The sequence below is a fragment of the Euphorbia lathyris genome, chromosome 6, assembly GCF_963576675.1.
Source record: "Euphorbia lathyris chromosome 6, ddEupLath1.1, whole genome shotgun sequence".
NCBI classification, from domain to species: Eukaryota; Viridiplantae; Streptophyta; class Magnoliopsida; order Malpighiales; family Euphorbiaceae; genus Euphorbia; species Euphorbia lathyris.
Genome location: NC_088915.1, coordinates 30,709,067 through 30,781,155, shown reverse-complemented (window position 1 = coordinate 30,781,155; position 72,089 = coordinate 30,709,067). Strand labels below are relative to the sequence as shown.

The following is a 72,089-nucleotide window of genomic DNA, read 5'->3' as shown; positions in this document are numbered from 1 at the left end:
AGCTCCTTTCTGGAGAAAGGCTACTAGGCACCCCGACATCGCCCGGTTATGAACCACCGGCCTCCTACTCAGCATGTTAGGCGATAACGGACTAATCGTATACTTCTTTAAGTTTAAAATTCATTTGAAACCCTTTTCTTTCTCTTTTTAGAAACCGTTTTGAGCATATGATATTGAAAAGCCACACCAGTAAAGAATCACCCATTTATGTTTATACATACACAGAGAGGGGGAAGAAAGAAGTGGTTTATTTACAACCGTGTTAAATATTATGTCGTGTGCTTATTCTACATTGACTTATTTCCCCAAAACGGATTTATTTACATGGTTCGCACCTTAATCGCCGTTGGAACGATTAGGGTGCGTTTCAAAACCCCGTTTGATGAAGTTCACTCGAATCGCCGTTGGAACGACTCGAATATTTGAAAACGTTTGAGATAAAAACCTTTAATGAGAAAACGTGGTTAAACATACAAGTCAATTTTACTTTGTACAAATTCTTTAAGGAAATGGTTCAAAACTCTATTATTTGCCAAGAAAACGATTTTAATTACAATGTTCGCTTAATCCGTCGTTGGAACGGGCTAAGGTTTTAAAACGTGATATTTTGAAGACGGTTTGAAATATTAACAAGAATGCCTCTATTTATTTACATTACAAAAAAACATTAGTTTAAATAATTCAATTTGAAAACTCTTTTTTGTGATTTATTTTCTCCACTTATTTAATGGACTCTCTACTTATTATAATCACATTAACAAATCCATTTAAACCACCATTTATACTTAAACAAAGCCCACTTGAAATATGGGCCCATGAATGGGCCAAAAGAATAAAGAAAATAACTTAACATATACATATACCTTTAAATCAAAAGGAGATTATGAGAATAAAAATTAATAAAAAGGGACTACATAATACATATATGAAAATACTATATATAGTACATTTACATTTTAAAAGTGTTGAAAATAGCAAATGAATCTTATAACTAGGAAAATAACATTTATCCAAAAATAATAATCAATGAAATAACCCAACTATCCCAAAACTACATATATACATAATTATTATAGTTTTAAACATCAAAAATAATATATACTAATATCTACTAATTATCTCCCCAAAATGCCCAAGTAAATAACATTTAAAATAGAATTTAATGTAACTTGAATGGATAACAATAAAAAGGAAGGTAATATAATATATACATATATATAAAAATAGAGTAAAAATGGAAAAAACCAATCTCCTAAAATAATCATATATGTTAAAGTTCTAAAACAATTTGAAAATCATATATTAACTAACTATATATATGTATACTAAGGATTAAAAGTCTAAAAGTTAAGAAAAAGGGACCGAAATGACATTTTTTACATTTGAGCAGATTTACCGACGGAAAATCCGTCGGTAAACAGCATTTAGTGACAGAATTGGCAAATTACAGCAGCACTCCAATATTTTCCAGATTTATTCAAAAGCTTTAAATTAAATCTAATTCAATCGTTTTGCACTTCCGAACTACCAAAGATGGATCATAGTTGAAAACGGAAGTTCCTAAAACGATGTTTTCATTTTAAAACGTTATTTGGAAACCTCTTTTAAAATTAAAAAACTTATAATTACAACATTTTCGATACCCGAACTACCTTTTTATCGGATCACGGTTCGTATTGGGATATCCAAAACGAGGTTTTTTATTTTAAAACAAAACCGAATTTTATTTAACACGAAACGAAAATTAAATAAATACGCTAACTAAATAAAACGTGACAAAATAAATAAATAACTAAAGGAATAAAAACTATAGCATAAAAAAAATAAATAGAAAGAGAGCATAAATTAAATAAAATAAAGAGTCTAGTCCTCGGATAATACCTTTAATTCAGTATCTGACGCGTTGGGCGTTCGCCCGACGTGGTTGGGTGCCCGCTCGGCGACCCTCGGGGCGTGCCCCGCGCCGTCGGACGCGTGCACTCCGTGGCCGCCGAGCGCGCGTTCCGCGCAGCTAGACGCTCGCACGTCGCGGCCGCCGAACGCGCGCCTCGCGCTGCCAGGCACGTGTGCTCAACGGCCCACGAGGGCGCGCACCGCCAGCGGTCCCAGGCATTGCTCGGGCGTCGAGAGCGTGCCACTCGCGGTGCGTCCGACGGACGCCGCGCGCACGTCTCGAGCTGTCAAGCGGGCGTTCGACCATCGTCGTCCGCGTGCGGGATGTCGTTGTGTGCCCGCGCCGTGCTGTTAATTTTCCTCAGCTTATTATTCTTTATATATTTTTCAAAACTTCCGGAATCAATCGCTTCGACCGTCTTGTTTCAGGTTTTCGTCACAGGTCCTCCGACTCGGTGTCTACAGGACCCCTTCAAATAGGCTAGATTAGTAATTAGCCCAAACAATAAAGTGTAATTAGTATTTAATCTTTAAATATACATCAAATAAAGACTAACTATAGGAATAAATGGAGTAAACGGATCTGGTCCATTTACCGATCCATTTATGACATATCCGTAACTTAATCAGTTTAGGGTTAGGGCTAGAGTTTAGATTTAGTCTAGCTATAAATAGATAGCTATGAAGGCTAAACCTGACACATAAGAGACATATAACACAATATACCAAGAATACTACAATAGGTAAAAATTCACTCTCCCTACACCTATAATCGTTGTCCCCCCTATGTTTCTCGGTGTACGTTCTTAGTTCATGGAACAACGGTTATTGCTTATGTGGTGTAGCAGTCTCCTATATCGGTGATACGGAGCCAATGTTAATTTCTTCTGTTGCTATTCAACGAATCTGCGCTACAAGAGGTAAGCCTATATCTGTTGTTTGTTTATTGATTAATCCATATTCATTACTTGTCCTTTTAGGGCTTGATTGGATGAAGGGTAAGGAAGGGTTAATAAAGGAAGGGTAGAGAAGGGTAGGGAAAGGTAAGGAAATGGAAGGAAGGGGAAGGAAGGGTAATTTCTAACCCTTCCAAACCCACTAAATTGGAGGGTTTAAAATTGTATGAAATTTCTTAATAAGAAACCCTTCAAAACCCCTCCAAACCCTTACCCTTCTAATTTTTTTATGTTCCAAACATGAGTTTATAGAAACCCTTGCTAACCCTTCTCCCTCCCAAACAAGGGTTTCTATCAACCCTTACTAACCCTTCCCTTACTAACCCCTTTAAACCCTCCATCCAATCAAACCCTTAAGGTTAAAGATAATATGTATTACCTGTATTAGAGCCTTCATCGATATCAGAACCCTTTTAGCTCTGTGTTTCATCTGTTATGAACCTTTTTTTTTTGCATGTTTTGAGATTTTGTTGATTTGTTTGATTGAATAAATGCATGTTTGGGGATTCTTCCATGTGGCTAAAGGGGACGGAGTTAAAGCAATGCCCACTGTAGCAAGGAAATTAGCATTCGAGCCCTTAGTAACCAATCCCACCATTGCGACAAAGGCGGCATCACAGTTAATTTAAGGGGTGTTTGGTTGCTCATTTTCATGTTTCTTTTTGCCTTTTCATTTCAAAAAGGAGAGTTTTAGGTGTTTGGTTAGTGATCTCATGTTTGTTTTTTACACCTTAAAAGTAACCTTTTACAAAAGCAGAGAATCTCTGCTTTTTGGAAAAGCAAACTTTTCCAACAGTAAACAATAAACTGTAACAGCAAACAGCAACAATAAACAGTAGGTTAAACGAACGAATCCTAACTAAGGGTGTGTTTGTTTACCTACTTTTCACCTCTTTTCGCCTTTTCATTTGAAAAGGCAGAGTTTTAGGTGTTTGGTTAGGCTTCTCCTGTTTGCCTTTTACAGTTGAAAAACAATATTAAGTGTTTGGTTAGTGACCTCCTGTTTGCCTTTTACACCTGAAAAGCAGCATTTTACAAAAGCAGAGAATCTCTGCTTTTTGGAAAAGCAGTTTTTTCCAACAGCAACCAGTAAACAGCAACAGCAAACAGCAAACCGTAACAGCAAACAGTAGGTAAAACAAACGGACCCTAATACAAGTTGATGGAGGATGCCAAACCTTGTAGGGCCCGCATCTGAATTACTAGGAGGAATAGAATGCAATGTCAAGTTAGCTACTTTTTTTAGGAAAAAAAATGAAAAGAAATAGGATAAATAATTTATTAGTCCTTGTATTTTCACTTAACACACTATTTTAGTCCATCTATTTTGAAAAACGTATTATAAAGTCTTTATCTTTTGTTAATATTAACCATTTGGTCTCTTTGTCTATTTTTTTAGATTTTTAATCGAACATATCTTAGCTTTCAGGACAGCCACAGTACAATACGAAACAACCATGTTACTCTGTTATTTTTTTTATGCGTCTGTTTATGTCAAATATAACAGTTAAAAATCTAAAAATAACAAATGATAGGATTTTATAATGTGTTTTTTAAAATAGAAAGACTAAATAGTATGTTTGGCAAAATGATAGAGACTAATAAATTATTTAGCCAAAGAAATATATATGATATCTGTTGTTGGCCAACTTGCCGGTAATCCAAACGAACACTAGTTCAGTCCCATCATTTGGTGATGATGCTTCAACTTTAAAGCAAGAAGGAATTTCTAAAATTTCAAGTGATTATGATTCGTCTTTTTCAAAGTTCCTTTCTTTCTCTTTTTTGCTTGTCATAATTAACTCTCACAACCCAACCCATTGCATTTTGGATTTATGGAAAGAATTTCTAAACTTTTATTTTCATTAAATATTTTCACACACAAAAATAAAGCTTTGTAAATATAAATAAAATTATAACAAAAACAATACACGTATTTCATTCATAATAATAATTTATGACATTTTTATTCTTTTATTTTAGCATATAAATTTTGTAAATATATTTATTTTGAGAATTCAAGATTTTGAGCTAGGAAAACTTATGTCCTATTTGGTTCTCTAATAGTTGTTGTATATTTGATGTCGCAAATGGTTATTTAATGTTTGTTAGCTGATTAATTAATAGTGTTTAGTAAAATTATGATTCACTGTTGTTGTTAATATGTAAAATGTCTCATATAAAAATGTTTTAAATTAATTAATAAATAAATTATAAATTATAAAATATAAATTAATAAAAATAATCTAAATAAATAAATAATAATTTATTGAACATAGTAAAATTTTTATTCTTTCGGGAATAATATTATATAGATATAAATAGTGTTAAAGAAGAAATGTATTTATGAAAATAAGAAAAGTAATTTTATAAACATTAAATAATACAAACAGTTATTTATAAAAAAAATAAAATGCTATTGTTTCTTTAAAAAAAAAAAACAACTAAAGCTCCTAACCCAACCCCTTAATTCAAAGGTTTTGAACTACTCCTTTTGTTGACCAACACCCAATTAGTTTATAAAAGAAGGCCTAAAATGCCTGCAAATTAACTTTAAGGATTTCACTTTCACTACCTATTCCTAAAATATCAAATTTGCTTCAAATATCCTAAATATCATAAACTTAAAAATAACATTCCTAAAATATAAACCATAGTAGCTCTCTGAACTTGTAAATTTTGGTCATTTTGTCCCCTAAATTTACAGGACAACTTCTTTTCCCCCTCAACTATTTAAAAGTGGCATTAGCAACCCCCTATTTTCGTTATAACGGAAACAAAATGAAATTCGAACATTAGTACAAGTGTTCATGAAAGTATTGGAACCAGCATGCATATATGTAACCTCATTTGCAGCTTGTTTTAGTAGTGCATAACCATATATGCAATTTTTACAAGAAAACTTGTGTATTATCTATACTAACCTTATTTGCAGCTTGTTTTAGTAGTGCATGACCTTTTTTATTATGACCTTGGTGCTTGCAATGAGAAATGCCATAATTGTTTCCGTTATAATGAAAACAGGGGGTTGTTAATACCACTTTTAAATAGTTGAAGGAGCAAATGGATCGTCCCGTAAGTTCAGGGGGGCAAAATGACTAAAAGTGACAAGTTCAGAGAGCTGCGTATGGTTTAGGCTTTTTTTTTGTTTCCACTGTGTAAATGTTTAAAAAGGAAATTCATCTCACATTCTTTCCTTAATAGAATTTCATCTCCCTATAAACTCTCCATAAAACGTGTACAAATAATAATCGAACAACAATCACTTCATTTCAACGCCGATCTCAATATTTTGATAACAACTATCTTTTTTATCATGTTCGATTTCAAATACAAAGATACAACAGTTCTAGTGGTTTGATAGTTAATACAACTCCTTTAAACTTAAAAGAACTTCTAACTTGCTTATCTTTTTTTACATGTATCACGTATATGATCCTTGTTGAAAGTTAATTTTAGATAAGCCTCTCAGGGGCGGAGCCAGCGGGAGCGGGGAGGGTCGGCCGACCCTCCGGTCCCACCGAAAACCCCCTGATAGGGGGTTTTAACCCTGGCTCTGCCAGGGAGCCGCCATGACTGGAGCCCCTCCAGCCATGGCGGCGAAGAAGAAGAACTGTTCTTCTTCTTCGTTTAAGATGTTGATGATGGAAAGGGCATTTTAGCCCTTTCCATCTTTATTTTTTTTTAAACCTAAATGCCAAAACGACGTCGTTTTGGTCTCTAGGTTTAAAAAAAATAAAAGATGGAAAGGACTAAAATGCCCTTTCCATCTTAAGGAAAGGAAAAAGAGTGCACATTTCTTTTTTTTTTAATTATTTCGCAGCTGTGTACAAAAAGGGAGAAGGCTCCCATTATTTGCAAAACTTTCCAAATCACACCAATTCTTTTTCAAATTTCAATTGCTCAATCTAATTGTTTTATCTTCTCACTCAATTCAATATCCAATTTTCAAGTAAGTATTTTATTTTCCTTCTTTACTTTATTTCTAGGTTTAGATTTATGATTTCTAAATTAGGGATTATTCATATGTTGTTTACTCTAATTTAGGGTTTAATTTAGGAAATTTAATTTAGAGTTTTTGTCGGTGTCAAAAATGAAGTAATTGTGCAAAATTTTCAGAACATGGCAACTCGGGGGGATAAATTGCCACCTGTTAGGCATTATGGTAACTCGGAAGGGTAAATTGCCACCTATTAGGCGTTAATTTTCTTACTGTAAGTACACATACTTTTTGCTCTCATTTTATGATATAGTTTGTTTATTATATTGTTCATTTTATTTTGATGAATGTGTTGAAGTAGCATTAATTTTTTTTGTTCACGGTCTAGCCCCCCGACCTATAGGTCAGATCTTTTCTAAATAACTTTGAGATAAAGGGCATACTAGCATGTCCTAGTCTTTTATGCCACGACCAACTTTCCTTATTTTGTGTAACAAGATATTTATCAAAAGATATTTTTATCAGTATTAAGCATATACATATTTTCAACTCTAGGTACTGTAAATATGATATTATTAATTTTAGCATCAATAATTTCAATATTTAGAGTTAAATTGTACATTCTTGCCATTATCACATAAATGACTTATACTTAGAAGATTGTATTTTAGTCCTTCAACTAAAGATACATTTTCAATAAATGGTTGATTTTCATTCTTTCCTTTACCTATAATATGACATTTTCTTTTATCTTCAAAACTGACAGTTCCACGTTGAATATTCTAAAGAGGATGAATTTATTTTTGTCTCCTACCATTTTTCTTTAACAGCTATCCACATACCAACTTTTAGTTTCATGTGTTTCTGACAAGCAAACATGTTAGCTAATAGTTGTTGCGGTTGTTGTTAGCTGTTTACAGTTGCAGTAAATTGTTAGTTGTGTTTATTACTAGTGTTTGGTAAAATTATATTAAACTATTGTTGTTCGGATTTAAAATGTCTAATGTGAACACGTTTTACATTAATCAACGAAGAAATTATAAAAGAGAAAATGTGAAAAAATGTTCATAACGTTTACAACTATGAATAATTTTACTGTTAACGTCTAAAATTGTGCGATTTTACCCATAAAACTGGCATCTAAGAGCAAGTTTACTCCTAACATTGGCAAATTGGATCATTTCAGATATTATTAGAAAATATAGATATTTTATTTCTTATTCTACACTAATTGCACGTATCAATAGGTTTAAAAAAGAAATTACATATTTTTTTTGTGATTTAATAATAAAATTGAAAATTAATATTTATAAATTCGGTGAAATATTTGAATTTTTTTTGTCCAACTCGTATAAAAGATAATATATATTTTTTTTATTTTCTTAAATTTTTTTTTACGTCTAATTATATGTTTGTGATCTCTTACTAACGATGATAAAATGGTGCACATGTGAATTGTAGATGACAATATTCATAACAAAGAAGACAGTTTGACAAATTATTTCTCAAATTGAATCAACTTGTCAATATTGGAGGTAAAATTGCTCTTAGCTGCCAACTTTAGGGGTATCATTGCACCATGTTAGACGTTAAGGGTAAAATTACTCCTAGCTATAAATGTTAGGCGTATTTTTGTACCTTATCCTAATATAAAACAAAAATTGTGTTACACAAATTAATAAAAATAATCTATATAAAAAATAATAAATTTATTAAACGCAACAAGACCTTGTTTTTCCGGTAATTATGTTGTAGAAATATAAATAATGTTAAAGTTCATAAAAAAAAAATATTAGAGGGCGTTTGTTTTAGCTTTTCGGATGAGCGTTTAGTGTTTCACTCCAAACCGCATGAACTTTATTATTATTTATATTTCTACAACATAATACCGGAAGAATAAAGTTTTGTTGCCTTCAATAAATTTTTTATTTTTATTTTTTATATAGATTATTTTTATTAACTTGTGTAATACATTTTTTATTTTATAATAGGATAATATGCAAAAATACCCCCCAATGTTTGTAGTTATGAGCAATTTTACCCTTAACGTCTAAAATTGTGCAATTATACTCATAACGTTGGTAGCCAAGAGCAATTTTACCCCTAATATTGACAAGTTGGGTCAATCCGGGAAATAATTCATCAAATTGTCTTTTTGGTCATGAATATTGTAATCTACACTTCACATGTGCATCATTTTATCGTCATTAGTAACAGATCACAAACATATGATTAGACGTGAAATTTAAATATATATATATTTATGACGGCGCGTGGAAGTTTGGTAGCGATTACACACCGAGTTACTAAACCCAGCTAAATCGGAGCTAACCATGTCCTCGGAGGAAGAGGAGTTCTCCGATGACGAAGTGGTCCAACTAAAATCAACTTCTATTTCAGGAGAAGGGGTCGAATTAAAAAGCTCCGAAGTTGATCTAGAAGATGAAGACGAACTTCTAAACATCCAGAGAAAAGTTAAACAGAAGAAGATGAACTTACATGTGAAATCGGAAGCTTGGTGCGAAACTCTGAAAATTCCCAGAAAAAGCTTCGAAAGGAGACAATGAAGAAGAAATGGAGAAGAAAGAGAAAGCGAAAGAGGAAGAAGGATGTTTTCTCCTTCCTGGGATAGTGTGTCCACTACACGTGTCATTCACCAATTGGCATCGAACAGGGTGCTCATTAATGCAGATGTTTATGACGGCGCGCGGAAGCTCAAAAGCCCTAAAGGACTTTAAGGGCATTTTGGGGGGCTTCTGATAACATAGAGATATTATCCCAAGGACCAAAAGGGATATTCGCCTTGAGAACGCCGCGTATTAATCCCTGAAGGGGAGCCGGCAGGCGGATCTCCACGGTTCTGCTCAGAGAGATCCGCTGGCGGACCTATGAGGCGAATCTCTTCATTCACCTGATTCGCCACTGTAACGGCTGGCCGCCGACTCGGCCATAAAGATCATTAATGAGTTATCAATTAGCTAACTGCCAGGTTGAAGATAACTTGTAACCGCCATTAATGAAGCATTAATGGAGGCTTTCTGGTTGCCTGAAGGTTACGACTTCCTAGCTATATATAGCCTGATTCCCTAGGCTATTAAGGGACACATTCTCACAACCTTTGTCAATTCAGTTTGTTTCATTGATTCACCTTACTGACTTTGGCATCGGAGCTTCCCCCCGTCGAACCCAACGATGCCCCCACAGGGACGGACGTTGATCAGAATTTCACTACTTGTTATCAATTGGTGCGGTGAACGTGGAATCCTTAATCAAACAAAGGGTTTTTCGTTCACATTAAGAAACTATGACAACTGGAGATCATAATCCCTCTTCAGGGATTGAAACACCATTTGTTACACCATCTAGTGCTGGCCGCACAGATTTAACTGCTCCTGCAATGCACGTCGAAAGTAGTATGAACCCTGATGCTTTCATCAACATGTGTGCACAAGCAATCGGGGAGCGGTTTGGACCCGAGACGGGGAATCGCCTGCGGTCATTCATGACCCTCCCTCCACATTGGAGCATGGCATCCACATCGACTGTATCATCCTGGCCCTTGTTAAACTTTGGACCGGGCGCCCAGAGTTCTTCATTTCTCCAAGCTCACAACACGGATTCCATGGTAACTACTACGGCGGCAGTTGGAGAACGACAAATCAATCGGGAGTTATTCCCTGGTGGCGCAGAAGGAAGTCAAAGGAATGATTCAACCCTTCCGGGCGGATCTACGGGTCCTGGATTAAATCTAGGCGGGTTCGATATCCCAAGGCGCCCACGGACGAATCTCTCCCTTGGCGGATCCGGGGGGCGAACACACAAAAAGCGTAGAAGGGAGAAAAGTAGGCGGTCTAAATCATCCTCGCCTCGACGACCGAGATCCTCACGTCGGGGCAGATCGCCCCCATCTACTGGACGTAGACGGAGTAAAAGGCCTGCGGAGACGCCCCATTTGAGTGGACCACCACCCCCGCCACCCTGAGGAACTGTTGGACACATCCCGTCGGGAAGCCATGGAGGAGGTAGTTGGCAAGCTCCCCCAGGAGGGGGGGGGGCGGAGGAGGTAGTAGCGGAGGAGGAGGCGGACGCGGAAGTGGAGGAGGGCGTTCGCCATCAGATCCATCATCTGGGTCAAGTTCTTCTTCTTCTCCAAGTAGATCTCCACGAAGGGGTCGCCCAAGGGCGGATCCGGAGAATTTTGATGATAGAGTTAGAGCTCTGGTGCTCCGTATAAATGAGGAAAATGCCAGGCATAATCCGTTCGCCAATAGAGATTCACCTTTCGCTACTTGGATTAAGGCAGAGGAAACTGATAGAGCTTTTAAAATACCTAATCTCGCTATCTATACAGGTGTTGACAATCTGGAAGCTCACGTCAGAAAATACCGAATACTGCTCAAACTCAACCGTGCCACCGAGCCTGTGCTCTGCAAAATGTTTGTCACCACGCTAGGAGGTCCAGCCTACGGGTGGTTTCAGTCTTTACCTCCGGGCTCAATAAACAGTTTTGATCAATTGAGCAGGGAATTTTGTGCTAAATTCGCCGGTTGTATTCCTCCAGTGGTTAAATCAGGAAAGCTTTTTGAGTTAAAGCAGAAGGCGAATGAATCCCTTCGAGAGTACGTAGACACTTTTAACCAATTGTGCATACAAATCGTTGATGTGGATATCTCCGTAGCAGTGGAATGTTTTGTGAGAAACACCACTTGTAAAAGCTTGCAAGAAGATCTAATTCGAAAGAAACCCACTAGCATGGCAGAATTGATGGAGCGTTGTAAAGACTTTATCGAGGTGGATGACATTCGCCGAGGATCACTGTCATCGCCCAAAAGGGACAAGGGCGAATCTCGCCATCGAGATAGAGACAAAGACAAACATCAGGATTCTTCCTCTAGAAGCAGGCAAAGGGGTTCTAAGAACAAATCAACGTTTGCCACCTCTTTCACACCTCTCAACGCTTCTAAAAGTGAAGTCCTTATGTGGATCGAGAACAGTCAACACAAACGGAGCATTTCATACCCCGAACCAAAGGGGGGGAGTACACCAATACTGCTAAAAATCCTAAAAATTATTGTAAATAAAATGGCCATGACACCGATGCATGTTGGGAGTTAGCTTGGGAAATCGAGCGTCTCATCGAGAGAGGCAAATTGGATCGATTCATCCAGAATGATGGCAAGAAAGGAGATGGTGATAGATCCAAAGAGACCCAAAGAAGAAGGGGAAAGGTACCATTAATGTCATAGCAGGCGGACCTGGATACCAACCAATGCTGAAAAAGGCAAAGACTATCGCTCTTGACAGGGCATCGTTAAATCACCCCTTTGCCGACGTAGGTCCGAAAATCTCTCCCCATGCGGATGCACTGGTCGTCACTATGATGGTGGAAGGCTGGGAGATGAAAAGAGTGATGGTTGATACTGGGAGTTCGTGTAATGTCATCACTAGAGGAGCTTTTGCCAAACTCATGATTGATCCAGTTCAGGTAGAGCCAACTGTGGTTGATATCCTAGGAGTGACGGGACACACTATCCAAACAAAAGGCCAAGTCACTCTAGATTGTGAGCTTACGGATGATGACCAGGTCTGGAAAGGTGATCTGGAATTTTCTGTCTTGGATGGTCAGTTAGCTTACAATATCATCCTCGGACGGCCCTTTATCTCCGAAGTTGCAGCCCTTATCTCCATACGCCACTTAACACTTTACATCCCCACGGCCAAGGGAGGTGTAATGATCAGAGGTAGCCAAAAGGTAGCCCAGGAGACATATTCGGCATCACTGATGATTCGCCCCCAATCTAAAGAAGAGGATGAGGAGGAGCTCGTCACAATGACCTTGGGCTAGACAGAAATGTACCTTATGGCGGATGAAAAGCAGGTGCGAATGGCTAAAGGGCTCAAGGGCGAAATTAAAAATGCAATCACCAAGGTACTCCGTGAGGCGGAGGATGTCTTCGCATGGAAGGATGAAATTCTCCCCGGAATCAGTCCAGACGTGATCACTCACAAGCTCAACATTGATAAAGATGCAGTTCCTGTGGCTCAGAAGCGGAGAAACCATGGCCCCGAAAGGCAGAAGGTGATAGAAGAAGAGATCACCAAGCTCCAGCGGGCGGAGGCCATTGAGGAGGTGCTTTATACTCAGTGGTTGGCGAACGTCGTTCTGGTAAAGAAGGCGGGCGGATCTTACCGCATGTGTATTGATTTTACGGATCTCAACAAAGCTTGTCCCAAAGACAACTATCCTCTGCCATGTATTGACATGCTTGTGGATGGAACCGCCGGTCACGCCATGTACTCCTTTACGGATGTGAAGTCAAGTTATCATCAGATCCCCATGGAACCCTCAGATAGAATCAAGACCTCGTTCGTAACACATCAAGCCACATATTGCTTCAAAGTTATGCCCTTTGGGCTTAAAAACGCGGGTGCAACTTATCAGAGGATGATGAACAAGATATTCGCAGATAGTAAAGGGGATAACTATTATGTCTATGTAGATGACATGATCATCAAAAGCACAACCATAGAAAGGCATGCAGACGATATAAAGGAGGTACTGGACGTACTCCGACGCCACAACATTAAGCTGAACCCAGAGAAGTGTACTTTTGGTGCGACGTATGGAAAATTCTTAGGGTTCATGATCAGCGAAAAAAGAGTTAGCCCAAATCCTGACAAGGTTAAGGCTGTCCTAGAAATGCAAGCACCACAGAACATCAGAGAAGTACAATGCCTTAATGGGCAGATCATAGCCTTGGGCAGGTTTATCTCTTGTTCAGCTCGCAGATGTCAGCCCTTTTACGAGGTCATCAAGAAGCAAAAGGCGTTCGAGTGGAATAAAGATTGTGAAAAGGCCTTCGAAGGAATCAAGCGGTTCCTCACGGAGCCGCCCATGATGAGTCGACCAATGAAGGGAGAGGACCTCTACATGTATGTATCGGTTACGGATAAGGCTGTGTGCACGGTCATGATACGAGAGGAGAACTGGACAGATCCAGATTGTCCCTTCGAAGTTAAGATAGCTCCAACCTTCGCTTTAGAGGAAGTATCCCTACTCACAACGGTAGAAGATGATTGGAGATCGGTCATTCGCCAATATCTGCTATGTCGAACTTTACCTGAGGATAAGGAAGAGGCACGGCGGATAGTTAGGAGAGCGGCTTATTTCTCCATAATCAACGACGGCCTTTACAGAAAATCTTTTAGCCACCCTTGGTTGAAGTGCATTCTGCCGGAAGAGGGACAACAAATCCTCAAGGAGCTACATGAGGGATCATGTGGGGCTCATGAAGCATCCGCCACCATCTTGAAGAAATCCAGGTTAGCGGGTTTCTACTGGCCCACGGCCGAATTGGACGCCCAAAAATTGGTAGAATCTTGTCATAGTTGCCAGATTCATGCGAATGAATCACATACTACCAAACATCTCCAGAGGCCCATCATAGAAGGACGGCCATTCGCCCTCTGGGGAATAGACATTGTCGGCCCATTTCCTCCAACTCGCCGACAGAGGAGGTACGTGGTAGTGGCAGTGGATCATTTCACCAAGTGGGTAGAAGCCGAAGCTGTCTCCTCCATCACTGCAGAACGAATGGTGGAATTCGTCAAGGACAACATCGTGGGAAGATACGGTGTTCCGCATACCATCATCACCGATAATGGAACACAGTTCAACTGTAGCGAATTCAAAACTTTCTGTGAAGAGTTGGGCATTCTGAACAGATTTGCCTCCATTTATTATCCCCAATCCAACGGGATGATCGAAGTCACGAATCGGATGATCGTAAAAGGGATAAAAAAGAGATTAGGAGAGCATGATAAGAAGTGGGCGGACCAGTTGACAAGCGTTTTATGGGCTTATCGCACCACTCCTAGGACGGCCACAGGAGAAACACCATTCGCCCTCTCTCATGGTGTAGAGGCAGTGATCCCGGTTGAAATACAGGTCCCAAGTGATAGAGTGACCTTTTATTGCGAAGAGGACAACGGCAAAAGGCTAAGGGAAAGTCTGGACCATGTAGGCGATCGAAGAGACCAAGCCTATGTACGCATGGCGGCGTATAAACAGCGGATCGCCGCTTATCATGATAAAAATACCAAGCTTGTGGATCTGAATGTGGGTGACCTTGTGCTCCGAAAGGCCGATAAAATCCAGTCTCGAGAAGGCAAGGGCAAGTTAGGGCTCAACTGGACGGGTCCATATCAGATAGTGGAAAAGATTGGATTCACCACATTTAAAATTCAGGACATGGAGGGCAACACATTGCCGCGCACATGGAACCTTCAAAATCTCCGCAAATATTTTGTCAGAAAATGAAGTGTACACACGGTCTTGAGTACTCTTTTTCCTTTAGTAAGCTTTTTCCCATGTGGTTTTTCTTACTAAAGGTTTTAACGAGGCTCACTTATAAGACCTGCTTACTGTAATAAAGCATTTCTCCCATTAATAAACATCATTTGTTTTATTATCTGTGTTCTTTTTAAAGTTTATTGCAGCAATATCAATATTCCAGTCTTAAAAAGAAGGGGGGCATCCAACGCTCTCCACATTAACAAAGTATCGCTATCTCATAGCTACTTTTTCTCCTTGGACATAAGAGAATCTATCTTATGGGCGGATCCATCTCTGAGAGGATCCCAATCTCCGATAGAGTTAAAACGATCCTTGGACGCAAGGTCTTTACACTCTCTTACATATCCTTCCCAAAAAAGGATTCACAAGTCCTACGGGCGGATCACTTCACCTCAAAGATAGGTAGCAAATTGATCCCCTAGGCAGCTTTACTTCCTTCAATGGAATAGAACAGCTTCTAACCTTCACAAAGGTCCATGCAATGGGGTACGACTGGCCACCTAATCCAAAATAAATCCTAGATGCCTATATATTTACTTACGCAAACGTAATAGTAAACTAAATAGCTGCCATAAAGGATTAAAACAAAATGTACTTAACGATTTTTTACAAATCACAAGTAAGCAACTAATTAACAATGGGAGCATCCTCCTTTGCACTATCCTCGCTTACGGCGCTTGCCTGAAAAGCCTCCTTCTCCACAGCCTCGGATACGCCAACCAAAGCTAACTCCTTTTCCACGGAAGTTGTGGGACCAAAAGGAAGGGCGTTATCGGTGATCGATTCTTCACCCGCCTTGGGGGGCACTTCCTCAAGCTCCACTAGAGGGACAGTAGTGGAAGGTTTGCTTTGTTCCATGGGTCCCTTCATCCATCTCCGAACATATTCGCGGATGTATTCCTTAGCATCTGACATCTTGTCATATTTGGCTACGTCTTCTGGTTCGGGGACGGCGAATTGCGGATCTGTGAAATCAATCTCGGGATGCGCCAAGGAAAAGTACGCCATGAGCAGTTCGCCATAATAGAAGGCTTGTTCGCCTGCCATATATTCAGCTTCTCCTAGGGCGTCCTCATGGTTCTTGGCGTCCGTCACAATCTTTTCCTTTAGCTTCTCAATTTCCGCATCTCTAAGGACTAAGGCGGCTGTTGCAGAGGCAAGGTTCGCATTAGCAGAAGCAATGTTTGCATTGGCTTCCGCTACCTCTTTCTCCAACTTTTCAATGGTTGCCTTATCCGCCACACCTTGAAGGAGCTCGGCCTCCATAGCACGTATGCGAGTATACATTTGTCAAAAACAAACAGTTTCGTTAAAAAGAAAAGAGCAAAGGAACAACTTTTTCTACAAAAAGAAATCTTTTCTAGGGGACTCACCATAAGGAGATCAGTTTTCCCCTTTTGTGCATGAATAGAACCAGGAATTTGGTTCTGAGTCCTTTGCACTTCGCCCACCTAGCCCAGGGCCTCATCCAAGTCGTTTATGATGGATTCATTCTCAAAGGATCCTTGTGCGCCATATTTGGCGGACCAATATCCGCCTATATCGGGCTTCGCTATCTGCACAAACATTCATGGATCAAAACTCAAGTCAAAAACTTGATGAACAGATAAAAATAAAAGGCGACTCACTTGTTCCATCTCCCCAACGGGCATGGCGGACTTCATGGCATCCGCCATAAGTTTAAAACCTCCAGAAGCTGCAGGTTTCCTCCTTTTTAGTGGCGGCTCAACCACTGTTTCTGCTGGGCGTTTTCCAGTATCCTTTGGAGGTTTTGCTGCTTGATCTTTCCTACGCACCTCAGCCTCTAAAAACTTCCTACGCTTCTCTGCAATAGCGTGATTGGCCTTAGATAAACCCCTACCAAGGAAAACATTGAAGTAATCAAAGTTCGAGAAGAAATAAAAGTTACCTTGGTCAAATTGCGCAATCTTGGAGTAAATGAATTGCTCCCCCTCTCGGCGAATCAACGGAATATCGCTCATCATGAAGGCTAAAGCGTCTGCGTATGTCCATGCATCCGCCTTGATCTTCTTCATGAGCTCCGCCACCACTTCATCGCTATCGGTCAATATTCGCATATCGCCCGCCATGTGTAAGGGCTTGGGATTCCAAAACGAGGGAAAACCCAGAGATTCGCCCTCTTTTATCTTCACATAGAAGAATTTCTCATCCCAGCAATGGACATTGGACATTTTGTCACTGAATGGCGAATATACTCCGAATTTGGCGAAGGTGAGATAGGATTCATACTTCCGTTTCGAGGGTTTATGGAAAGCTTTAAAAACACGACCCGTATATACTACTCCTAAATTTGAGGCAAGGTAGCAGTCTAAAGCAATATCCAACCAACCGTTGGGATGCAGTTGGTTGGCTGTAATATCAAAGTAGGAGAGGATGTCCGCCATCATCTTTGGGAGAGGAAGCCGGAATCCCCTCTCTACATGACTGCAATATACTGTTAGAAAACCGATAGGCGGATAGGAAGGTCGTTGATGGGCTGCGGCTAACTGAGTCTCATAATTATTGATCCAAGAGAAACGATTCGCCAGATCTACTAGATCCGCGGCACTCATACGAGACGGAGTGGACTCCGCTCGAGGGTTCTTTTTCCTAGGTGGGATAGAAGAATAGGCCATTATCCCCGGAAAATACCTAGCCTTAGCGGCCGGAGCGGTACCGGAAACAAAGGTAAAAAGAACTGGATATCTGGTGGAACAAGTTTGGTAGCGATTACACACCGAGTTACTAAACCCAGCTAAATCGGAGCTAACCGTGTCCTCGGAGGAAGAGGAGTTCTCCGATGACGAAGTGGTCCAACTAAAATCAACTTCTATTTCAGGAGAAGGGGTCGAATTAAAAAGCTCCGAAGTTGATCTAGAAGATGAAGATGAACTTCTAAACATCCAGAGAAAAGTTAAACAGAAGAAGATGAACTTACATGTGAAATCGGAAGCTTGGTGCGAAACTTTGAAAATTCCCAGAAAAAGCTTCGAAAGGAGACAATGAAGAAGAAATGGAGAAGAAAGAGAAAGCGAAAGAGGAAGAAGGATGTTTTCTCCTTCCTGGGACAGTGTGTCCACTACACGTGTCATTCACCAATTGGCATCGAACAGGGTGCTCATTAATGCAGATGTTTATGACGGCGCGCGGAAGCTCAAAAGCCCTAAAGGACTTTAAGGGCATTTTGGGGGGGCTTTTGATAACATAGAGATATTATCCCAAGGACCAAAAGGGATATTCGCCTTGAGAACGCCGCGTATTAATCCCTGAAGGGGAGCCGGCAGGCGGATCTCCACGGTTCTGCTCAGAGAGATCCGCTGGCGGACCTATGAGGCGAATCTCTTCATTCACCTGATTCGCCACTGTAACGGCTGGCCGCCGACTCGGCCATAAAGATCATTAATGAGTTATCAATTAGTTAACTGCCAGGTTGAAGATAACTTGTAACCGTCATTAATGAAGCATTAATGGAGGCTTTCTAGTTGCCTGAAGGTTACGACTTCCTAGCTATATATAGCCTGATTCCCTAGGCTATTAAGAGACACATTCTCACAACCTTTGTCAATTCAGTTTGTTTCCTTGATTCACCTTACTGACTTTGGCATCGGAGCTTCCCCCCGTCGAACCCAACGACGCCCCCACAAGGATGGAGATAATTTTATCTTCCGTGACGGGAATGAGGAATGGTATCCCCGCCCCGTGGGGATCCCTGACCCGCACCGTTAATCCCCGACGGATCCCCAACTAATCTCCATTATAATTAAAGTTATACTTTAAATATTATAATCTATAACATTATAAATAAAATATTAGCCAACTAAATGAATATTTTTCCTAACCTTATGTAAACTAAAGGCATAGTATCTCGGTCATTCTTTCAAACAAAACCTAGATTAGAAAAGAGAAAAGAAAAGAAATATATACTGATTTTTTAAAAATATAAATGGTGATTCCCCACGTGAACCGGGATGCGAAATAGGAAAAAAGTGTTTTTAAACTGGGATAATGGAAAATCTGTCACCATCTAATTCGCGGGGACGGAGATAGGGAATCCTCGACTAGTCGTGGAAGAGGGGAATCCTCGACTAGTCGGGGAAGAGGATGAGAAATACATTTCCCGCCCCGACCCGCGCCATTTGCATCCCTAGATGGATCATTTTCTAAAATGGTGCAATTTTATACATAATTTTAGTAGCTAAAAGCAATTTTGTCTCTAACATTGTTAAATTAGGTTAATTTCAAATATCATTATAAAATACAAATGTTTTGCTACTTATTTTGCATTAGTTACATCAGTTAGTTCTAAAAAAATCGCATTTTTTTGTGATTTAGTAATAGAATTGAAAATTAATATTTTAAATTCGACGAAATATTTAAATTTTTCTATCCAATTCGTATAGAATATAGTATAATTTTTAATATATTTTTTTCATGTCTATTCATGTGTTTGTGATCTGTTACTAATGAATAATAAATGACGTACATGTAAAGCGTAGATGATGAAATTTGTGATTGAGGAAACAGTTTGATGAATTATTTTTCAAATTGATCCTATTTATAAATGTTAAGAGTAAAATTATTCTTTACTATCAATATTAGAAGCAAAATTGTATCATTTTAGACATTAGGAATAAAATTACTCCTAACAGTGAAGGTTAGGTTATTTTTGCAATAAAAAAAACGAAAAAAAAGTAAGACACCCAACCCAATTAATCAGCAAAAGAACAAAAAGATATAATTGGAATTTGCCCAAAAATTAGAGTCCTTGATTATCTGCTATCTGGCTTTGGTATGGTATGTTTGGGAAAACGGAAGCTGGTGAAACTGCCTGTTCTTCCCATTGGTTAGGTTAGGGGTCTGTTTGGTTTGGTTGGGTTGGGCGAACGAAACGGTGGAAAGAAATGGAAGGGCAAAGGCCAACTTACAATGGGTCCCATAAGCACCGTCAATCACGTGCCATGCCATCTTCCTAATAACTAACCATAGCCAATGGATATGTAACGTGTGTCATGCTAGTAGTAGTTCCCAAGAGCAATCATGTGCTTGACATTCTCTCATATTCTCTTTTTTCCCACCAAATCTACAATGGTCAATAATAATACTCAATATAACTATTGACATGTAACCGATATATATATATATATAGGCTATACCCTAATTAATCCTCTAAATTTCTAAGGGTTTTCTTCAAACATAATTTCTAGGATAATTAATTTTATTAGTCCCTATATTTTGATAAAACATATTGTTTAGTCCCTATATTTTCAAAAACACATGGTAAGGTATCTAACCTTTTTCTCAGTGAACTGTTTAGTCATTCCGTCTGTTTGTTAGATTTTTTACCGTTTATGATTTCGGAAACGACTAAATTACCTTTTACTATTTACCTCCAAACTTCAGAAGAGGAAATCCAATTTAGAAGAAGAAGCTATTTGTATGGAGAACAAGAAAAAAAACAGACTCAATGCTTACGAATTTGAACGATTAAGAAAAAAATCAAGAAAAATAACACTCAAAGCTGATTTCAGATGCATTAGAGTTTAAATGAAAGGAAAATAAAGGAAAAGAAGAACGCAAATCCAAATTGACTAACAGAATCTTCATGAGAGTCTAACGACAGAGGCTAAACAGTTCACCGAGAAAAATGTTAGGAACTAAACAGTTCACCGAAAAAACGTTAGAAATCTTACCGTGTATTTTTAAAAATGCAGGGACAAATGTGTTTTGTCAAAATATAGAGACTAATAAATTAATTACCCTAATTTCTAAGGTTTTAAGGATTGAATAGTTTATCTTTTCGGATTAAGTCACTTAACTTTAATTCTCATGCCTATTGAGTCTCTCATTAATGATTGTGTTAGTTAAACCATTAGTGATTTAAAACCTAAAATGGTATTGTGATGAGTAATTTGATTATTTGAATTAGGTTTTACAACAGATTAATTTATATAATTGAGTAATCTACCATCACTATAATTCTATCATAAATAATCTGTAATTAATTTGAAATAGATATAGATAAATGTGTAACTAATAGATAAGTTGATTGTATAATGATCATAGTAAAACTCTGTTAACAGCCCATTTAAGCTGATGTCGGGGACTTATATGAAGGCGATATGAAGGCGATCCCAAAGTAATAAGAACCGAGTGTCTGATAAGGGCTTGGTCAAGATATCCACAACCTGATCATCAGTAGGGATAAACAGAACAGATAAGAAACCATTAGCAACCTCTTTGTGAATGAAATGATAATCCAATTCAATGCGCTTCGTGCACGCATGAAAAAATGGATTGACCATGAGATATATGTTGAAACACCTTTCCACAAGATTTTGATTTGACAAAATCATCCATGATTAAGAGAAAATTAAATTTAAGTGTTTTATTTTAATTGTACTAATCCGTTTGTTCAATGTTGAGTATAAATATAAATAAAGATAAATATAAAAAGTAAGACAGGAAGAAGTCAGCATGAGATAAACAAAACAAGCTAAGTGGAATAAACCTCAGCATAAGGAGCCGCAACAACAATTGTCTTACAAAGCTGAGCTGACTAAAAATATACCCAGTTTAGAAATTGCCGAAGACAAAGACTTACGCAGTAGAAGCTGAGTGATCCTTCAGGACAGCATGAAAAAGTCGTTTGCTAAAAGACAATGATTACCGCCCTTCTGTACCAATAATTGAATCCTTGGAAATACGCAGAAGACACATTCCGAGATGTATGGGTCAATGTATTATTGGTAAAGGACAACTGGCACAAAAAGACAAGCCAGACGCAAGAAGACATGCCTGACGTCTGAAGGAAAACAGAGGAAGGGAATGGCTGGAACAGTCTGAAGCTGACCAGAATCTGTCCCCTAAAAGAGCCGTTTTAACATTAACGGCTAAATCATTTCAAAACGATCCAACACAGATTTTCCCTATATAAGGACAATCAAACTTCTTGGATCATTGCCGATTTACAAAAAGAAAAGTACAAGAGAGAAAAGATACAAAAAGCACTCAGATACAAAAAGAGATCTTACACCCATCTTCTATTCTTTGTGTAAATGCTAGAGTGATTACTTGTAATCTTTTAAAGTGTTCTTTATTTGAAAAAGAACAAGTGTTTATCAATTGTAACATTGAGAGTGTTTGTGCTAAGTGTTTGGTTGTAAACATTCAGTGGCAGAGAAATCTAGGTGCTGGGTTGTAGCACTTAGTAGGAGTTGAGTAGACGAATAGAGGAAGCTACTCTTGCATATTCAACTGCCTTGTAATCGGTTTGTGCTCTACCGTTAAAGAGCTCAATATTGGATTCTAAAAGCCCGGAGGACTCTAGGGACTGGACGTAGGCGGAGAGGCCGAACCAGGATAAGTGATACTGAGTAATCTCTAAACTCTCTCTCAATATATATATATTTGCATGTGTTGTGTGTGAAAGTTTACTCACCATATAAAATTGTTTAAAGTTGACTCTGAGTAATTTCAAGTGCTGAGTTAGAAACTGACCTCCAAGAGTGTCAATATCTAACTTACTAATAAAACAGCCTTAGTCAATATCCGGCCAAAGCTATCTTGTAACATATCTGGCCAAGCTGACCAAAAGTTGAGTTGACAAACTCACCAAATAACTAAGTCAGCATATTAATTAAAGGAAAAAGTTATATTAGTTCCTAACCCCCCCCCCCCCCATTGGAACTAATCACAGGGGACCAACAAGTGGTATCAGAGCCTAAGCTCGCTACTCAAAGATATAACTATCTTGAGCGGATCCCCATAAATGGCTGAGAACAGCACTCGTTTCCTTCCAGGAAACCAAACAACACAGATACACCTTGAGGGATTATCAATCACTAGACCTCCCTTATTCTTTGGATCTAACTATACATTCTGGAAGAATAGGATGAAAAACTTTATTCAAGCCACAAACATGAGTGCATGGCTTGCAATTGTTCAAAGTCCACATGTGCCATATAAAACTGTTAACAATGAGAAAATTGTTAAAAGCGAAGCTGAGTGGACAGAGGATGACCTCAGAAAATTACAAAATAATGCTTCGGCTATATATATGCTTCACTGTGCTTTAGATGATGCAGAATACAATAAGATTTCAGGATGTGAGTCAGCACAGGAGATTTGGAAAAAGTTGGAAGTGACTTATGAAGGCACAAGTAAGGTTAAGGAGTCCAAAGTCAATCAACATATGAGACTCTATGAGCTGTTCGAGATGAATGAGAATGAAGACATCTTAGAAATGAACTCAAGATTCACCAACATCATAAATGAGCTCAATAGACTTGGAAAGAACTTCACTGAAGAAGAACAGGTGAAGAAAATCCTGAGAAGTCTACCTAAGAGTTGGCAAGCAAAGAAAACAGCTGTAGAAGAAGCTCAGGACTTGACTACCTACAAATATGATGAGTTGATCAGATCCTTGCTGACCCATGAAATCTCTATGAAAAACTTTGAAGCCAAAGAAAAGTCCGAAGATAAGAAACAGAAATCACTAGTGATGAAAGCTGACTCCACAGAAGCTGAGTCTACTGATGATGAGGAAATGGCTATGTTTACTAGAAAGATGAAGAAACTATTTAGAAGAAATGATAGAAACAGCAAACGGCCATACAAGAAAGGTGATAGGTACAAAGCTGAGTCCAGTGACAAATATAAGAAGGACAGCTCCAAGCCCGTCACATGTTTTGAGTGCCACCAAACTGGGCACATCAAGTCAAGCTGCCCAAACCTAAAAAGAGATAAGAAGGGAAACAAGAAGGCAATGGTAGCAACATGGAGTGACAGTGACGAGTCAACATCATTCGAAGTTGATGCAAATGAAACGGCAAACATATGCTTCATGACCGATGATGTTGAACACTCTCAATCTGAGCAAGCTGACCTCTCTGATGAAACTGACCAGGAGGAACACAACAATGAGGTAACATCCCTACTTTTGCTTAGAAATGAGATGGTAAATGCCTTGAGTGATTTATACACACTAACTAAAAAGTGTAACAAGAAAATCAAATCACTCAGCAGGTGGTGTGACGAGATTGTAGAGGTCAAGCTGAGTGACCTCAGATATCTCCTCCAAGACAATGCAGATTTACATAACAACATCCAAATAATGCATAAGTTTGTAATGGAGGTTCAATCTGAGTCTAAGAAACTTAGAAAGGACGTTACAACCCTACAGAGTCAAATAAAAGGCTCAAATAAACATAAATCCCATGCTGAGTACTCAAGTGCTAGTCAGCATAAACAGTTCACCCAGTGTGAATATTGTGGGAAGAGGGGACACACAAAAGATGTGTGTTGGTTCAACAAGCGGATTGTCCAATGTGACTTCTGCGGAAGAAAAGGACATACCACTAAGGTATGTTGGCATGCTCAATATAACAATGCTGACCACACTCAGCATCACCCTCAAAGGGTAGTTTATTGTGACTTCTGTGGTAAAAATGGCCACACTATAAAAGTATGTCGTCACAAACTAAAATATGATTTTGCACCTGTTTATACTAACAAGAAAGGACCCAAAAAGAATTGGGTACCTAAAGATGAATAGTTTAAAATGTAGGTCAGCTTGACATGCGTGGAGAAGTCAAAACTTTGGTACATAGACAGCGCATGCTCAAGACACATGACAGGTGATGAAACACAATTCATCACACTAGAGCTTAAACGAGATGGAAGTGTAAGCTTCGGAGACAATAGGAAGGGTAAGATAGTCGACTCAGGTACTATCGGAGGTAACCCATCTATTGAGTCTGTCTCCTTAGTCAAAGGTCTCAAATACAATCTACTGAGTGTAGCTCAGCTTTGCAAAAGTGGTAGAAAGGTTGTATTTGATAATACCAAGTGTCAAATACTCGAGGAAAACACAAATGAATTAATTTTAACTGCCCCTCGGGTAGAAAATGTGTACATGCTAAATTTAGAAAAACAATTTTCCAAAAACATATGCTTGGTGTCTAAAGAGGATAACTCCTGGCTATGGCATAGAAGACTTGGGCATGTCAGCATGGACCTTCTTGCCAAATTAGCTAGAAAGCAATTAGTTGTGGGATTACCCAAATTAAAATTTGAAAAAGATCAGCTGTGTAAAGCTTGTCAGCAAGGCAAACAAACTAAAAAGTCATTTCATAGTAAAAATATTGTCTCAACCAAGAGACCATTGGAATTACTACACTTGGATCTTTTCGGACCTATCCAGCCACTCAGCTTGGGAGGTAAGAAATTTTCCTTAGTCATTGTAGACGATTTCTCTCGGTACACTTGGATCATCTTGCTGAGTAGCAAGGATGAAACATTTGAGATGTTCACCACATTGATTAAAAAGCTTGAAATTGACAAAGACCTAAAAGTAGCTCATATTAGAAGTGACAATGGTGGAGAATTCAAAAACCAATAGTTTGATGAATTCTGTGAAACCAGTGGTATTGACCACAATTTCTCTGCTCCTAGAATGCCTCAACAGAATGGGGTTGTTGAAAGGAAGAATAGAACTATTGTCGAAATTGCTAGAACCATGCTGAGTGAAAATAGGCTTCCAAAGTACTTCTGGGGTGAAGTTGTCCACACAGCATGCTATATACTGAATAGGACTCTAGTAAGACCTATACTTAAGAAAACCCCATATGAACTTTGGAAAGGACGAAAGCCCAACATTGGGTACTTTCGTGCTTTTGGGTGTAAATGCTTTATACTCAATACAAAGGACAATCTTGCAAAATTTGATGCTAAAGCTGACGAAGCGATCTTCTTAGGGTACTCAACTAACAGCAAAGCATATAGAGTCTATAATAAACGAACTCATGTTGTAGAAGAGTCTGTCCATGTTGAGTTCGATGAAGCTGACCCTGCAGGAAAGTCAACTCAGCTCACTGAAGATGAACCAAGCTCAGCTTCCGCTGATCAAAATGGAGCCTCTGAATCATCAATACAAGGGCTGACCAAAGGTAAGCAAGAAGTTGAAATAACATTTACTGACCAATCTATTCCTGTAGAGATTGTAGAAACACCTATTCCAAATGACTCAACATTGCCCAAAGAAATAAAAATCCCAAGAGGACATTCAGAAAAGTCCATTCTTGATGCTGCTGACAACAAACTGATGACCAGAGATCAGCTTAGGAAATACCTCAGCAATGTTGCATTCGTCTTAATACATGAACCAAAGAACTTTGCTGATGCTGAGCACGATGAATATTAGATCAATGCCATGCAAGAAGAGCTTAACCAATTCACCAGAAATGAGGTATGGGATTTAGTGCCTAAACCTAGGAATCAAAAGCCTATAGGAACTAAGTGGGTCTTTAGAAACAAATTAGATGAGCATGGAAATGTAATAAGAAACAAAGCTCGACTTGTAGCCCAAGGCTATAGTCAGCAAGAGGGTATTGACTATGGGGAAACATTTGCACCTGTTGCTAGGTTAAGTAATACGTATATTGTGTGCTTATGCCAGTTTCATGAACTTTAAGTTATACCAAATGGATGTTAAAAGTGCATTTCTTAATGGTTTCATAAACGAAGAAGTATATGTTAATCAACCTCCTGGGTTTGAAGATCCAAAATTTCCAAACCACATTTATAAACTCAAAAAGGCCCTGTACGGCCTGAAACAAGCTCCAAGAGCTTGGTATGAGAGGTTGACCAACTTCCTGCTAACCAGGAACTATGTCAGGGGAAAAGCTGACACAACCTTGTTCATTAAGAAAAAGGGAAAACATACTCTACTTGCACAAATATATGTAGATGATATAATATTTGGTGCTACTGACGAATCCTTGTGCAAAGAATTTAGCAAACAGATGCAAACTGAGTTCGAGATGTCCATGATGGGGGAACTCAACTTCTTCCTTGGACTCCAAATCAAGCAAGGTAAGAATGGCATCTTCATAAGTCAGTCCAAGTACACCAAAGAAATGTTAAAGAAATTCGATATGATGGACTGCAAACCCATATCAACCCCTATGAGTACTGATATTGTCCTATGCAAAGATGAGAAAAGTAAGTCAATAGACACTAAACTGTACCGAGGTATGATAGGTTCGTTACTTTATCTCACAGCTAGTAGACCTGATATACAGTACTCAGTATGTTATTGTGCGAGATATCAAGCTGACCCCAGAGAATCTCATCTAACGGCTGTAAAAAGAATTTTTAGATATTTGCAGAGCTCAATTGATGCAAGCCTATAATATCCAACTTCAAATGACTTCACACTCATTGGATATACTGATGCTGACTATGGACGAGATAAGCTAGAACGTAAGAGCACTTTGGGAGGATGTCATTTCCTTGGAAGCTGTCTAGTATCTTGGTTCAGCAAGAAGCAATCATCTGTAGCCCTGTCTATAACTGAAGCTGAGTACGTGGCTGCCGAAAGCTGTGTTGCTCAAGTTCTATGGATAAAGCAACAGCTTGAGGATTATGGAGTGAAGACTGAAACAATAGAGATCAAATGTGACAACAAGAGTGCCATTGATCTGTCCAAAAATCCAATCCAACATAGCAGGATGAAACATGTCAGTATAAGGCATCACTTCATCAGAGATCACGTACTAAAAGATGAGATCAAGCTGACTTATGTGCCAACAAATGAACAGCTTGCAGATATCTTCACCAAGCCCTTGGCACGTGAACAATTCAACATACTAAGGGAAGCTATCGGTATGTCTAATCCCCTTCAATAATTCTCTAGTGAATGTTGAGTGATTGCCATGCTGAGTGAAAATTTGAACATTGTGCAAATGCCATGCTGAGTAAATTAAGTAACTACTACCTACTGAGCTTGAAATGTAGAAAAATCACCCTATACTGAGTTAACATACATATTGAGTGATTATCCTGAGTAGGTACATATACTGACCAATTATCATATACTAAGTTGCTTAGGAATAGGAAACTCACCTTGATAGAACTAGGTTCTCAGTATCACAAACGGTTCACTTTCTAGGAAAGCTGCGCTAAAACCCACTTGCACCATTAAATTCCACCACGTGTAATAAATAGCACCTGGAAAAGGCAAACAATTATGAAACAACCCATGCGCCGAAAATGTCATAAATGAGAGAATCTCTGTCGGTTGAACGCCCTAAGGAAAAACGGCTAGTTCAATAAATAGGACCGTTTTAGATCTATATAAAGTGGAAGAATTACTCCTCAAATCTCCTCACGAGTAAAACCTTTGGTATTCAGAATCTCTCTCTCTCTCTCAAAACTTCGACAAAAATCTCTGAAAATGTCCAACACCCAGAACATCTCCGGTGAAAATTCCGGCAAATTGATCACCGATGAAAGCACCAGATCTATTCCTCAATCTAACCTAACTCCGAGCAAACACCGTCAAGTTCCTCAAAACAAAAGAAACCCAAGGCTAGAACCATGGTAAAGGTTCACACGAAAGTCAAAAACCTGGAAGTCCTAAAATGCCGCTGGTTCTCTCCTAGCTTCATTACCGCCGAAAAGCCATTCTGTGAATGGATTGAGAAGAACAAGTGGAGATGCCTCTTCTCTCTCCCTGGAATCACCTATCCTCGGATGGTTAGGGAATTCTACTCCGGTCTCCATGTTGATAAGGACGATGCTGACTATCTGGAGACGCATGTTAAGGGTCACAAGATTGTAGTCACTCCGTCCTACTTAGCAACCTTACTCAACTTGCCTAACAAAGGAACCGAGTTTCGAACAACAAAGGAAAAAGGTATCAACGAAACAGCTTGATCAGATGAAGGGATTCTGCAAACCCAAAAATCACAAAGGAGAAATACCCAGCACTAGTATGGGGCAAAACCAGAAGATGGCACACTACATATTCACCAACTTCATCTTCCCTAAACTCAACTCAGCCTCGTCTGCCTCCAACTTCGAGCAGTGCTTTATATGGCACATGCTAACCTATTGCCCACTCAATATGCCTGTGTTTCTAGTTGGTGCACTTCAACGTGGAGGTAAAAAACTTCGACTAGGTTCTCTAATCACCAAAATCCTTGAAGATCACAAGATCGAGACAATCTCTGAGACTAAGAGTTTGGGATCAGAAATAACTGCGACTCTGTTATTTGGGTTGTTATTCAACCAACCTTTAAAGGGAGTTGAAGATGCTGAGGAAGATGAGGAAGAAAACGATGCTGAACAAGAAATCGAAACTAAGCAAGCAGCACATGATGCTGAGCGAGAAGTTGAACCAAAGGAAGTTCCTGCCGAGTCCCCTAAGGCAAAGAAGAAGAGAAAAGTACTTGCAACATATGCGAAGGATATTGAAGCTATGCCCAGGAAGAAGCGGGCTATGAACAGAGGAAAGAACGTTGATGCTGACCAACCTCAGGTCACACCTAAGTCAGCAGAGAAAAGAAAAGGGCAAGCTGAGCCCGAAGAAGAAAATGAAGAATCCCCAGAACAACCACTAAAGAAGAAAAGTCGAAGTTCTGGGTTGAAAATTGTTGAAGCTGATCCTATTGATTGGGTTGTAACACCCAAATCTCACTGCACTCAGAACATTGGGATTGATCTTGAAAAAACTCCAGTTGAGCAAGCTGATGAAGGGGAAGAACAAAGACAGGAGAATACTCAGCCTACTGTTGAAGAAAAAGATAATGCTGAGTTGGATGATGTTGAACAACATCAGGAGGCACATGTTGAACAAGAAGAAGAAGATAATCAAAGAGAGGATCTGGATCTTGAAGCCGAGGTTGAGGATATAAATGTTCAAACTGACTCTTCACCTCCAAAAACTAAGTCCCTCAAAAGACTGAAAAAGAAAGCTGTTAAAACTCCTCTCATTGATCTCTTGGCAGATTCTCCATATTTGGAGCAAATTACGGATCCATCCAATATCCAGTTCAAGTATTTTTCCCACCATGTTGAGTCTCCTCCTAAGGAACCGGAGCAAAATCAAGCCTCTGTTACTCGCACTGAGGAACATGCCAAGACTCCACAGAATCCAAATCCTGCCGAGCAAGAGCTCGAAGATCCAGCCACTCAACACGGGGAGAAAACTATGGATCCACCTATTCAACTTCAACATCATGAAGAACACTCAGCTCCTGGTACTGTACCTCCTCAAGAACCAATTACTCAAGCTAATAAGAAGCAAACTCCACCACCATCCAGCTCCACCTCCATTCCTGCGTTTGAGCCAAATTCCACTGGTCAATTTGCATATGTTAGTGCAACTCAGTCTGGTCGTCAAATCATTGAAACGGCTCAATCTCTTCTCCAGGAGTTCACCATTTCTAATGCTGCTGGGTCTGCTCATCCTGAGTCACCAAATGTCTCTGCCATCACTCAGCTTCTTACTGAAATTAAGGGACTCAAGGATCTTATCAGTGTTACGACCTCCATCCAAACACAGCAACCCAAGCAAGATCACATTGCCAAACTGACTGAGATATTCCTTCTGATGATAAACCACATGAACTCCCTTGAAGGTAAAATCAATAATCTCTCTGCACCAAATCTAGGATATACAACTTCGGCTGAGTTAGATCAACACTTTGCCAAACTGAGAACAGAACTGCCCAACATTGGGACAACGGTTGCTCCTGAGTATGCCACATCTGCCGAGTTGCAGGAATGCTTTGCCAAGCTGACTGCTGATCTCACTTGTACACGTGAGCTTGTTTCCTCCACTTCTCAATGTACAATTGATCAACTGAGTGAAGCCGTGAGTCTTCTAAATGTCAACAAAGCTCAGATGGATGTTGATCCCATCACCCATGATAATCTTTCACAAGGCATTCTGCAGGCCATGCGCATCGACAATGCTCAACGCATCTTTTATGACTCTGCCCTACTGAAAATGTATCATCAATCCTTTGCTCAGATTACCAGCTCTCTTACTTGGCTTAGTAAGTCCCATGAGTGCATTATCAACCTGATCACTAGGTCCATCCCAGTTCCTCGAAACGTTCGAGATGATTGTGTTCCTGTGATAGATGGCTTGAGTGAAAGCACAAAGAGATTACAGCGCTATTCAAATGTTCTATCCTCTGCTGCGAGAAATGACACCTTTGTCTATAAACCCGATGCTGGCAAAACAGGGGAGAGAACTCACGATGGAACTCAACAAAGGGCAGGTACATCAGGGAGCAAAGAGAAAGGAAAGGGTGAGAAAGGAAAGGGTAAGGCTGTGCATGAAGCACAAGTGAATCTTAAGAAGAGAGACTAGTGAAACTTAAGTTTTTTTTTATTCTATTCTGTAGGCACAAGTATTTTGTATGTTTCATTCTCTATCCAATGAACCTTGTTTCTCATTCTGTCCAAATGCCATGCTTATCAATGCACATTAACATAAGCAAATTGAACAAACAAATACTCAGTATACATAATAACGAGTAAATCAAACTGAGTATTCAAACATTTCTAAAAGCAGACCTAGACTCAAAATAAATTAGAACTGAATCTAGTCAGTACACACATTCTTAGTTTGTCTCAAATAAATCTTGGAAGGTTTAAAGAGGTAAATTAACAGATGCAACCCTTACGGGGGAGAAATTTCAGAAATATGTAAAATAAATCAATCATGGGAAATTTCAAAACTGAGTTCCATAATTATGCATTTTGCCAACATCAAAATGGAGGAGTTTGTTGAAACACCTTTCCACAAGATTTTGATTTGACAAAATCATCCATGATTAAGAGAAAATTAAATTTAAGTGCTTTATTTTAATTGTACTAATCCGTTTGTTCAATGTTGAGTATAAATATAAATAAAGATAAATATAAAAAGTAAGACAGGAATAAGTCAGCATGAGATAAACAAAACAAGCTAAGTGGAATAAAGCTCAGCATAAGGAGCCGCAACAACAATTGTCTTACGAAGCTGAGCTGACTAAAAATATACTCAGCTTAGAAATTGCCGAAGACAAAGACTTACGCAGTAGAAGCTGAGTGATCCTTCAGGACATCATGAAAAAGTCGTTTGCTAAAAGACAATGATTACCGCCCCTCTGTACCAATAATTGAATCCTTGGAAATACGCAGAAGACATATTCCGAGATGTATGGGTCAATGGATTATTGGTAAAGGACAACTGGCACAAAAAGACAAGCCAGATGCAAGAAGACAAGCCTGGCGTCTGAAGGAAAACAGAGGAAGGGAATGGCCGGAACAGTCTGAAGCTGGCCAGAATCTGTCCCCTAAAAGAGCCATTTTAACATTAACGGCTAAATCATTTCAAAACGATCCAACACAGATTTTCCCTATATAAGGACAATCAAACTTCTTGGATCATTGCCGATTTACAAAAAGAAAAGTACAAGAGAGAAAAGATACAAAAAGCACTCAGATACAAAAAGAGATCTTACACCAATCTTCTATTCTTTGTGTAAATGCTAGAGTGATTACTTGTAATCTTCTAAAGTGTTCTTTATTTGAAAAAGAACAAGTGTTTATCAATTGTAACATTGAGAGTGTTTGTGCTGAGTGTTTGGTTGTAAACATTCAGTGGTAGAGAAATCTAGGTGCTGGGTTGTAGCACTTAGTAGGAGTTGAGTAGACGAATAGAGGAAGGTACTCTTGCATATTCAACTACCGTGTAATCGGATTCTAAAAGCCCGGAGGACTCTGGGGACTGGACGTAGGCGGAGAGGCCGAACCAGGATAAGTGATACTAAGTAATCTCTAAACTCTCTCTCAATATATATATTTGCATGTGTTGTGTGTGAAAGTTTACTCACCATATAAAATTGTTTAAAGTTGACTCTGAGTAATTTCAAGTGCTGAGTTAGAAACTGACCTCCAAGAGTGTCAATATCTAACTTACTAATAAAACAACCTTAGTCAATATCTGGCCAAAGCTGTCTTGTAACATATCTGGCCAACCTGACCAAAAGTTGAGTTGACAAACTCACCAAATAACTAAGTCAGCATATTAATTAAAGGAAAAAGTTATATTAGTTCCTAACCCCCCCTTGGAACTAATCACACGAGACCAACAATATATACCACTAACATTGTCGCACTAGAGTTGAACGGGACGGAGAATAGGAAATTGTAGTTTTTGAAGAAAGGGTTAAATCCAAAGAAGCTTAGTGGCATTGTCAACCGCTTTGTATCCACTCTCAGTAGAAGACCGAGCAATCATAGGTTGCTTATGAGTGTGCTAGGAGACTAAAGTATTGCCAAGATAAACACAAAAGGTGCATGTGGAACAAAGATCATCTAGACAACCATCCCAATCACCGTCAGAATAGCAATGTATATCATGTATTGGTTGAGAGGAGAAAATGATTCCATGATCATGAGTACCATGAATATAACGAAGTACACGTTTGACTCCTTTTTAGTGTTCATCCGTGGGACCGTGTAGAAATTGACACAGATTGTTGATAGAGAAGGCAATATCTGAATGAGTTAATATGAGGTACTGAATGGCAACAACAATGATGCGATACAAGTCTTCATATGGGAGAGGCGTGTCATGTTCCTTGGACAGATTCGAAGTGGTGGCCATAGGGGTAGAGCAGGGTTTGCAATCACCCATCTTTACCTACTCAAGAATGTCTCCCGTATATTTTGCTTGTGATAGATGTCTACCTTTGTCGTGTAAGTGGTCTCAAGCCCAGGATGTGTCATGAGAGTGAGTTTGCTTAAGAATGTCTCTCGCATATTTTTCTTGTGATAGATGTATACTTTTACCTATTCAAGAATGTCTCCCGCATATTTGTGGAATACTCATGCGTTACATGCAGATAAGAGGACATACTTGGTATGTCTTAATTATTCGAGGTAGAAGTAGGGTGCGATGATGATATACGAGGTATGTGTCAAAAGTTAAATTGGACTCGTGATATGGACATCATAACAGTGTATTTTTAAGAATATTGGTACATTATGTGCGATATGGCAACATACTTGATATGTCTTAATAAGATTAAAGGTACAAATAGGACGCGTTTGACAACATACATGGTATGTGTCGAAGGTTAACTTTTACACGAGACACTAGTAGTATAAGGACGTGTTTTAAGAATACGAGCATGTTACCTGGAATGTGGAAACATACTTGGTATGTCTTTTTATACATGACTATGCTGAAGGCACACACTGTGCTTTTATCAATGTAAACGACGTACGTGATACATCATGAATATGTGGTATGTCCACAAGTGCATTGACAAGGTAAAGATGCATAAGATACGTCACGAGATAGGTGGTATGCCTCCTGATGGTATATAAGTGATTCCAAATCGGGTCGTCTCTTTTCTCATGTTTGGATGAAAAGAAAGACATGTCCTAAGTCTATACAACCTAAAATGGCTACGCACAATTGGTTAGCGTGCAACACTCTATGTGGTATGACTTGAATGTTTTATTTTTTTTTGACTCAATTGATGTGTAATAAAAGGGAAAAACAACACGAGCAAACAATATTAGCAATCACACATAGGATGCAATTTAAGACCACTTCATCCTAACCTTATTCCTTCATAAGCGCATTGGTTCAAGAATTCCTCTGTTCCAAGAAGTTGCTTTAATTTATTCATCAACATGGGATAAATAAACCCGTCTCTCAAATTAACAAATGCATAGTTTTGGTATCCTAAGGGAAATTACTATGGCTACTTATATAAGCTTGGGACCGACCTGACTTGGGGTACAAAAAGGTTCTCAAAGCATATATACTTACCTACACCTCTCCTCGTTTAGGAGTTATTGTGATTTGTAGAGGTACAGCTAATGGGTGTTTTACACATGCAAATCCAAAACTCTAGGAGTGTTTGGAATGTACACACATGTAAAACGAGGCTAAGAGAGGACAATTGTGCCAATATGCAAGTGTAGTGGTGCGATGCAACAATAATATTTTAAACATAATGCATTTGTATTTTCATTAATCGTCAAGCCCTTAGTATATGTAATTCGTTTACTTATCCCCCGTAGAGTCGCCACTATAAGCGTCCGCATCTTTTTGAAAAGCCAATTTTGAATGCAAAGTGGACCATCATTTAATGTTGTCTTAGGACACCACTTAGCGTGTCCCTTCCGGTGCATGCTTAATTGTTTTATTGTGGGCTATGCCACTATTTTTTATTAACCTTTTCTTTATTATGTTTTTAGGCTAATGCATTTTATCAGAGTCACCATCCAGGATTAATATTCAGGAACATAAAAACCAAATAGATGAAATCCGCACTCACATAATGTCATCTCTTCAGATATGGGTTCGTGAATTATTATATAGCAAGGGGTTGATTAATAAATTTATACAATTGACTTCTGTTAAAATATCCAATATAATCTAATCTGTTTTCAGTTTTATATACATTCACCACGCAATTTTGCAGAAAGCGATAAATAAATTATGCATTATGAATTACATCCCAATTCACATCAAAATTCTATACATTTATTCTAGTCCTAACCAAAATAATTAAACCTGCAAGAAAAATAAACATTAGTTGTGGGAAATTGAGATCCATTTTTCGAATTTATTCTATGACTTATTCTATGACGCCAGATTCGATAAAATAGGACTCAATCAAATCCTATAATTCTATAAAATCAGCATGACATTTAATCTGCATCCTAAATATATTCAATCTAGTGGGTTAAATTTATTTCTAAATTACCCTTTATCCTGCAACTAATTCAAGATTATGTTAAACTTTTAAACGACTATTTTAACCTACTAGAATTGAAATTTATCGAAAACATACCCAACCTGAGTTAAAACGAACGAAGCAGAATTTTTGACATTATGGTACTATAGACGATCAGCTATAGTGGGTGGTCGATCGACCACCTTCTCTAGAACCTATAACTTATGTTCAAAACTCCAGAAATGGCAGCAACAAATACGAATTTAAACACAATTACACATAAAAATGAGGCTTTTAAACCATTCAGAGTATTAACTTCCAAGCTATGAGTCAGTTTTGGAAAAAGGTCACGAACACAATCGAATGAAATATGCAATCGAAACCCGCATACAGTGACTAGAATTGGTGTAATTAGTTTGAAACAGAATGAAACGATTCTAATGTGATGATTAGAACCCTCTCTTTGCCTATTACATATGAGATCAACACTTTTGATTTGGTGTTTACTCAATTGAAATCAACAAAATCATGTGTTTTTACTCACTTTCTCTTTCTAGCTTTTTGTATATTTCTTAAGCCTTTTCTTGCTCTGATTTTCTGATCCGTTGCTCTCTCACCCTCAACTCCCTTATCTAACTCGTATCTCACTCTCTTCCTCAACTGTCAAGAGAGTGGGGTGAAATGAGGGAATTATGGGGAAAAATCCCATGATTGATGAGGTGGCCGATCGGACACATATGAACTAATTTATGTTTTTGTCATAATTAAGTGATGTGGCACGCTGACTCATGCGTGGCCGATCATCCACATACTATAGCCGATCGACCACCCCTAAAAACTCTAAAATTCACAGAAAGAAGTTTATGTTTCAGTCTGTGATCCCGTGCGACTCGACCCTAGTCCATTTATAACTTGTTAAGCAAAGACAACTATAATTTCATCATTAGAGTCGGAAAAATCTATGCTCATAACGTCCATAGCCTTCAGAATAAAGATCAGATCAATTCGATATCCAAATCTTCACACACTTTCATCAGGCCAAACAAGTATATCCAGCCATTAGGAGAAAGTTGAGTGGGACAGATGTCGAACTCGTTCAACACATTGACGATATTGAAGGAGAAGGGAAGTCGAACCCCATTCTTTAGGAAAAGCTTGTAGAAACATAAATACACATTTAGGCAAGGAAGAAAAACGACAAAAATCGGCGTAATTAATATTCGCATTCATTAACTTCACCGTCGTTTAAGAAGCCTTAGAGCATCTCCAAGTGACTCTTAGTGCACTCTCTAAAAATAATATAAATAATTGACTCTTAGTGATTTAAGAGTGACTAAGGCATATCAACTCCAACAATACTCCTTATTTATTATTTTATTATTAAAATTGTTATTTGTTATTATATTTACCAATAGTGTGGGGAGAGAGATTCCTCAATAATAAATTATTAATAAAAAATAAATTAAGAGGCACTAAGAGGTGGAGAGAGACTCTCTATTAATAGATAGGATGGAGAGGCTCTTAGTGATTTGAGGAGCCACTAAGAGGCTGTTGGAGCTGATTTTTCATTCTCCCTTCTCAAATTTTAACTTAAGAGCCAATTTAAGAGGCTGTTGAAGATGCTCTTACAAACATAAAGAAAGGTGCCAAAAAATGCAAGCCACCTAGACAATGCGTGCCAGACGAAAAGACAATCTTCGAGAAACTCCCAACTGACACATGCCAATAAGGAAGCTAGCATCTACATAAAGGAAAAAACTGAAGCCAAAGATGATTCTTCATTCCCCTTCTACCGATCCCAGCAAGAGTTTAGAAGGGAGGAAGGGACATATGATATCATACAAAATGAATCAGGACATGTGACATTAGAAGGACCCTTAGATCAAACACCACATGCCGAAACACAACCCTTCAGATCTGCCAAAGACTTCCATGGAACGTTTCTCATTAAAGGAAACCCCCATGCAGCTAGGTCAGAGACTCAATATCTTGGAGGACTTCTCTTGAAGCCAAACTCATGGTGGAAGAATGCGTCCTAATACAAAAGGGACTCCTAAGAAAAGAAGAATTATGTCCAACCTTATAAATAGACATGTATGGTTACACCTAAAGGTACGTTAACATCATTATCTCATAGCTAGTCCTTACTCATTAAACTCTTCCTACACCTATTAACTTAGGCATCAGAGCGGACTTCAGCTCCTCTCTAATCTATTGCTCCGTTTTACATATTTAACTTGGGAAGACTCAATAAGAACTTTAGACACGGTAATAAGTTCAGATATTCGATTATCAATCAGAAATTTAATATATTAAAATAAAAGATTAGAACTTAAAATATTAAAATAAAAGATAAGAACTCAATCGGAATCATCAGTCAATTCATGATCCTTCTTACCCTACCTATTTTTTTAAGATACATATTCATAAGCAAAAACCTGAAATACATATAATTGACCTTATATACTTTTTTGTTTGTTTGTTTTTGATGAAAATTGACCTTCTATAGTCTATAGTATATTTGAATATTCTAAGTACTGAAATATCCTTTTGATTTCATAAAGTAGATTGTCGTTTGTTTTATGTGTGGTTTTTTTACGTGTAGAAATGGATAATTCCCATACATTCTCATACTAGAGCGCGTAAGCCCATAAGATTCGTTCTAAGCAAGGATTTAACCTGTATATTTATTGGTTCGGCTTATATCTAAGGGTTACAGTATTTTATAAGTTAGTCGAGGATTAATAGGGCCGGGATGGAGATCTTCATGGAGTGGAACACGAGGTACAAAATTATTCTATCCCATAAAGGAAAACCAAATAAAAACCAAATCAAATCATTTTACTCCGGATAAAACTATTAGCAACTAGATATGACAATGGAATAGGGACCTCGAAACTTATGACTACTTACCTAAAAAGAGAGCAATTTAAAGAAATTAAAAAGTTCGATTTTGTAAACTAACTCATATATAATGCACCACTTTTAAAAGTTAATTAAACCACTAGTATTTTTTTACTTAAAAATCGATTCACAAATGCATTAAGTACAAGTTGCACAATACACAACGTGCTTGCAAGTTTTCAAACCGGACAAATCACATTTTTTTTTGTTACTTTATCCTTATTGTTAAAAGAAGTTGTGAAATAACTTTTGGACGTTCTTATTGTCCTTATTGTGTTATTATTGTTAAGAGACAGTGATTGAAAAAAAAATAAGGTATACTATTGTTGTCGATTTTCGATTCCATTTTAGTTTATAAATTTTTATTTGTTATATATGATCACTTACTAAATTGAGATATGAGTTAATAATTATCTATAAACATAACAATTATTTCAATAATTATCATAATTAACATATATATTTGATTGTAGGCCCTCAAAATCGAAGGCTCTAGGTGACCGACCGTCTAGCAGGTTCGATTTGGAGCCAGCTCAGGTTATATTGACCTATGATCCGAATCATCACTAGTGGTTGGTTACAAAATGAAATATATATATCTGGTTGTAAACTCCACAAATAACAGTATATTCTAATGATTTGTTACTTCTTTCAAATTTTATAGGGTTTTCCACTTATAAAAAAAAAATTATTTTTCATACTTGTTATTTATGGTTTTTGCGGAAATATCAATTTAGACTTTACGTACAAAATAACACTAATATAAGCTTAACGTTTAAAAAATGATACCAATTTAGGCCTTGATAATGAAACATGATATGTCATTCATATTACTTCATTAAGTTATTATTTCTCTCTCCACGTACAACTGACAGAACTTAAATGATTAATGTAAATGATGTATCACGTTCCGTTATCGAGACCTAAATTGATATCATTTTTTAAATATTAAACCTATATTAGTACTATTTTATATATGAAGGCTAAATTAATACTTTTCTAAAAACCATAAACTTATTTTAGTATCTTATCTCTTATTTTTTTATTACTGTTTTAGAAAGAAATTTTTTTGTCTTTTTATTACCGATTTGAGAAGAATCGCCCCAGAAGAAAAGAGAAAATTTGTTATAAAAAAACAAGAATAAACTAAAATTGGTAATATGAATTAATATTAATTGGTAATAAACATAGAAAAAGTCTAATCTCGCTCTTATAAAAGGGCAAAAAACAATTCAGAAATTCACACAACCAAATATTATAAACATATAGTTTTCTTTTTTTTCTTTTTCTTTCAGCGAATTAGTGTCGGCTCTTGGAAACCGGAAAAAAAAGAAAACTGTATGCTCACTTGTACCATTCTCCTATTCATATAAAGATTCCTCCTTTCTCCTTAAAGCTCAATGCTTTGATTTGGGTTCACTCCCAAATATTCACATTTTACAGGTTAGTTTTTTTATTTTTATTCTTAACACTGGTATTGCTCTGTTTTGGGAACCGGAGGGAAGCTATTCTATTAACGGTAATCCAGCATTGCTGGTTTGAAATTGAAAATAAATGATATTATGATTACAGAATTATGATATACAGATCTGAAGTTTGTTTTTGTTTTTATTTTTGGTACAGGATGGTAGATTCCAGATTTGGGCCATTATTGAATGTTCTAATATGTGGGTTAATACTGGCAAAAGCAGAAGCCCTTTATGCAGGAATTACTATTCTGAAGAATGCAGTAGCAAAAGGAGCTGGTAACTGTAGTATAATATATTTTTAATCTCATTAAAATTGAATTGGAATTATAAATTACTGAACTCAAGTTTAATGATTGTGCAGTTTGTCTGGATGGAAGCCCCCCAGCCTACCATCTAGATAAGGGGTCTGGTACAGGCATTAATAGTTGGTTGGTTCACTTTGAGGTTGCTATTCCTCCCTTCCCCCCTTCATACATTTCTTATCATTATCCTATTTCAGAATACACCAACCAATAATATTGTGATTGTGATTGTAACATCTATGGAAATCTGTTAGTTTAATTGAGCCCTTCAACTTGACCAATTTCTGTAATGGTTTATAGGGGGGAGGATGGTGCAACAGTGTATCAAACTGCCTTACTCGTAAGAAAACTCGTTTAGGTTCATCTAAATACATGGGGGCTGAACTTGCTTTTTCTGGTATTATGAACAACAAACGCCAATACAATCCAGGTAGGTACTATTAAAGATGTTATATTTCAAGAGAATTCAATTTTAACATTCCCTTTTGACTGAATTTTTATATGGTTGTTGTAGATTTTTACAATTGGAACAGAGTTAAGATTAGATACTGTGATGGTGCATCTTTTACTGGTGATGTAGAAAAAGTTGATCCTGTAAGACACTTCAATTTAGCAGCCAACCTTGTTGAGATGCTTAAGAAATTGAGAAATATATATATATGTATATGTACTTTTTTTTTCTTTAATCAAATAGTAATTTGACCAGGCTACTAATCTTCACTTCAGAGGAGCAAGGATTTGGGTTGCTGTGATTGAGGAGTTACTGTCCTTGGGAATGAAAAATGCTGAAAATGTAAGATTCAAATATTTGAAGATGTTTCCACAATTCCTTATATATGTGTTACTTATTTTGTCTTGTACATGGCAGGCTCTTCTTTCTGGATGTTCAGCTGGCGGATTGGCTTCCGTTTTGCATTGTGATAGCTTCAAAGCTTTACTTCCTATGGGTACTAAAGTAAAATGCCTTACAGATGGTGGTTACTTTGTCAACGTGTAAGCTCTTTTATTCCGTGATGCTATGTGTATCCTAAACTTTGTTGTTTTACACATTGAGCCCTTGATCGATCATTTACATTCATGAGAGGCATCTCAAGATAACTAAACATTTAGTTATGAATAACAGGAAGGATATTTCAAGAGGATCATATATACAGAATTACTTCAGCGAAATTGTTTCATTGCATGTACTTATCTCTCTCTTTACCCCTTTCTTCTCTAGCTGTGTAGATCATCCCGTTTCTAGGACGTGTTAAACTTACAACGAATTCAGGTGAAGAGTAGACTCCTAATTCAGGATTTATAATTTTTGTAGGGATCAGAAAAGAATCTGCCTTTATCCTGTACTTCAAAATCAAAACTACCTGGATTGGTATGTGAATCATTTGTGATGTTGCTTACCATATCTTCTAGTTCTACATTCTTATTGATACTTGACAATTTGGTGCAGTGTTTCTTCCCGCAACATGTGGTGCAGCAAATTCAAACTCCTGTTTTTATTCTAAATTCAGCATATGATTCATGGCAGGTTAGAGGAAAGAATTTTCTTATTCAAGTTTCACATTGTGTGTGTAATGTATCATCTCAGTTGATTCAAACAAGGGTCTATTTGAAGAAATTCCTGCTAATCCTTCAAATGATTAATTGAGTCAGATAAAGAACGTTTTAGCACCTGGTGTTGCTGATCCCCATGGGGCCTGGAACAGCTGCAAGTTTGATTATAGCAGCTGCTCTCCTATCCAAATCGAAACCATGCAAGGTACGTATTAGCTATTATAAACTTTGATTTTGAAGAGTTTCTAGTTTCGAAATGTTAATGATTTTGTGTTCTCAGATTTTAGGAAGCAGTTCTTGAATGCGTTGTCGGTATCAGCCAACTCTTCGTCGAGGGGATTGTTTATAGATTCTTGCTATGCTCACTGTCAAACTGAATTGCAAGAACTATGGTTCATGCCTCAGTCTCCAGCATTGGATAAAACTGTAAGCAATTAAAATCAATGCTTTCTACTTATAATGAATTCAATACAATTCAGAAACAGATGAGTTATGTGTTGGATTCATGTGCAGAAAATTGGGAAGGCTGTTGGAGATTGGTTTTATGACAGGACGCCATTCCAAAAGATCGATTGTCCGTACCCTTGCAATCCGACCTGCCCCATTCGTGGTCTATCTCCGCGTGATCAAGAAGTATAGATCGATTTACTATTGCATATAATTTTTTATAGCACAGAAAGAAAAGTAAAGTAGAAAAATATCAATTGATCAAGGCTTCAAAATAAGCAATTGCCAGCCACCAAACTAGTGTGTTGGGTCATTCATTATTCTTATGTATGTATGTATTCAATCATTCCTTTCCTACCAAATAAAATATCAATTCTTTTTACTTGTTTGTTTCATCATCTTTCCCTTTTCAAACATTGCTTTGCTTGTACGAAATTATCCAAAAATGAAACTTCAATTCGTGCAAAAGAAAGTAGTAAACTCTTAACTATAATTTACAGAAACCAGATCACCTGATATCATAATAAACATTGGTTAATACTTGATGAGAATGTTCAAGTTTAGATGATTTAAATATTAATGCTTATTGCGACACGACACGACACCACACCGAGTAAGCAATTAATGAGAATTGAAGAAATGACCCTCACTTAGCTTATGGTAAACTGATTTTGGTTTGACAGAAGGGATCAGCAACAGAAAGAGTGAGTTTGAAGAGGAGTTTATGGTGTTGCTTATTGTTGCCACTTCAACTGGGATTGGGATTGGTGTGAGGAACAAGCAAGACACACTCTTCATCTTATGATAGTTATATAGGCTTAATATATTAACAACTCTCTGAATTTGGTTCAAAAAGTTGATTGGCTTCTGAATTTTAAAAAAAAATATCTCGTTAGCTCTCCGAACTTGTTTAAAATGATATGATTAACTTTTAAAGTCTACGTGGCAGAACAAGATTGATTTTAGACAAATTAAAATGTATTCAGTGGGCTAATATGTCATTTTAAACAAATTAAGACGAATAATATGTCATTTTAAGTAAGTTCAGAGAGCTAACGAGAAAGGTTATAAGTTCAAAAGGTTAATCCACTTTTTGAACCAGGTTCCTATACATACACACACACCATTTCTATCACTTCTTTGCTATACATTATCATTGTATTACTTTCAGATGTATAATCTCACTGACTTCATTTTCATTTGTATATATGTATATGATTTTTGTGAATTTAATAGTTGATGTATATGCCATATGATTGAATGTATATATGGTGTCTCTCTCTCTTGAACTTGTACATATATTAAAAATGATTAAACATTTTGTCTTCAAAAAGATATTGTTTATCCTGTAAAAAAATATTGTTTGTGGGCTATTTAATGATTATATATAACACATTCATTTATTGAATAATCATTTGTTTTTGTCAAGGTTTTAAAAAAGGTTAGGCGCTAATCGGGCAGAGAGGACCCTTACTGATTAATCTGTGATTAATCGGCGATTAATCGGATTTGTATTTTTTATTAAATAAAGTATTATATAAAATACCATTAATATATGAATTATATTATGTAAAAATAATGATATAAAATATTTAGGATAGAAAAACATACATATTTTAATATTATTTATATTAATGTCCTTAAAAAAAATAACAAATAGATCAATAAAATAATATTTATAATAAAATGTGTCAAAATAAAATAAAATAAATATTCTTAAAAATAAATTTAATAGTTTAAGGTTTTATTTTTATTTTTTTGTTATTTAATATTTTTTTAAAATTAAAAAAGTTGACATAAAATTTAAGGACCAATTTTTTCAAAAAGGCCGTCTGAGAGCCGTCTAGGACCGCCTGGGACCGCCTAGGAGCCGCCTGAGACCGTCTAGGCGGCCAAAAATCGGTCAACCGATTTATACCACCTGATTAGTGAAAATCGAGATGGTGTTCTAAAAATCCCCGCCTAGGCGGCCGCCTTGGCCGATTTTTAGAACACTGGTTTTTGTTATATATAGGTTCAGTAGTGTTCATATGGATCCTAATGACCACGGTAAGCTTGATCATTCACCGTTAGATATAGACTGATTAAAATTCTAAGGTGGAGATTCAAAGCATCCTAAGACCTAGATTTAATCAGCCTACATCTAACGGTGAATGACCAAATTCACGTGGTCATCTAGGTTATGTTTAATTTATTTTTGACAAAATAAGCCTTATTTTATGTATTTTTACCATTAGATGAATTTTATACTTCATCATTCTATGGTGAAAAAAACAAAGTAAAACTTACTTTGTCAAAAACAAAAACACTTTCAATCACAACAACCACAAAGCGAGTGGAATACTAAAAAAATGCGCAAGTCAACCTCGTCTTTCCAAAAATCGGGAGTGATGGAGGAAAGAAAAAGCTCCTAGAGAGAGAAGCTCTGCCTTCTCTCTAAGATTTACATATCCTTCCGCCTCCCTCTGCTTTCTTCTTTCTTTTTTTCTTCTTTGCCCCAGCTCAACCTGCCGATCTTCTGCTGGCCCTCTTCTTCTTTGCTGCAGTCTAGTTGAGGGGGAAGAAGGAAGCTCCCACCGTTTTATTTTTTCTTTGTTTTCGTCTTTGTAGTTGTTTTTCTTCTTGTTTGTGTTGGTTTTGTTAGTTGGCTCCTATATCTTATCAGATCTCTAGATCCGTTGTTATTGCATCTGGTGGCTTCAATCTTTATTTTTGTAACTTTTTCTGTTTTAGCAAGGGCAGAAACGGTAGATCTTATCCGTAGATCACTGGATCTACGTGGTTGCATAAGAAAGGACTTAGATCCGAAGGTTCAGAATAGTTCAAAGGTTGAAGATTGGTCTACACTTGCTTTACGGCGCATTTGGAGTTATGATAAATATATGTTTCAACTGTTGTTTATTTTTGATGTGCCTTTGATGGCCCTTTTTGCTTTTAATAGTCATTTTCTTGCCCTAGTGGACTATGTATTAGGCTTAGTCTATATGTATGTGAGGTTTTATGCCTTACTGGTCTGATCTTGTACTTGCGATTTTACTACTTAATGAAATATTAGCATTATTATTAAAAAAAAAAAACCTCGTCTTTCCAAAACAATGCGTTGCATGTAATTTTTGAGAAAATTACAAATAACAAAAAAAAAATCCTCACTCATGTATATCCTTCACCATTTTTTGTTATATATAAATACCTGAAATTTAAAAATAAACAGATACATTATTTTAAAGAATAAACATCCATTACTAGTTATAAAATTTAATTAATATCATTACAAAACTAATCTATACTATATATAATTACGGAAGCAGAGAGAAATGAGAAGAAGTGTTTTAAAGGTCTTTTTGATGGAGTTCTTATATTAAGCACCGGGTCTTCCATGTCACTCGGAGGACCCCCAATTCACATTTGGACACGTGTATTGTGACCCCACGTAATAATTAAAATAGTGGGGCCTCTTATAATATACGTGGGTCCATGTTACACGTGTCAAAATATGAATGGAAGGTCCTCCATTTGACATGGAGAACCCGGTGCTTATAATAATTTGCCCTTTTTTGATGAGTTGTCAACGTAGTAAAAAATCAGATTAAAAATATTTATTTAATTAAAAATAAATATTTAATTAATTAAAATAAAAAATTTATATTTATAATATATTAAATAATTACTAGCCTATTAATTAAAATAATAAAAGAAAGCAAGAGTTACGGGAAGATGAAAAAACACAAAGCAAAGGAAATCCAAAAGTCACAAATAAACTTCTATATAAAGCATGATAGATAGTATTCCACCATTATATTCATTGGTCACGATAGATAGTATTATATTTCTGAAGGTAAATATTCGATTTTTTTCATAGTAGTTATTTTATTCTCAATTATGTTGTTGTTTTATTTTTATTAAACAATAGTTGTTATAGTTTCATCTTTCAGATTCATTTCTGTTGTTACTCAGGTTCTATACCTCTCGCTATCTTATCCATATTTTCTTTTTTATTTGTCTTTTTTTTTTCCAAACTGATAGCTTCAATTGAAGAAATTCGACAGAAATAGAAGATGCATGAACAACTAAAACCGGAAAACACAAAAGTGTCAAAAATTACAAGAAATTCTTATGTTTCTCAAGATAATTATTCGATTTTTTTTTTCATATATTGTAGTTATTTTGGTTCTCAATTGTGTTGTTGTTTTCTTTTTATTAAACAATAGTTGTTATAGTTTCATTTTTCAGAGATGAAATTCCATTTCTGTCGTTACCCAGGTTCCATACCTCTCGGTACCTTATCCATGTTTTCTTTTTTATTTGTCTTTTTTTTTTCAAAATGACTAAAATAAAGATTTTGTAAATTTGTATTCTTTTTTAGTATATGTTGCTAGGTGTTATCGTTTCGATTACTAACTCTTAACTAAAATTTAGATTTTCGGCTTTATATGAACTCAATTTTTAGCTTTCTCAATTGTGTTGTTGTTTTATTTTTATTAAACAATTGTTGTTATAGTTTCATCTTTCAGAGATGAAATTCCATTTATGTCGTTATCCAGATTCTATACTTCTCGCTACCTTATCCATGTTTTTATTTATTTATTTATTTTTTAAAATGACTAAAATAAAGATTTTGTATATTTGCATTCTTTTTTAGTATATATTCCTAGGTTTTATCGTTTTGATTGTTAACTCGAACTAAAATTTAGATTTTCGGCTTTTTATGAACTCAATTTTTAGTTTTAATTGAAGTTAGATTAATTTTTCTAATTCGGAACATGTTGAAATCCACTCATTTTTTTAGTTTGAGTTTAGCTAATTGATATGGATTGTATTTTTTATTTTTATGCATTTTGGTACAAATAGATATAAAGTTTCACACGATAGTTGTTCATTGAAGTTTGAGACATATTAAATAAAATATTAAAGAGATATTGGAATATTATACTTACAATGAAGTTTATTTCAATATAAATTATGTTGTATTATTATTATTATTATTATTATAAAAAAGTTATTTTTTCCCAATTTTCTAGACAAGGAGATTGTAAGCGTCTAATACGCTTGATAAGATGTTTATTCTTGAAGAATGTGGATTATGCTAGATACGAATTCAAAATCAAGGTAAATAAAAATAAATTTTGATGCTCAAAATCCTAAAAATGTACATTAATTATGGATATTGAGGTAATTGTTTTTGCAACATTGGTTTATATAATTTTTAACTATTATATTATGGTTCGTACAAAATTGTTAGTATTTCAAGAGTTTTTAGCAGATGAAAATGAAATATGATCATAGGACAAATTATTGAAAAATATTAATTAAGAAAATATTATTATTTGAATCTCTTCAAATTCTCAAATGTTGAGCACAATGATTCTAATTAATATAATTAATTTCACATATTAATTATAAAACGTTTTTTTTTTTGTACTGAGTGGTTACAATTGCGATTTAATTCTATTTAACTAAAATTAATTTATGGACTTAATACTTCATTAAGAAAAAATAAAATGTTTAATTAATGGGCAAAAAATATTTCCATTCTCCTCTTTATACGCTTATGTCTCGACATTCTCTCTTATTTAAAAAAAAAAAAACCCGATAGGAAGATGGTTCTCTCATAATTATCTTTTTCGTCCCTTCATTTTTTTTTTCAATTTTTTGTTTGTTTTTCTTACTTACAAAATTCAAGAATATATAATTATTAGAAAATATTAATGAAGTCAAATAAGTGGTATCTGCGAGTATGGCTGATATTCTATACAGTGAAAGAATGAAGAACAAATTGATCGAATGTCTTGATGAGATATTACGAGATGAAAATAGGAGAAATCATCATCTTAAACTGATTCAATTTATTGTAGCAGAATGAATAATTGAATTCGAATACTTGGTGATCATGAAATTTCATCAACCAAAATAATTATCATTAAGATGAATTTGTGACTAATTCTTACGAATTTTATTTTTTTATATGTAACATATTGAATTGATAAAGTTTCTTCATATGTAGCATTAGAAAAGTATTGATTGTAATAGTTTATAGAATAATATATTGATGTTGCTTCCATTTTAACATAGATTGTAATTCTTTTGTATCGTAGATATAATATTTAATTTTAATTGTAGTTTAATTCAATTTTTGTTTAACCTATATTGTAATTCTTTTGTATCGTAAATATAATATTTAATTTTAATTATAGTTTAATTCAATTTTTGGTTTTTTATTATATTCTAATATATTTCTTAATTAATATGTTATTTTATTATTATTGTTTCACAAAATATTTGGAATATGAAAATGTATTAAAATTCCTAAAAATTATAAATCATTGAATTTTGTAAAAATAAATAAATCATTCATCTTTAGTTAAAATTCTATAAAAAAGTAGTCAATTATTTTTAAAATTAATTTAATTTGAATTATCATTAAAAATATATATATTAATTTCAAATATATATAATATAATTTTTTTTCAAAGCATGATATAAAATTATTTAAAAGTAAATATGTCAATTTATTTATTTATCTAAATTATATAAAAGTTTCATGTCCCGTGCATCGCACGGGTTTTCGACTAGTAGTTATATAATTTTATGGTCATACAAAAATATATTAATCCATGTATACCATGTAAATTTACCATTATAAATGTTTTAATTATAATAGCAAAAAAAATTAGAATGATTAACTGTTTATACTAAACTAATTTATAGATTTTGTTTCACATATTTTTGGCTTAATACATCACGAGTCCCTGAATTGGACAAAAAAAAATCAATTGACTTCCTGAACTTACAAAGTGGCTCATTAGTTCCCTTCACTTCTTTAAAATGACATAACTAACCCCTTAAGTCCACATGACAGAACAAGATTGGATTAGGACAAATTGAAATATATATCACTTTAAGCAAATTAGAGGAGCAATAGATCACTATAAACTAGATATGTTCACAGGCCCGGGAACTCACTTGGCCCACCCATGCCAGTGTCCCTTGAGTCGAGTTTGGACAAGAAAAATTGATCTTAGGCCCAGACTAGACAGCTCCGTTAAACCCTACCTATTTTATGGATGAGTTTGAGATTTATAAAAATAGCACAAGCCAGCCCGTCCTAGATTTGAGATTTGGATTTTGAGCATGTGTCCGTCTAAATTAATAGCGAGCTAAGCTGGGTTTGAGCTGAACATTTTTAGACAAAAGCACACTAACCCTAGTTTGAGCTTGACCCATGAACATTTCTACTTTAAACAAATTAGGTGGCTAATAAGTCATTTTAAATAAGTTTATGAAGCTAATGAGACACTTTGTGAGTTCAGGGAGCCAATCGGTTTTTTTAACCCAAGTTCAAGGGGCTACTAATGTATTAAGCTCATCCTTTTTTTAGGGTAAAGTCTAAGAAAAACCCATGTACTTTCATTTTTTTTTGTCAAATCGGTACTTAATTTTTTTTTTCAGACGAGGACTGTGATTTTGTCCGTTACATAAATCAAGGAAAACTTGTTAACTCCATGGATTGGGGTGACATGGCAAAAGATATTTTCACCCCAAAAAAATTGAGATACCTATAAATATCCCATTTCCCTTCCAAAATCATCCATATACCCAAATCCCTCCCCTAATTTGTTTTCCTTCCCCAATTTGAAACGATCTTCAAAAACCCTAGTTCTAAATTGCTTTAAATCAGTTCGAGTTACTGGGCTAGAGATTCTCTATAGTTGAAATCCTCTAGAGTTGGTGGAGTTATAGGCATCTCAACCATTAATTACAAAATGAATTGATGAGATTTGATTGATCAATAAATGACTAATTAAATATTTTAATTTATCAATTAAATCTCATCCATTAATATTGCAATTAATAGTTGAGATTACAACTCCACAAACTCTAGAGGCTTTTCAACTCTAGAGGATCCCTACACGAGTTACTGATATGTAAATGTTTCTTTTACAATTTCACCTTATAACCCACATATTTAAAGTACTATTTTCACATAATTTCTTTTTTTCGAACTCTAAATTGGAACTTAAAAACGTTACAACTAACCCCTCTATTATCACGTGCTACCAATCACGCACTACAATATAGCATTTGAGAGATTATTTGTTCTAAATAAGCAAATTAAGAGATTAATTGTAATGCCTTTAGAATTTAGGAAGTCAGTTGCAATTTTTAGACAACTTACAGAATTCAGAAATGTATTAAGCTATCATTTTAACATTTAACATTTAAAATTTAAAATTTACTTTTTTTATCATTTAATTTTCAATTTTATCTAATAAGAGTTGAATCAACCTTAATTAACCAATATCCAATGCTTGAATGGTTTGATAATAGTAATACATTATATTTTTCCAACTATAGATAAAAATAGGGATAAAATGAAAAAATCTATTAATTTTGATAGTCAAAGATAATTTTATCTTTAAAATTTAAAATGATGTAATTTTATTTTTTAAAATTAGCAATAAAGATCAATTTTAGTTAAAAAAAAGGATCAATTTTACTTTTAATATTGACAAATATATCAATTTGAGAAATAATTCATCAAACTATATCTCTCAATCATGAATCTTTTAATTCCCAATGTATATATACAATTTTATTACTAATCATCAACAAATTATAAATATATGTATCATATGAATTTTTTTTTTTTAAAAAAGTTAAAAGATTATACTGTTAGTTCCATATGAATTAAAAAAAATCCAAATATTTTATCAAATTTAAAAATATTAATCACCAAATTAGAACCAACAATAATACATGATACACGAATAATATTTTTGTTTAATGATATCTAAAATTCATACAAGCGTTAAAGTAAATTGTTCTTGATCACAACATTAAAAGTAAAATTATATTATCTTAAGACATTAAAATTAAGAATATTTTTACACTTATCCGTAAAAATACCATAAATAGGCTATATAATACTCAATTAGAAACGTTGGAATACACATATAAATTTCTCCTTCAATACGAAAAAGATAAATTATCCAATTCTATACATTACATAATTAATAGAAAAAATTGGTAACACAATGAATGGAATTGAAAAATTGAACAAATTTTTTATCAAAAGAAGAAAGAAAGAAGCGTTGAACAAAATTATAGAAAGAAGACTCGCAGTTTTGAACAATCACTCGCTTTATATTCCTTACGGATCAAACCAATCAAATAGCTGGTTTCTGCAAAATTAAAGACATTCTGTTGTTTGCAATAGGAAATGAAAATCTGATCTTTGACGGAGTAACGGCGGTGGATCCACGTCCGATACGCTGATACTGGAGAACGATCGGAACATCTCTTCCATTGAAAAAGGTACGCTGTAGTCATTTTGAATACGTTTACTACAAGAAGCATGTTAATAATGACTATATAAACTCTGTGGACAGTAATTATTACCTTGAATCAACCTCGAGCAAGAAAGAATAATTGTTCGGCATGTTTATGGAATCTTCAGCCATTAGTGTTCTCATCTTGCTGATCACCTGTTTATTTCAAAGTTGAATAGTTTTTCAAACAGAATCTTCAATTCTGCAGGGAGTGGAGTAATGTAACATTATTGAAAATTGATCAATCGTGTATAGATTTCTTACTTCTGGTGATAATCCCTGCGTTCCATATTTGTCATCCCAGAACATAGTCCCAATGCGATATATTTGGGGAAGGCTCAATATCTGTGAAGCAGATGTATATTTGGAAAAGGAAACAGTAATATCATCAGTCAAATGGAAGAGTCTTCAATTGTTTTAGCTTTTACTCTTTTGTTGCTTTGCTTTACTATACAAGGGGTAAACGGGAGAGAATGCCTTTTCTAGTTCTGCCTGGAATTCAGCTTAATCAAGTACATTTAGCATTTAGATTTGAATTCATTTTGAGTGACAATACAAATTTTTTCTTTTCTTTTACTTGCTTTCTTTCACACAGTAATTTCAGTTTTGAAGTGGCTTTAAACAATGGAACAGAGTTGTTTACCGGGCAGAGTTCATTCGTGATCTCGTCCAAAGATTTTTGAGCTTTTTGATGCAGAACCTATATAAGTGCACCATATAATCTTATTACATTCTGGATTCCAAACTTAAAATCATTATATTGGTTGGAGGTCCAGGTTCAAGAAATTTTACCAGAAATCCTACTGCTTGCCTTATGTGTTGGAGTTCCTTCCAAGATGATCCTGCAAACTGTGAAATAATGGACCAATTAATATTTTCTGTTTTGCATGTATAAGGATCGGTTTTAGCTTACCTGCTCTGATGCTTTAGTGCACCATTGCTCCAATTCGTGCAAACCAGTCTTTACATATTCTCCATTGCTAAATGAGCAGCACTCACGTCGAAGCAATAAGCTGTTAGAGCAAGAATGACGGTTTACTATGAGGGAATAATTTTTATTAAATGTAAGCTCAGAGTGGATGAACTTCCTACCTGTTGAAGAGTTGAACATTTATGAATGAGAAAACCTGACCAAAAATTTTCCTTGTAAACATAGGAGGGACCTGAAAGCTAGCCAAAATTTAGTTGAAAGACAAAGGAAACTATCCGCTTGCACATAATGATTGGGAAGATGGTATATAATATATTTGCTTACGTTATTATCTGACATTATGCTCAAGATACCATCTAGCTTATTTGCAATGCTTTGCCAGTGTATATTTGATGCTTGTTGTCTTGCGACAATATTTGAGTGCATATTTTTGGAGGACCCTCTTACTGATCTAACTCTGATTGGTCTTGGCGCCTGTTCATGGTAATTGCCAATGTTACTGTGAGTGCAAAAGCCTTTGCTTTGTGGGATTCTGTTTCTACGAATCTGTGCTTATTATATGTTCTTACCTGTATGCACAAATTCAAGAATGGACTTATCTCTTTCTTGATATTATCACGAATCAGCCCATATATTTTCTCCACATAGGCAGTTAGATGCTGCTTAAATAGTAGTGCTGGATACTTGGCGTCGACTTTTAGTTGCTCATTCTGGTTTCCTACCATTCCACTGTAACCACTTGACGTTCCCATAACCACTGAAGATGGTCGGAATCCCTAATATTTTACATTTTAGCATTGTGACTTTAACCATGAAGCATTATGTAGCAATAAATTCAATAGATAGAACTTACTTGTGCTATTCTACCAAATAAGGTGGCAGGGGATGCTCGGTTCCGTTGTGCATTCTGAGTGTTGTTCACCTTAATTGTACTTTGGAGAAGACACAAAAGGGTAGAAGTTGTTGAGAGCCAATATGCTAGGTTGCATATATTATCTTGCTCCTTCAAGAACAGTAAAAATCAGCAACACAACTTTGGCGTCTATCGGAAAAAAATGCAGTTGTATAAAGGCATCGAAAATGGCTCAGCTGGTTTTTAACTTGTTCAGGGGTAGTTCTTCAAATTTTCTAGAGAAAGCTCAAATCAACTAAAAGATTATATGCTGATCAGTTCCATATTATCAAGCCCTTCAACTTCGATTAGTTACTGATCTTAAAACTAATAGAATAAATTATACGGGTTTCTGATATAAAAATTTGCAATTTAAAGAGGCTGATTATGATTTCCATAGAGGATGCAGCCCCTTCCTAACTTGGAGTTGCACATCTGGGGAATAAAAAAAAAAAAAAGAACCGTGATTGGGTAACTGCTCTTTTTTTTCTATTAAAAAAGAGAAGCAGCCCCTGCAAACTCTAACACTTAAGTCTAACACATTCTTTCAATCAGTAATTAATGAGCAACTTAAGGGAACTAGTTATAAAGCGGATTATCAATCTTGTAAGTATGCTTCTCAGTGATTCAATCAAGCCAAATTGAATCAATTCAAACCAAGTGTCACGAATTCACGTTGGAGCTCCCTTATTATTGCACTAGGTTGTGCTTCACGCTTACTCCATGTCAATATCGTTATATTGCTTGAAGGACTGTACCTCTATACATGTTCTGATTGTGTGAATGATCCTATCAAATATGTTGGTCTTCTCTGCTTCAAAGGATCTCCATTGAAGAAGTGCTTTGTACACAATGCAGGCTGCAGTGGGTCTGTTCTTGTCAAATTGCTTATCGTCTATAAGACACTTGATGAGTATGTCTTGACTTTCCTGTGTCAATGTAGGTAATATTAGATTATACCATCAGTGACTTCATGGAAGAAGTCAGCTTACAAATTTTGACTTATTCTATTTGTATTTGCAAGAGTTCAGATAATGTCACCTGCTGCCTGTCTGTTAGTGATCTTTGTTTAGTTAGGAGGGAGACAAGAGGTTCTGGCTCCTGGAAAGAAGATTCACTCATAAGATTTACAGATAATCTTTAATTAGTTTCTAATTGTTAGTTCATACAAATATGTACAAAATGAGGTTTGCAGTACTTTAGTTATTTGAGGCTCTTCTTCTATTTGGTGTCCATTGTCATAGTCCTGCATGCCATAGAGGTTAGTGACATATCATGAGATAACTGCCCATAAACAAACTGTACAGGGGAGTATACCTTGACTTGAGACAAATATTTTATTGGAGTCATTGTCTGCTCTGTAATAGCTGGTCTTTGCCGGAGTAAGTCATTCTCTGACTCTAACTCTTTAATCTTATGCTTGAGGCTGCACATTGTATATTCAGATTTCAAATTTGTGTCAAATAACTGTTTTCAGCTCCATGCTTCTAGCTTTGGTCTTTGCCATTTGCAAATTCAAATTTTTTTTTACCAGCTCAATTCGGTTCTGCTGGGTTGTGGATGAGGATTTTAAATTGCTTTATTCTGGCAGACATATTTATTTTGTCCAAGCAAACAAAGTTATTCACTGGCCATGCATATGCAGCATAGCATAAAACTGGGTGCCTGTAGGTTCTTGAGCTGTGATATTAAATGTGGGGTTATTAAGATCAGAGCTGATAAGTAAGAATGTTGTTGAAAGATTGGACAAGATAGGGAATTTAATTCAAGCAACAAAATTTAGACAGCAGAGAATGATATAATTGGTAACTTTAGGACCCTACATCAGCGATTATGAGGTTGTTTAGGAGTGTGGATGGTAAAATTGAGCATTTAACATGACAGGAGATTAATTTGTTTCAACTGTGCAGTAAACAGAAGTATCAAGGCATTGTTTCATTTAATGGAAACCAGTGTAATTTATTCCCAAGTAAACGATCCAAGAAAAATCACTCTGTTGTTTTAATGGAAGCCAACTTGATTGCTAGACTCTAATCCTCATGTAATCACATGATTCTAATACTTTATTGATGAATTTCAAGCCGTTGAAGAACTTTGTTGTAGTTGGACATTGTCAAAAAGAATTTGAGACCTTTTTCTCTAGATAGAAAAATTACCATGAGTAACATCTCAAAGCTTCGGATCATATGCAACCAATAGTTATTAAGTTATGTGCCACTTAAACTAAGGTGTCTTATTTGGTTAGGAATTTTCCATAAATGGATACTGAAGACATGCATAAAAAGGAGGCAGAAAAAAGTTACGTTGGAAAGTATCCTGTTTGCATTTTGCCTTTTTTTTTACATGAAGAGGTGTGTTGGCCCTTTTGAATTCTCTATTTGTTGTTCTTTAGGAAAAATGTAGTACACTTATATATTTTCCCAGTGCCACTTAATTGAAAGAGTGTCAAATTTTTTTAGAATCATGTTTTAGCTGTGGAGTTCAGAAGCATTTGCAAGATGAGAATCCCATGCCAATTTAGACTTACAAAGGAGTGGCTTTAGGTGTTATTTTGCATGACTGGAAGATACAACTTTTGTTTCTCAATATTGTTTCTTTTCCCTATATTTGTTGATTCTAATTTGCTAGGACAGTCTATTCATGTTCTTATATATTTATTTTCTACTGATTTTATTTTTTCAAAAGACTTGTGACTGTCAAGGACTTTGAATAGCTAATCTGTTGAACAAGCCTTTGTGGAATGGCGAGTGAGTAAAGTAAATGATTTTTAGCATGTGAAAGTAATGCTGTAGATCTGTGAGAAGCTGTAGGAGGCTAATAACATTTTCTTAGTGGTAGATTTTTGCAAGCAAACTAATCTATTCACTACCTTATTTTGCTTTCTTATAATTTTTGTTGAATAACCAATCTTTGTTATACTACGAGTACATGTTTCTAGACCCCCTAAACCCTAAAATGTTTGTATGCTGCTGAAAATATTTGTCTATGCTCCGTAAGGAAATAATCTTTCCTTGAATCTTGTTGTGAAATTCTACTAAATAGATGCATTTCCATGAACCCATCAAATCGAAAATTAGAAAAGGGAAGGAAGTGTAATAAGTTCCTTGATTCTTACACATTTAATTCTTCAGAGAGGTCTTCATTTGTTGATTCAGCCACAGCCTGCTGTCGCAGCACCTGATTCTCAGATTCGAGGTTGGACAAATTCACTTCTAACCTGATAACCATCAAAATTGTCAGGCAATTGTAGCTGATTATCGAAGTGCTTATGTGACAATGCTAAATATAGTTACCTTTCAATGGTATCTTGGAGTTCCATTGCTTTCAAGTGTGCTTCTTCTGCCTCCTTTACTCTTGCTTTGTTCTCTGTTTCTAGTTCACCACATTTCTCCTCAAATTCTTCCATTTTCTTCTTCATCTCTTTTAGTTTATCCTAATAGTTATGGTAAACATAAAATCTTCTGTAAACAAAACAATTTTAGCATGTATGCATGCATTCTACCATGTTCCACTTGTGTGCAATTGTGCTGAGTGAATCCCTTTCCTCTTTTGACTAATTGATGGTTTGGACCATTTGGCACCTATATAGTCATGTTAACTGACAAGAGTATGGCTTTAAATTCATTATTCTAGGTTGTATACTTTTGTGACGGCAGTAGGTATCAAACAGCTGCATTAAGTTTTATTTCCTAGAAGGTGATTTTGAATGAACGATGGTTATGTTGCTGATTTCATGGGAGACTTGTGCACATCAATTACAATACAGTTTATTATAAAATCATAGGAGTTTGGTAATAAATTATATACAAATTCATGTTTCAAAACTTTGGCCTGTGAACACAAAAGTAATACAATGTAGGGTAAATGATTTAAACATCTCTAAGATTTGATTAAATAAATACACTAGTGGCCATTGTATTTTTAAAGATAATTTTAACATCTCTGTATTTTGGTTTTGACCCCTACTATAACATCCTTCTGTTAGTTTATATATTATCTCCATTAAAAATACTTTATGGTCATTGGAGTCGCTGCATTGTGAAACACCAATTGCATTCTTATTATTAAGTTTAAGGCCTAATGCTTCCCCAGCCCCCTTAACTTGTCCAAATTGGTCATTTTACCCCCTCAACTTATCGAATGTTCTATTTACCCCCTTAACTCCATAAAAGTGGTATTTCACACTCCCTCAACTTGTCCATTTATCCCCCCATCTCATAGAATGTTCTATTTACCCCCTTAACTCCATAAAAGTGGTATTTTTCACCCCCTTACAATCTGTTATCGAAGCCTAAATTGATAACTTTTTTAAACGTTAAACCTATATTTATGTAATTTTGTAAGTGGAACCTAAATTGATACTTCCTCAAAAATCATAGGCCTATTTTGGTACATTATCCCTACATATAATGTATTTAACTTGTTTATATTAATGTTCTTGTTATTTGTATCTTTTATTCGTTCTTTCTCTTTTCAACTTTTTTGACTAATATAAAGGGATAAGAAATACCATTTTTATGGAGTTAAGAGGGTAAATATGATCATAAGTGGTGAGAAATACCACTTTTATGGAGTTAAGGGGGTAAATAGGATATTCGATGAGTTGAGAAGGGGTAAAATGACAAATTTGGACAAGTTAAGGGGGTGAGAAATACCATTTTTATGGAGTTAAGGGGGTAAATAGGACATTCGATGAGTTGGAGGGGTAAAATGACCAAGTTAGACAAGTTAAGGGGGCTGGAGAAGCATTAAGCCTAAGTTTAAATACATGATATCCATTTAATACAAAAGAATTACATCTCTTTCTTCCCAACTCATCAACGGTTTATTTCTTTCTCTCCAAATAAATGAGATTTAAACTCATTGATGAGTGCCTCACTAGGTATTATGTAGTGTCTTGACCCTATTTAAAGGGTCCGGGGAGGGGTCCCACCACAAGGGTGTACTGGGGGCAAGCCTTCCCCTACCAATTTATTTGGCAAGAGGCCGCTCCTAAGACTCGAACCCGTGACCTCTTGGTCACACGACAACAACGTTTACCGTTGCGCCAAGGCTCGCTCTCGTCTTGACCCTATTTGACCAAATAAAACATGTGTTCAAATTTTTAATATAGGAAATATGTAAATGTTGACATAAGGGTGTTATAATAGGTTGAAGCCAAAATCCATATGTTAAAATTATTTTTGGAAAATATGAGGATGGCGTATTTGGTCAGAGAAATTTAAATTAATTATTTACCCTAGGATATATGCAAATCTTAAAGTATTAAAACTTTGACTTTTTGAACACAAAAGTACAGCATGCCTTCTAATAATGAATGTAAACCATGACAAACAAACACCATTGACCATGGAACATTTGAAAAAAAGAAAGAGAAAACATCGCATTCAAAGGTTTCATCAAAATTGGAATTTCAGTCGGGATTTTTTTTCTTAGCCTTCTCTTTGGTGTGTTTTGTGGGGTATTATTACTTTTATAGTGATCTAACTTGTGAAATTAACTTTCTTGAGGTTTTCTTTCTTGTGATAATTGTTGAGCACAATACATGGACATGGACCAGCATGTCGTGTTATAATGCTTAATAAACTGCAATAGATGTTACCTCAAGTTCCTCATTTTGATCCTTTAGCAATTCTAGTTTGCTGCTGTCTACAATTGGCACCTCTTTAATGACTGGTGGGGCCTGTTCTATAGCTAGCTTTGCTGCTTCTTTCTCTTGGATGATTGCACCGTGGGCTTTCTCCAGCTGTTCTTGCATTTCATGCAATGCATTTTGTAGCTTTGCCATTTCTTGTCCCTTTGCTCCTTCAAGATCAATCTGCAATAAAAAATTGTTTAGACAGGTTTAAGTCTGCCAGCTTAATTAGGGGTTTAGAAATGGTCCCTATTTAGTCATCCTATCCTTAAATTCTAAAATAACAGTTACTGTCGGGCATTCTAGTTGCCAAGTGCCAAAGGCGTGGAATATGCCAACATTCAGCTTTAGTGTTTTTATCTTATCACTGTTAAATGTTGTAACATTATATAAATATCCCTTTCTCGTTAGACGTATAATTAGTGTTTTCCAAATTTAATTTTAATATCTTTCGCTGTATTTACCCTCAATTGCTTTTCAAGTTCTAGTCGCCATGTGAGCTCTTCAACACGCTTTTCTAGTTTGTCCTTGGCTTCTTTGAGTGCTCCTGTTTCTCTTGCAGCCTGCATTATTGTATTTGTTAAATATTAGTTTTATTAGTTAATCTCAATCATAATTATTTTTTTAAGAATCTTCAAGGGGAAACAAATGACAGGGATGGGGAAGTTTAAACGAAGTACTTGTAGGATGTCAACGTACCATCTTAAGCTTTCTAAGTTCCTTCCTTGCCACCCTTGCTCTCCATGAACATTGTAATGTAAGGTTTGCTTTCTTCTGTTTCTTGTAAGTAGAAATAGCTTGGAACCTTCTCCATCGAGTCTGTATGTTTGAGACATAAGCCAAATTGTTAAATCTGAAAGAATTGGCTATCCTAGTTATAGACTTTTACTACCTGAATTATAATTGCTGCTTTGGTTCTTCTTCTTTCTCTATATTCCTTATGCGCTACCATTGCTCTCATTCCAGTTTGAATTACTACTGCTGATGCCTGTAAGTTAGTGTAGAATTTTCTTGCTGTATGAGCACGTACATTTTTCTGTATACGAATAGAAGCGGCTTCTTTTCTCATGTCTTCATATAGCTGGCGTGCAAGTTGTGCTGTGTAAGAGAAAAGACAAATAATGTTCAGTTCTATCATATATTTACAATGTCATTATTGGTGTTAGTGACTTCTAATCCAGACACAGCCATGGAATTGTACATGTCTTTGAATATATTAGAATGATTTCAGAAATCCAGCTGTTAGTACTAAATTTAGAATTTAAGATGATTGAATTTGTCATGGTCGTTTGGTCGTAGGTGACTGACTTGATAAGAATTTTCTGATATTGGTGAGGGCTTTTCAAGCTGTAGAATTGCATCTCAGCTCTGAAAAATGGATGGTTTAGCAGTTCTTATAGTATATGTATCAGTTATCTCAAACTTCTAGCTCTTTCCCCAGCAAATAGTTTTCCATATTGTGCTCTACCCTCTAATGTTTTATTCTCTTATGGAAAAAATTTAGGCTTTTCACCTTAAAATGACATGCAAAACTGACTCCACCTTGACCTATGTGATATGTAATTATCTTTACTGGATATGCTGTGTCTATGTGCCTTTGTATTATGGTGTAAGGTAGAACTGTTTCACAGTAACCTCTCCAGAGTTTCTGCATATTGATTGAAGCCCTTCGCAGGGTAATGAACTCCTTTCTTGTTAGATGTGTTCTTATTTGTCTTTGGATTCGTCTAGCAGAATTAGCCAACACTTCATTTCTTCGTGCATCTAACTCGGCCATCTGCCCAGCTCTGAGGAACACTTTTGTTTTCCCTATCTGAATCAAGCATTCAAGGAGTTAACATATGACTAATTGTTATATTTTTTCTTTCCCATGATTTAAAATACCTGATAACCCTTTAAACCCATCCTCTCCAAAATGGCTATGCATGCTGATTTTTCATCAGACCTGATTAAAATAAAACACTGAATTTTAGAGATTATGCATACATTCAAATTTCATTTGCTGGTATCAGTTATAGATATAATAACTGTTTTCTATCCCACTCCACAAGTTAATTACACGATGAAAAGAAAGTAAAATGTTACAAGAATCTGTACCCTTCTGGAATATCAGGAGTAAGCATTCCAAAACGATCAAGGAACTCATCAAAAGTTCTTTTTGTTGGATAGCCAGCACAGCTTATTCTAATGGCCTCCAGTACACCCTGTTACAATACCAGTCAGTAAATTATTCTCTGTCAGAGCTATATAGTTTTCAAAACATTGTTTTACAAGAAACAAGAGTTAAAGTGCTAATAAGGTACAATAAAACTTGATCTCACCCCACATCGTAATTGATTTAGCACGTTGTAGTTCTCAAAGATTCCCGGCTTTAAAACTGTATTCGGCTTTACGCATCTGATGTAGTGAGGCTCTGTTGTGCTCAGTGTCTCCATTAAAGATTGTAATTGTTGCTAGATGTGAAATTTGAAGCGACGAGTGAGTCAGTGTCTTAATAATGTGTTATAGAATGATATTACTGTAGGGATACAGCTTACTTTGAAGCGTGTGCCAATGGAAGAGAACTTGGATTGCTTTGAAGTCTCTTCTGGCAGTGGAGGGAAAAGATTAGCAACGAAGGGGCACTTGGATGCATCCAGTAAGACTTGATGTTCTGCTACTACATAATCTTTATTTTTATCAAGAAATTGATCAGCTTGATACGTTACCTGTTAACACAATGGCTCATTAATGAAAGGGAACAAATGTAGATTGTCTAGGCATGATAATTAAGAATGAAATTCTAATTATATCATACATCTCCTGCATAATGATTGATTGTGAAGTTTGTTCGAGAAAGTTTTGGCTTGCTGAAGCGTTTGTGTCCCTTATATGTCTGGTACATCTTCTGCGCAAATGTCTCATGAGTTGACTTTGGGAACATGCTGCATGAGAAAGATTGTTGTGTTAATATCCAAATAATTTCACAAACTACTCTGTTTTTTTATGTTTTATTGTTGAAAGAGAAGGTACAAGAATTCAATTTTATGTTTATTCTCTACAACAATTTTGGCTTACTACATAGATCCCTTCTAATGAAAGGTTTTTTTTTTTTTGTCTTTTACTTATGCCATTTGATAGCTAGATCATTGTGATTGCGGGTAGGAGATATGGTTTTACGTGTAGAAATCAACATACCAAGCCTCATCAAGAAGGGCTATAATACCGCCGGGTTTCTGCAGGTAAGTAGAGGAAACTGTTACTTAAATTATCATGGCTATGATGCTTATATATATATATATATATATATATATACACTGAACAATACCTTCTCAATAAGGTCCAGGACATCCTGGTTATCGACAAATTCAACGTAGCTCCAGTTTATTTCATCTCGTGTGTACTCTTCTTGTTCCATCTTAAATACATGCTGCAAACAAAATCTTATTATATAACGATAGTTGCATATAAGTGCTGAATCACACACAGGAAATTCTCTCTACCTGGTTAAAATGTTGCTGCAACTTTTCGTTTGTTAGGTTGATACAAAGCTGCTCAAAACTACCAAAGACAACACATTAGATCTTCTGGTTAAGAAGTGTTCAAGCATTTATGTGTAAATTGGAAATACATATTCAGAAGTACCTATTAATTTTGAAGCTTTCGAAGCCATAAATGTCAAGGACTCCAATTATGCTTGTTGCATTGGGATCTTGACCAATTGAATTGTTGATCTTATCAACAATCCTGCAATCATCGATATGTCCGTGTCTAGTGAGATGAGAATTTATTTTTCCAAGATACAAGTTCAGCATGTGATTTAAGATTAGATGGTCTTGTAGCTTCTATATGTTTTGGTGAGAACATCTACTGTGCTCAGGATTTGGGTTAGGTAGTAAGGTAAAATTTAGTGTTTCTAAATATATTCCGGTTTGAGTGAGTTTGATTTTCTTACCAATCAAACAGCCTAGAATACACAGTCTTGGCCAACGCATCGCGACTAAGGGTAGCTGAATCTGGGTCCAGAGGTTTTGTAATGTTACCATCAGGAGTCACTATGACACGCTTGCAAAGTGAGTCTTCTAGTGCCTTCTCATCACACCTGAATGGAGACATTTCAAATTAGAAAAGAATATATTGCTTTGGTGGATCAAATAGGTCAGAGTTCTAACATTAGGAGCTCTGCTGCTGTTAGAAGATGGTAGCGAGATTTCTCATCCTTAAGTTTGGAAGAATCAACTTCTTTTCCTTTGATGAAATCAATATTTCCAAGATGGAGAACTGCAGCTACTACTCGGAATATCGCTTCCTACAGGAGAAAAACCAATCTAAGTTGATGTTGACTGTCTCCAGTTAAAATAATCTGTTTCTACATATGTAAAAGATGAATACCTGGTCATCCTGGCTTATCCCTAAAATATCCATTGCATTTCTTGTCTCTAAATACTCTCTGGCATCATCTACATTGGCAACTTCATAACAGTTTGACTGATTTAAGTAGCGGAAATTTCTTGGATCCCCTAACTTGAATTTTTTCACTTCCTGAAATAGAACATTGAGCTAGTTTTCTCATCACTAGTATTACGTGTGACTTGATTAATGTAGAAGAAAATTTATGGTATCACCTCTGGCGGTGCTGCACAAAGCATGTAAAAACAATGATAATTTCTTTCTGGGTCAGAAACTTGGCAAACACGGGATCTTTCAAGGAGGTAAGTTCGTACTGCAGCTCCGGAGATCTTTCCATGCTTGTCAAATTGTATCTCAACAAACTTCCCAAACCGACTGGTATCACCGCCCAATTCAAATTTCAGATTGTGATTTGAACCAATTCTGAAAAAGACATTTACTGGGGGAAGTAAAGATTATCTAGTTTTACCTCGAATTGTTGTTTTTTACAGTTTTCGCATTCCCAAATGCTTCCAGAACTGGATTTGACTGTAGAAGTTGAGGTTCTATAAGTTGAATCATCTATTGATAAGGTTGATGTGGTTAATTTTTTTTTTTAAATTACCTCCAGAACTTGTTGTTCTACAGTTCTTCCTTCAGTCCCTGATCTGCCCCCCATAAATGCCAGGTATCTCATAAGCATCTTTGTTGTCTCTGTTTTACCAGCTCCACTCTCTCCGCTTACCAAAATTGATTGGCTTCCCTGTTCGTTTACCAATGCTCTGACAGATGAAATTCTTATGTTAGATTTGATTTTTGCACTGATGTTGCTGTAGTTGGTTTTGAACCTTTATTTACCTATAACAAGTGTCTGCCACAGCGAAAAGGTGAGGACTTAGCTCTCCAAAAGGAGCTCCTTTGTACTGCTCCATCATATGAATGTCGTACAAATGTGGAAGTCTCCGGAAAGGATTCACCGCAATTAGAATGTTCCCAGTATAAGTCTGTTTCAGGCTGGTTATCAGTATTATGGTCTGTATTTTTAAAGACAAATTGATTTTTAAATGAGACATTACGAGTCGATGTTCACTCACATATATCTCATTGAGAGCAAACCGACAAGCAAGGTTGTACAAGACCCCTGGTTCGTGGAGATAAGACAGTTTAGTCATGTCATCCACTCCTGCTGGTGGTGCTTCTGTGTCTTTCGGATATATGCTGGAAATATCTGCAACTATCTGGAGTTCGCACACGAAGCAGCAATTCAGTTTTATGTTACAATTGCATTTGCATGCCAATGCTTATAAATTTCAGGCACAATTTTCATATTGGACAGGTGTCTGTAATAAGATAACTTGACCATTACATCAGAAATAAGATAGTTAATGACTTCACATTTTTAGCATGAACAAATAACCAAAAATTGCTGGGTGAGTGAGTGATACAAACTTGTTTCTCATAACAGATTGCTGTAGGATATAACTGTTATAACTATTATTTTCAATGAAGTTGATAGATGCTGGTTTTTGATAGGAAAACTACTATTCAAAAGTTTGTGCTTGTCACGTATTTATAGATTACTGAATTTTGGAATATTCATTTTGTAATTTGTATGGTTTATTTGATATAGTGCAATTCCTTTGCGTTTTAGATAGAGTATTTTCAATTACAAAAACTGTTAGAATTGTGTGAATTGCTAGTGATATGCATGCATTTCCGGTGTAGATAGTATGAGCCTTTAAATTTGGTTTTATGTAGTTTATTTAGAGCATGTAGACTGTTTAAACAATATGGTATTGAAATAAAGGGATTGATTTACAGTTTTTCCATTTGTAGCTATGATGGTGGCTTTTGTGGCATGGATTTGCGAGACTTGTCCATCAATCCATGCATCTTCAGGATCCTCTGCCCAGACATGTGATCCAACTAGGATGTTTACCGGAGTTGCCTGAATCATCAGATGAAAAGAAGAGATATATTTGAATTATTATGTTTGTATATTGAAGAGAAGCAGCAGAAGAAGAAGAGAGATGGTTTACAAAGAATAATACCATATTGAGAAGCTATAGGATCATGAAGATCGGATCCTAAAAATCAATAGTTTGTTGCAGAGCAGAGCATAGAGAAAGAAGAACTTTGGAATGGGAGGATGTCTGTTGTTTAGAGTGTTGGAATAAAGAAGATGAAAGCAAAAAAAGAAGAATGGTAAAAAAGAAACTCAAAAGCAGTCTGCCACCACCTTTCACCTCTCCCTCCCGCCCCCACCCTCAAGTCAAACTTTATGCTCATGCTGACCTGGCACTACATGAACCCTCCTGTGGCCCCACCCATAATCACATGTCATCATGATGCCACTTCGATTGCTTGAGTGGTAAGTAGAAAATAAAGTTTGCTTAATACATCATGACCCCAAATTGGGTTAAAAAAATTCTATTGAACTCCACAACTTAAAAACCGTCTTCTTACCTTTCTGAACTTGTTTAAAGTTGTAGTATTAACTTCCTAAGTCAATCTAGTTGAGCAACCAAAAGATCTAGACAAATTGAAATGTATTTAGTTTAAGCAAATTCAAAGAGCCAATAGATTTTTTAAACAAGTTCAACAAAGTTAACGAGACACTTTATAAATACAGGAAATCGATCGGTGTTTTGAGCCAAGTTCAGGAAACCTATGATGTATTAAGCCTAAATTCCTCCTACCCATGCCATACAGTTTATTTTGTTTTTTTCATTTTTATTACATTGCATCATCGCTTTGAACATGGTTTAGGAAAACCGATTTATCTCTTAAATTTTAAAAATGTCTCATTACCTTTTTAAACTTATTCAATGAAATATGATTAACCTTGTGTTATTATGTGTTAACATAAGAGGATAAAGTTTAAGGGCGTATCATGTTAATCAAAATTCATGAGATTAATAGATCATTTTAAATAAGTTCAGAGAGCTAATGAGATATTTCAAAAGTTGAGGATTAATCAGTTTGTTTGAACTGAGTTGAAGAGTCATTATTATTTATTTATTAAGATGGAGTTTTATTAGAAAAAATAATTATAAAAGGAAAGGTGGCATATGCATCTTTTGAATATTGTAAGGAGAGAGTTTATAGTTTGAAAATAAATAGGTTAAGTGGGTCATAGTAATCATAATGGTTACATGCCTAATTGAAGAAGAATGAACAATAGAATGCTCCTTACAATAATAAAACGAAAATTCTCTCTTTTGCTCTTGAGGATGTGTTGTGGGGTGGGGTGGGGTGGGGCTTTGCTTTTGCTTTTGGTAACAATTATTTTTGTTTTAGAAAACAAAATTTAAGAATGAATGGGGGAGAAAGGAAAGGACGGTGAGGGATTAGAAAAGGAAAGGTGGTCGGTCGGTCAGATGCCGGTGCCGGATTTTGTCAAAATTCTATTTTTATTTTATTTATAAAAGTATTCCTTTGATGTGGGAGTGGGGACCTCATCTCAATCGCTTTCCAGCCAAGATTTTTCTCTTTCATTTTATATCCAAATCTGATTCAACCCACCATTTGCAAGTTGCAACCCACGTTCCTACCTTCGATTTTTTATATTTTAAATATGTTGCAAAATATTATGATTCCTAGAAACTAAAAAATCATCTGTCATCTAGTTGTCAAATTGGTCTTCACAATGTTGATGGTAGAGAAACATCTTTCAAGAGCATTTGTTTTTACAAGACAAACATAATTAGTTCATATTTTGGTACCAACATAAAATTATAATACCACACAATTTTTATTAGTATCCAGATGAAATGTTTCAATTTAATGAAAGTATCCAGATGAAATGTTTCAATTTAATGAAGGAAAATGAATTATGATAGTGCTTTTTTTTACAGTACATCTTTGAATATAATTTATTTGTGATAATGATATTACAATTCTATAAATATATATCATTATCAAAATATTGAAACTTCTTTCTCCCTGAACTTTGAACTTGAAGGCGTAGAGAAATCATACTTTGTTCGTTAGATTCACCGATCCAAATGCAGTTGTAAATAATCTTGAGCAAGGTATGCACATTCCTCTCTCTGTGTTTATGTTGTATTACAATATGTCAGTTTATTTATTTATTAAGTCGAATAAGAAAGAAGATGAAGATTGGATACATGATGGTTTTGTCGAAGAAAAATGGCATTCTTGGTTTATTAGATTGGAATCATGCCGGTGTTGATTTTTTTTAAGACCTGCATTTTATAGAACCAGATTCTTGATCCTTTGAAAGAGAGAGCAAAATTCTGTGTAGAATAAAAAATTTGGTGACTTTTTTCTACGACTCCTCTCAACCATCTTTTTTATATATATGCTTGCAAGTTTTTTTTCATCACTTTAATCCTTTGGATAACATTTCCTATGTTTTGATTTTTCTTTATTGTAAGCCATTTGTGATTCCCAGTAGATTCATCAATAACCCTACAGAAAAACAAAAATTAGAATATCAACTAAACTCCCAACTACATATTTACAAACATAATTTTTACTTTATTTCACATGTCAAAGAGACAAATTGTTATTTTATAGTTAGAATCCTAGAAAAGATCACTTGGTTGAGTTAAGTTTTTTTTTTCTTCGTTATTGGCTCTGTTTGGTAAAGAGCTTTTTGGGGGTAAAATTAGAGGTTTGAGCCACTTTAGAGGTTTTGACTAATCAAACCTCTAACACTAATGTTTGGTAAATAGAGGTTTGATAGAGTTGATTGGATCTAAAAAGCTCGTTTTTAGGAGTTTTTTCAATTAGCTTATTGCTCCATCTCTTTTTCAGGATATTTTTACCTATAAGTTTTACCCTTTAACCTCAAATAAATACTTTAGCATGTCCTTATTTGTCATTTATCCAAACAACTATTAGCAATCAGTTAAGTTTTATCAAATAAGTTTACACAATCAGGTAGTCAAATCAGCTAACCAAAAAGGTAATCTGCTAACAGCTAATGTAATCCGTTATTAGCTAATAGCTAACGGCTATTTGCCAGAGCCATTGTCTTTTCATATAAAATATTACTTTTTTTTATTTGTTTTACTATTTCATCCTATTGTAATGGCCTCAGGGCCATTCTTCCTTTTTACCGTGAAGCTCCAAAAATGTTACGGGAAAATTATAAAATTGGATCAAATGGGAGATCCATTTACATATTTAACTCATTTATTCAACCTACTATATATATCTAGACTATTTTTATGTGACTTTTCCAAAATACATTTACCCTTTCATTTTCCCCCTTCTCCTTTCCGGTTACGCGAACCCGCTGTTCTTCCTCAAATGATTTCCAGACCTTTGATCTTCCTCTCTTCCTTTAAATTGCGCGAAATCTGCACCATTTCTCCACATCACAATGTATTTCTCTTCTTCATCTCTTCATCTCTTGATCCTTCATCTTCCTAATCCTAGAAAACGAAGCCATGGTTCTTCATCTTTCCGTTCCTGCTTGTTCCTTGGTTTCTTTCTTCTTGTGACCATCGAAGAAATAGTTATTCTACGTTATTTTCATCATTTTTTCCAGTTTATCATATTGTTATTGTCGATTATAAGGGTGAAAGATGCGAAAATGTAAGTATCTACTGTTTTCTCTGCGTTTTTCCAGAAAATCATTTCGCGTAGTCGATGATTTCGCGAAGATCTGCGATGAAAAAGAGCCTGAAACGTGACGATCTACTTAGCGAATCGATTATTTCGCGAAGTCTGCGAGTAGAAAAGTTCATGATTTCACTCGCAGATTTCGCGAAAGCATCAATATGCGACGTAGATCGTCACATTTTAGATCTCTCAGACTTCGCGAAAGCATCGATTCGCTAAGTAAAATCTTCTTCCCTGCACATTTATATTTGCATGCTTCGCTAATCCTCATTTTGCGAAGCCAAATCGCTTTTTTTTCTGCCTAACACGATTAATTTGTTCTGAAGGTGGTTGAATACATAACATCCCTTTCTGGAAGGCGACGTACTAGGGTGCAGGGGAGATGACTTTCCTTCCTGTATAGGGAGACATTTTCCTCAAGATTGACACATTCACTTTAAAATGATTCATTAGGAGAGATTGTGCCAATCTTGGTGTGCACTATGAGAAACGTCCATCCCAAAAAGTCTGGACTTCCAGTCCAGATTCGTCAGGTTCACTTTGAAGTGATTTGTTAGGAGTTTGTGGCAATCTTGTTGTAAATTTGATAATGTTATGATTTTAATGTTGTTATTGTGGCAATCTTGTTGTAAATTTTGATAATGTTATGATTTTAATGTTATAATCCCTTGTTGTTTGACCTTTTTTGTTATATACCACTTCACGAATACTCTTAAAAACACGTCCAGATTTTGCACATGCAGATTAAAATCATCAACTAAACCAAACATTAGCTTTGCATACGTTGCGAAATCATCGTTTCGCGAAGTCAGACGGGAGGAAGACGGCCGCGCCGTAAAATTACAAACATATTGGGGGTATTTTGGGAAAGTCCACAAAAATAGTCTAGATATATAATAGGTTGAATAAATGGGTTAAATATGTAAATAGTTCTCCCATTTGACCCAATTTTATAACTTTCCCAAATATTAATCATCATAGAAAGATAATAAAAAATTACGCATTGCTCTATTGTCCCTTGAGAATAATGAATATAATGTGCGATCTTGTTTTTATATAAAATTAGTGTTTTTCATCATGCATTAAAATCGCCACACACATTATGACCTCTAAGCCTCTGATAATCCATTCGTACAAAGAAATCATCAATAACATTTGAGAGTGATAATCTGTTCTTACAAAGAAATCATCCGATAACATTTGAGAGTGATAATCCGTTCTTACAAAGAAATCATCTGATAACATTTGAGAGTGACATTTTTCAAACACTGTGCAAAAGTGTCATTAAGGTGTACAAATCCAAGAAATTGTTTACCGTTTAAAAATTCCAAAACCTAGATTCTTAACTAAATAATTTTGGACCACATCAGTCAAACGAGAAAAGAATTTATCTCCAATCTCATTAAGAATAACTTTTCTCGTTTATGATACACAAGCTTCAATATTTCCTTTTTGAGTTGTAGGAGAAGTTAATTGATTATTTTGTGAAGCCTTTGATTGCAATATCTTCTTTTCATCTACATCACATCCACAAAACATTAGATGAGTTGTTGCATTGATTTGTCTGACTCATCGTGTTCTCGAAAAGTCAAACATTGCCTTAAAAGATATTGAATGACATATACAACCGTCACTAAAAAAATAGTGTAATACTCATCTTCATGGGTGACTTTAGGGAGAGTCCGCTTAGGATCTCCTATTTAGAGGGCCTCCATCAGAGTTTTTTTTTTAAATATAGATATAAGATATAAAACTTATTTTAATTACAATACAATAATTATTGAGATATAAATTGATAAAAAAAATCCTTATAAATAATTACTATTCCATATCTAAATTTAATAGGTAATTATATATAGAAAATTAGAATATTGTTTGCTAAAATAAAATCGAAAGCTGTCAATAATACTGCCTATTTTTGTTTTTTCAATCACTGCCTTTCAACAACAATAATACGAGAATGGACCTCCTAAATTTATGACTTCTTTCTTAACAATAATATGGATAGATTACATATGTATCCCTATGGTTATTCGTGAAAGAGTGGATTTGCCTCCACCTAAAAAGCAGTACAATCTTAAGCTAAATATTTACTTAACGAAAGATGAGTTTCTCCATTAACATAAGATGTGGAAATTTCAATCTTTATAAGGTGATCAAAGCACTAGATACTGGATGGTAGCCAGAACATTAAATTGCATATTAAAAAAACTCATTTCGTTAATGAAGTTTGAAATTGCACCATCTAGTAAAGATATGTTTAAGATTGTGATATTGTATACGTGGAGGCTAAATTTGTTCTTCTCCAATTACCATAGCGCTAAATTTATATATCAGCACAAGTAGGGGTGCAAATGAACCTTTCTAGTTCGTAAACTGTTCGAGTTAGGATCGATTGAGCTCGGCTCAAGTTTGAGATCGGCTCGAGTATTAATAAGCCCGAGTCTGGGCTTCCTTGGGTTCGACTCGAAAGCTCGTGAGCAAACTTGAGAGTTTTTTTAATAATATTATATATGTTGGTCCCGTGTAATTAGTTCCAAGGGGGGGTTAGGAACTAATGTAACTTTTTCGCTTAATTATGCTGACTAAATCAATTCTTTAAATTACTTAACTCAGTTTTGGTCAGCACGGCCGAGAGAGATGTAAGACAGCTTTAGTCAGAGGCTGACTAGAACCGTTTTACTTGCGAGTTGGGAATTAACACTTAGGTCAGCTTCCAACTCAGCACTCTGATTACTCAGTGTCAGCTTATACAATTTATATCCTGAGTAATTTAAGCAAGCAACACACACACACACACACACACACATATATATATATATATATATATATATATATATATATATATATATTGAGAGAAAGGGTTAGAAATTACTCAGCAGACTTATCCTGGTTCGGCCTCACCGCCTACGTCCAGTCCCCAGAATCCTTCTGGGCTTTTTCAATCCAATACTGAGCTCTTTAAAGGTAGAGCACAAACCGTTTAC

The 72,089-nt window shown here is 35.8% G+C and overlaps 2 protein-coding genes and 1 long non-coding RNA gene across 4 annotated transcripts; 2 read left to right on the top strand and 1 right to left on the bottom strand.

The window, feature by feature from the left end:
• Positions 1–39,823: 39,823 nt before the first annotated feature.
• On the top strand, positions 39,824–42,750 carry LOC136233538 (pectin acetylesterase 8-like). Of its 2 annotated transcripts, none has more exons than XM_066023227.1 (13): positions 39,824–40,105; positions 40,210–40,331; positions 40,417–40,499; positions 40,658–40,787; positions 40,872–40,951; positions 41,064–41,150; positions 41,226–41,350; positions 41,481–41,541; positions 41,670–41,726; positions 41,805–41,882; positions 42,008–42,113; positions 42,189–42,334; positions 42,422–42,750. In XM_066023227.1, exons 2-13 carry the CDS (start codon positions 40,211–40,213, stop codon positions 42,545–42,547), a joined length of 1,200 nt encoding a protein of 399 aa, XP_065879299.1. In that variant the 5' UTR covers positions 39,824–40,105; position 40,210; the 3' UTR covers positions 42,548–42,750. The 2 variants fall into 2 exon arrangements, with proteins under 2 accessions (XP_065879299.1, XP_065879298.1); XM_066023226.1 differs by having other exon boundaries at positions 39,825–40,029.
• An 8,549-nt stretch (positions 42,751–51,299) lies between these two features.
• On the bottom strand, positions 51,300–65,474 carry LOC136232702 (myosin-12). The gene is made up of 39 exons (XM_066022068.1): positions 65,327–65,474; positions 64,602–64,745; positions 64,366–64,511; positions 64,133–64,289; positions 63,998–64,056; positions 63,744–63,903; positions 63,511–63,660; positions 63,291–63,427; positions 63,074–63,220; positions 62,764–62,865; positions 62,622–62,679; positions 62,447–62,548; positions 62,317–62,354; positions 61,937–62,063; positions 61,677–61,847; positions 61,461–61,592; positions 61,237–61,343; positions 61,024–61,084; positions 60,775–60,952; positions 60,032–60,237; positions 59,839–59,958; positions 59,604–59,702; positions 59,107–59,322; positions 56,798–56,937; positions 56,620–56,721; positions 54,822–54,930; positions 54,703–54,750; positions 54,546–54,605; positions 54,263–54,433; positions 53,466–53,615; positions 53,182–53,388; positions 52,937–53,086; positions 52,774–52,844; positions 52,595–52,694; positions 52,474–52,530; positions 52,325–52,381; positions 51,946–52,026; positions 51,752–51,837; positions 51,300–51,672 (listed from the first exon to the last, which is right to left on the bottom strand). Exons 1-39 carry the CDS (start codon positions 65,462–65,464, stop codon positions 51,543–51,545), a joined length of 4,674 nt encoding a protein of 1,557 aa, XP_065878140.1. The 5' UTR covers positions 65,465–65,474; the 3' UTR covers positions 51,300–51,542.
• Positions 51,527–69,781, top strand: LOC136232703 (uncharacterized). The gene is made up of 5 exons (XR_010690576.1): positions 51,527–51,667; positions 62,260–62,360; positions 65,344–65,878; positions 67,472–67,541; positions 69,429–69,781. It is a non-coding gene; the product is annotated as an uncharacterized lncRNA (long non-coding RNA).
• The last annotated feature ends 2,308 nt before the right edge of the window (positions 69,782–72,089 follow it).

Coding starts and splice junctions, on each gene's coding strand:
- LOC136232702 (XM_066022068.1), bottom strand. CDS start 65,464: ATGATTCAGGCAACTCCGGTAAACATCCTAGTTGGATCACATGTCTGG. Junction 63,428..63,510: donor GGATAAGCCAGGATGACCAG/GTATTCATCTTT, acceptor TTTCTCCTGTAG/GAAGCGATATTCCGAGTAGT. Junction 59,959..60,031: donor AAGCAGCAATTATAATTCAG/GTAGTAAAAGTC, acceptor TCAAACATACAG/ACTCGATGGAGAAGGTTCCA.
- LOC136233538 (XM_066023227.1), top strand. CDS start 40,211: ATGGTAGATTCCAGATTTGGGCCATTATTGAATGTTCTAATATGTGGG. Junction 41,542..41,669: donor GCGAAATTGTTTCATTGCAT/GTACTTATCTCT, acceptor TAATTTTTGTAG/GGATCAGAAAAGAATCTGCC. Junction 41,883..42,007: donor CAGCATATGATTCATGGCAG/GTTAGAGGAAAG, acceptor TAATTGAGTCAG/ATAAAGAACGTTTTAGCACC.